At 40.3% G+C, this 58,290-nt stretch overlaps 1 protein-coding gene and 1 long non-coding RNA gene across 2 annotated transcripts; one reads left to right on the top strand and one right to left on the bottom strand.

Annotated features, from left to right (window-relative positions):
* Positions 1-2,637: 2,637 nt before the first annotated feature.
* On the bottom strand, positions 2,638-48,814 carry FBLN5 (fibulin 5). Its single transcript, XM_040068830.2, has 11 exons — positions 48,344-48,814; positions 46,178-46,232; positions 43,713-43,764; positions 42,300-42,542; positions 16,224-16,346; positions 12,952-13,068; positions 11,897-12,016; positions 9,062-9,184; positions 8,395-8,521; positions 5,282-5,477; positions 2,638-3,494 (listed from the first exon to the last, which is right to left on the bottom strand). The coding sequence occupies exons 1-11, from the start codon at positions 48,433-48,435 to the stop codon at positions 3,333-3,335; spliced, it is 1,410 nt and encodes a 469-aa protein (XP_039924764.1). The 5' UTR covers positions 48,436-48,814; the 3' UTR covers positions 2,638-3,332.
* On the top strand, positions 15,107-16,579 carry LOC120754811 (uncharacterized). The gene is made up of 3 exons (XR_005701575.2): positions 15,107-15,422; positions 15,574-15,629; positions 15,706-16,579. It is a non-coding gene; the product is annotated as an uncharacterized LOC120754811 (long non-coding RNA).
* Positions 48,815-58,290: the final 9,476 nt, after the last annotated feature.

Raw genomic sequence — 58,290 nt, 5'->3', positions numbered from 1 at the left:
GGAACAGCTCTGCCAGCCTGAGCAAGCAGAGCCAGAGAGAAGCCACACACACCCAGACCAGGGTCTGTGCCCTCCGCTGGTGCTCGTCAGAGTACTGGCCATTAACCATATGGCAAAACTCTTCATGTTGGAAAATTGTTGGCAGTGGGTTAGAATAAAGAATCATTTTCTGAGCAGACATGGAATTCTGTCTGCTTTTGAGGAGTTCTGGCCTCGAATAAGGACATGAATATATGCAGCAGTTGCATGTTTACATTTTTAACTTTCATGCTGTAAAAACCTGACATGCATAGTCTTCTTTTTTGATTTGGTGAGAATTGCTGTAATAATTGAGTCTGCAATGGTCTATTGAAAACAGACCCCTCTAGGAAGTAGAGAGTTTAGATGTTATAAACTGCTAGTAATTTATTATTTTGAGATTGGCATATATTTTGGCAAAGTTTAAGTTGGCTGGAGTGATAGTGAGTGATGAAAGGTGTTATGGCGGTTGAGAAGTGGCTGAATTCCTTTGTTTCCAGACTTTTCACTTTTTTTTAAGGCGCAGAATGTTTATATAGAAAGTGTAATATTATTTTATGAGTATTTGCTGGACTCTGCTAAAACCAAGCACTCAAGCTTTACTCTTTTAACAAAGTGTTTTGTTATGGAATTCCTCTGGGTTTTGATGTTTCTAAATTAGGGTTAAATCAGGTTGGTATGTGGGGGCCATGGGAGAACTGACCAGAAGTGACAAACTGTCTGATGTCTAAGGGTGAGCTTCCACTCCAGGAGGTGATGTGGTGGCAGAAGAGAGGACTCCTCAACTGGGCATGAAGAAGCCTTAACACAGGGGCACAAAATGGGGGGAAGAGGGGATTTTAAGCACTGGGAAAGCTGTCAGCATTTTAAGAGTTGGACACCTTCAGTGCAAGACCCTGCCTGCCCCTCGGCTGCTCTCTGGTCCACCAGAGCCTGCATGTTTCCCATGTTTTATCTCCATCATCTGAAACAGGGGCACTTTTAGTCCCAGGGTTATAAATTATCATTCTTCCTTCCTGATCATCTCTATTCTTCCCTCCAAGACTGTGGTGCTTGATGAGCCATGATACACTCAGGAAACAAATTCTTGTTTCTGATATTTCTCTGCCCATTTCCTCTGCATTTATCTCCTCCAAGTCAGCTGCTCATAAAACTCATTGGCTCTCTGCCTTCAGCTTGGCTCACTAAACCCTGGAGTCAGTCTCCAACCTTTTTGTTTTTACAATAAAAGACGGAGTTCTGAGCCACAGCATCTTCGGATGTTGTAGCAGCAGACAGAAACCTTTAAACCATTACGAAACGGAAGCTGCTAAACTCAGTGTTTCATTGCTGAGAGCATCAAGGCTTCCTTCAAGCTGAATACAAGGAAAAAGCAAAGTGTCTACTAATTTACAAAGCTTACTAGGAACAAGAGTCAGTTTTCTGATTGTGTCATGCAGTCTGTGTTGTAATAACTTTCAAGTCTATATTCTCCATTTAATACTCCACTTTAATGAAGACCTACATTGCCACTCTGCTCCTAGTTGCTCACATTATAATCTTTGTAAACTCCTTCTCCCAAGTAGCACTGGGCACTTCCAGTTCTCAAAAGACAAAGCAAAGGTTATCCCTCCTGTCCTAGCAATGCTAGAGCCAGTAAGGAAAAAACAAAGTAAAAGAGCTTGTTTCATTCAGACAAATTTAAGAACAAGTCATATAAAGCCTCATCCCTTTTAAAATAAATGACCAAAGTGCCAGTGGCTTCTACACGCATTACACCTTCCAACTATACAATTTTTAATTTTTTAAAAACTATTAAACATATATATAGATTTAGCTTAGCATTGAGAGGCCTCATCTGGAATACTTTTCACAGTTTTGGGCACTGTGCTTCAAAAAAGATGTGAACCAACTGGAGAGAATCCAGATGAGAGCAACAAGAATGATCAAAGGTTCAGAAAATGTGATGTATGAGGAAAGACCAAAAGAATTGGGTTTGTTTAGACTAGAGAAGAACAGTCTGAGGGGAGACATGACAACAGTCTTCAGACACGTTACACTGCTGCAAAGGGGAAGATAAACTGTTCTCAATTTCTACTGGAAGTAGGCTAAAAAGCAACAGATTACAATGGAGATTCAGATTAGACTTCAGAAAAAACTTTCTATTGGTTACAGCAGTTATACCTGAGAAGACAAGGCCCATGGAAACTGTGGGATCCCATTATTTGAGATTGGGGTACTGGTGTAGTCCAGTCTGCCTTGCAGTGGAAGCACGGGTAAGACTGGTCCTAGTCCTTTTCAGCTATTTCCTCCCATGTTAGAAGTGTAGGAGAGAGACTGCAAGTGAAAAAAACAATTCATATTTTCTGAAGGAATTTGGACAGGTCTGACCTGAGTGGTCTTTGAACAGGAGATTAATTGCAGCCATAACTACAGAGTTAGCATTACTACCTTGTGGTCATTACAAATCGTTTGCAACTATCACACTGGGAAAACAGGGAAAAATAAGATTTTGATTTTTATCTGCTCTAAAGTCCCTACTTATGCTGGACACTATTCTGGCAGTGGAGTTCTGTATCAAAGATGTTGAGTGTAAATGAGCATAAAATTCTAAATGTTGTAAAACACACCATCCAGTGATAGATTTCTATGAACTCTGTTATATAGAAAGATTTAATACAGAAAGGAACCCAAACATGTGACGCTTTGTCAGAAAGCAAAAGATTACATAGTACAACATGTTTTTTGGAATGAATTTACAATGAATTTTAACTATAAAATAGAATGAAAAAAGAACCAGGTGAAACTAAGACAAATGCAGGGTGAATTGAAACAAAGTGCCTGACTGATAATTCCAGAGATAATTTGGAGTGAAAATTGGGACTTCTGAGGTCCCTTGTTTCAATAGGTGGGGGTTTTTGCTTCTGCTTGTTTGTCTGCTTTTCATTTATAGTGAAAAAAAAAATTAAAGAAGGCAAGATTGCAAAAGCCAGCTTTTTCCTCAGTTTTTTTGGTGCTTTGTGCTAAGCAGCCTTGGAGCTACAAGGGTTCACAGTCTTTCACATAGATTCATGCCCTAGAAGTGTTTACAGTGAGAAGAAGAGTCCTTAAAATACATGACCACATAAAGAATCATACGGGATCTTCAGCTGTTTGCATCCTGGTTGGGACCGTGCATGGAGAGGTCTCCCAGCTCAGACAGGCATAGGTCACGGGGTCTCTGGAAACAGTGATTTGGTCTGGAGCTGCTATAGGTACTGGCTTTTGAGGAGAGAGTTCTGCAGAGGAGGAACTGTCTCTTTTGGCTTAATGTTTCCAGGGCACAAACTCGAGGTTTAGAAGGAGTATTGTGATACGAATATCCTCAGCCGGATGACAGAGCTTCCTCTGAAGTTGATGACGGTGTTGACAGTGATCATTTCCAAGTCCAACTCAATAGTACGGGGCCCCTTCACGGGGCGGGTCATCACCAGAGTGGCACTGATTGGTCCTGTTTGCTGTGCATAAAACAAGAGAAAGCAAGTGAGATTGCTAGAACTAGTTCTTCAAAACTACTGTCTCACTACATTCTTCAAGCAGCCAAAACAGGTCTGTTTTTCTGTTTCATTGTTTGAAACCACTGCGACTGATGGGACAGAGTTTCATTTCAGCATTTGGCTTCTTTTCAGTGTGGACTATCACCTTCTACAGTTTGTAAAGCTTTTGGGAGCCCTGCACATTAAAGTAGCTATTGAACATAGACATGCTATTGCCTAAAAAAGAAAAAAAGATGAAAACATGGAGTTAAGGCATAGGATACCTTTTTGTTTGTTTGTTTGGTTTGTTGGTTGAGGTACTCTTTAGTTTGATGTGAAGGACAGTGTTACTGTGAAGCAGGGGACACCCAGAAGAGGTTTTGTTAACAGAACCTGGAGAACAGGTATTCCCATGTGAATGGGGTCTGGGTTTGAGGTACATTGTCTATGTTAATGGCACAAACCTTACCCTCCAAAGAGAATTTTGAATATGAAATGGCGCTTCAGAAAACCAGTCCTTTATTAAATGTAAGCAGACCTTTGCAATACCTAACCAGAACAGTGGATTATGTGCATTTAAAATCAGAGCTGCTGATGTTAAAACCAACTGCAGTTTGTTTTCACCAGGAACTTACATAGATGTAGTGGGTCCTGTTTTACCTTTCCCGTTTTACCTCAAAAGTGGGTGCTTGTTACCTTTGATCAGAGAAGGCTGACATAGCCTTGAAGAAGTGCTGAGCATGCCTGGACTGTGCCAGGCTGGGTCCTGGTGCCTCAGCACCTGCTAGATCGGACCACATGAGGGGAAATGGTCAGTGGGATCAGTAATGACTGCAACAGGAAAGTTCTTGTGAGATGTAAATGGTTGTAACAGGACCGCTTGTAAATTCAGGATTTTGAAACATTTTCCTTTCCTTACAGTGGGAATCAGAGGTTCTTGTGAGAAATGTGTCCTGGAACCTATCCTACTACCCATGTCTCTGAGGGATGGGAATCTTCAGCAGCCACAGAACAGGACTTGATGTGAATGTCAGAGCCAGGTTTTGTCTGGGGCTGAAAATCAACCTCCTGAATGTCACTGTCCCTCGTGGACGTGCCCCATTCTCTGCAGACACTCCTGTAATCTCTTCATGTCAGTACTGTGGCAAAGATGACTGGGGAATAAAGAGATCTTCTGAGGAAAACAAGTTAAAAAACCCAGCGTCTACATAAAATGTGTGTTCTCAGTGAAAAAATTTCATAACAAATGAAAACAAAAAACCCAGAAAGTCAATTGTTGGCATAAAGGGGTGGGGTTTTTCTTTCTTTTTTGTTGTTGTTGTTGGTGGTGGTGTGGGTTTGTTTGGTTTTTTTTTGTTTGTTTGTTTTGTTTTCATGTTTTTCAATTTCCAATTAAGAGTTTAATAAAATAGACAAGAAACTTTGAATCTTTTGGTGACAATTGTTGATTGTCCATCAAATAAGAAACAGTTTGGCACAATAGTTTCTCTTGAGCTTGGGAGACCTGAGCTATTATTAGACATGGGTACAGCCCTGGGCTTTCCTAAACCTACTGCCTCATAGGAGAAGCATGTTTGCTTTGGGTAGATTACTCCCCTGAGAGATCCAGCAGTTCCTGCAGATCAGCACACTGCTCTGCATGTCTGTATGTAACAAATGCCTCCAACTGAAGGTTTAAGTGATAGTCATGAAAAGCTCAGTTGTGCCATCAGGACATTCCGCTAACAACAAGATACTCCATGTTTTCTCCCAGTGAGCACTGGACTTACCCTCATGTAGAATTCCCTGCCCTCGTTCCCTGATTTGATTTGGAAGATGTAATAGGCTCCAGGGTAGCGAGTTGTTGCTTGCATCTGAAAAATGTCCGAAGGCACAGACCTCCCAGACACCATATCCATCACTCTGTACAGGATGGTGAAGGGCTGATCTCTGCACCCAGGGTTTTCAGCTGGACACATGCAGCGGCTGATTGTCAGAGATAGAATTGTCATCAGGGGTTACAAATTGTTGTAATATTGGATTCTTTATATGCTAATATAGATGCATAAAGAAATAAACAAATAATGTAGTTGATCAGCTAAAAGAATCAATGAAACTTGTAATGAATTTTCTCACTTTTAACATTCTCTGTGTTGCTATTGGCCAAAATACCTTGGCATTCTCCTTAGATCGCTCAAAAATGTGAACTTTCTTTGAAGCAACCCTGCAGGTGTAGAATACTCAGTACATGTTTGTTCTGATAGTAATTTGAACTGTCCCCAAAATATTAGTAGATCATTTCACCGATAGTACTACATAAATGGTAGTGATTTTTGTTTCACCATATTTTGTATACTACATAGGAACATACAGTAGACATTCTGGATCAAACCAAAGCTCTTTTTTCTCTTTTTTCCACCCCTCTGAATCTATTGTATACAATTTCCATGGTTTTTAGAAACATTTTAACCCTATGCTATCAACATCAAATGCAGAGCCTTAAGGAAGAAGAGGATAGCAAGCCAAGCATACGACACTTCCACCAACAGTCTCCAATAGTTTATGACACAGGGAATCCTTGAAACAAGAATTTCTTCTTCGCATTTATCAGCTATTAATGCATTTCTTATCCATCAGCTTTTCCAGCTTCCCACATGAATGTTTGGCATCCACAGGCCCCTGTGGCCAGGAGCTCCACAGCCCCCTTCATCTATCTTTGCCTGACCTCTTTCTAACATTATCTGATGCTCCCAGGTGCTCTACTGAAAGCAGAGCAGCCATTCGAGCCCTGCTCATCCTCCTCACCCATCTCGGGGCTTCATATTTGACCCTGTTCATGGCTGAAGTGCTCTAACTTGGCTGTTCTTCACAAGAAAGCTATTCCATACTTTTGATCATCCTTATTGTTTTTATGAATTTTATGAATTATGAATTGTTTTTATGAACTTTATCCAGTTATACTTCTTTTGACAGGAGGGGAAGGAACTGTACAGTCTTAAAGATGTGGTAAACAATAGCATGTGCTCCAAGAATATTCTCTACCTATTAACACTTGAAATTCAGATTGCTTTTTTGACCTTTAGTGAGTACTGCAGATCATGGAACTAGAACTCTCAAATCTCAGTTTGCATGGATTATGATCAAATCAGTGGTCCTTACTTAATCTGTGAATTTGTGATTTTCTTTTTACTTTAAATTCATCTACACTGAATTTTATCTGCCATTTTTATTGCACACTCATTGAGGCTTATTCTGCAATATTTTTCTACCCACTCTTTTACCTACTGTCTTCAGACACTGTTGCAGACTTTGCCCATGTTGTGGTTTATTCTTTTTCCTGGATTGCTTATGATGGACCAAGTAGGTCTAGTTCAGACCTCTGCAGGACTTCAATGGGAAAGTTGATAATTTAATACTATGCTCTGTTTAATTTTTATCTTTCTGCCACTTATTCTTCTGTTCCAGGGACTTTTCTCTGTTACTTACGACTGCTTAATTTCCATAATAACTATGTGAGGGTCTTTTCAGAAGCCTTTGGAAATGCAAACTGACTGCATCAGTCCATGTGCCCTAGCCACATGCTGCTGATTTCTTCAGAGAACTCTAAGAAAGTTGTATGGGAGGATATCCCTTTAGAAAAGCCATATTGGGGGAAATGACTGTGCAAGGGTCTTTTTGACTATTTTTTCAATAACCTCCGCTACTGACATCAATTTCAGACAGTGCACCTGTCATGTCCCCCATCAAGAGGCTCCTGGCAGTACGAACACCCAATTCCTTCCACAGAAAACACAGATGCAAGGAATTCACTTAGCTTTTATACTGACCACTTCTAGACATATGTCACAAATTAAGTGCAGTCCCATCTACACATGAGTCAAAGCCACCAAACACAAAGCTCAGAGATCAAGAGTTCTGGTGCAAGCTGCTCTGCAAGGACTCTGTAGTTGGGTTCTGGGGAATTTAGATGCAGAGGATTCAGTTATTTCAAATTCCAGTTTAAGACTCTATCACCAAGGTAGGAAAACACAGAACTAGACAAACACTATGCCCTAGTAAAGAAAGCAATGTGAATACTTTAATAAATTCTCAAGGAAATAAGCTAATTATTAATCTCTTGCCTTTCTATAAAATATATTAGTCTACCAAGCAATTCCAGGTTATTTGGTTTAGTGCAAACACTGTGGATGAAATACTGTGGACTGCAGTATATCGAGATCTGTCTGGAAATGGAACATTTTGAGGCCCAGCAAATACATACAAAAAATGTAAAAGAAACAGGCTATTTCTAGAAAAGTAGGGTTTATTGTTAACTTGCTCAAATGATTCCCAGTTGAGACAGTAACAGTGCTATCAGCCCCATCCAGACATACCCAATTTCTGGGCAAGGTGGATCAGTCTGTGAACTATTCAGAACTTCTAACCTTTAAGCACTAAGAAACTACTTGTATCCTGCTCTAACTATCATCTAATATTTTAAAGTAATTCCCAGGCATAAACTAGTTACCATTTGCAGAAAATATTCATACTAATAAAAAGGTTGCATTTGAGCATGTATGAAGTCAGTTAGTAATGTAAGTAAATGTCTCTTATTACATCAAAGCCTTGCTGTTTTTTCAGCTGCTATCTGTTTTTCCAGTCTAACTTCACATACATCTGAGTATGATACCATATCATATATCAGATCAGATCATATATCACACCTGGTGATCTGGTAAGGAAGTGCAATTTATTTTTTTTATAAAGCTTACCAGTGGTAAATGTAGCAATAGCATGTTTGTATAGCTTTAGATGGACTTCGTGGCTGTGTTGTAAAATTGTAGCTTATTTGGTTTACTTTAGACACAACTCTCACAGACAGGATTTGCTTTTGTGGCGGTGGGTATGTGGGTACGTTACTCACTTCTCATTAATCTGGAGATAAGGCTCCTCACATCGTACTGGGTCTAAACATTTATATTCTCCTGGGATATTGAAGCATGTTTGCTGTGAAGTGCAGGTGAAGTTTCTTATTTCACATTCATTGATATCTAAAACACAAGGAAGGAGAGAATGGCTAAAGCAGGGAAATATGTACAAGATACCATGCCTACAAACTGGTTTCCATTTTAAAGAATTACCCCAAAATTCATAAAACTCTTGCCCTGTGACAAGTGGCCTTTTTTATAGCTGTACCCTGTTTTAAGATCAGTTTTTACTCCATTGATTTCTGCTTATCAGAGTGCTCCCACATGATAAATGCTGCAAAAAAAAAAAAAAAGGAATTGGCTGCTCAAATTCTCTGACCTTAGAGAATGGGAAAAGTAGACATGTATAGCAGAGGGGAGAGCATTTGAGGTCTCTCCTGTGTAGCTGTTTCCTAGCCAATAAAGTCTTAAAACAACACACCAATTCACCTCAGCAGGAATATTCATGTGATGACATTCTTACCAGAATTGCATAATTGGGCCCCTAAGAGTATTTCACTGTGCAATGCCAAGACCGAGCATCTCAATTCTTGAAAACCTCTTTCTAGACACAGGATCTATTTTCTGGCCCCCGGGGGTTTTTAATCAGTGCAGGAATGTTACCTTGGCAACTTCTACTGTCGTCAAGCAAGTTATAGCCCGAAGGACAGGTACAGTAGTAAGAACCAGGCCCGTTCACACACTCGTGCTGGCAGAGGAACTCTGAGAAGCTGCATTCATCCATGTCTGCAGTGGTGAAACAAAGTTTAGTGTCTGTGCCTTTACTGTCAAAAGAGCAGTCCTGCAGGCAGGTGGCCATCCAGACTACCTGCCCATTACCTCAGCTGGAGGCTGGCACTCTCCAGCTTCCCAGAACTCTGCAGCAACCTGACAAAATGTTATACAACAAGTTCTTGGTTAAACACATTTTTTCCTAAGGAAACCAGAGCTGCTGCTGAACACAATGTATGGCTTCTATTTATTTATTTTTCTTTTCTAATACCTGTCACCAGTTGGCCTTGTTTTCATTTCTGTTTTACGTCAGAGAAGGAGATACTCTGACAACAAAGCTTCAACTGTAATTTAAAAGGAAAGACTTGGCAGTAGCTTTCTTCCCCCCACACCTTTTTTTTTTTTTCCTTTTTTCCTTTTTATTTGGAGTGCAAGCTTCACTTTCCCAGAGCCACATGTGTACCAGCAGAACTCCTGCATCCAGCCTTGTCTGTTTTATGTTTCTTAGCCTCTAGTCAGTTACTTCCAAGTCATTCCAACAAGACTACAAGAGCACATCCCAGCCTGGGTCAGACATACTGGAAGGCCCAGCTCTCTCCCAGGAAGCTAGGCAATCTGTCAAATATCCGATTGAACGCAGAAACTGTGCTCTTTCCCCCTGCACTCATGAACTGACCAGTCATTGTGTCAGTCTGCAGGACTGTGCTCAAGTGAGAGAGACGAACTTCAGAGCTGCACATGGAGGCATGGCTGACCGAGGAGGAAAACACATGCAAAGGCACTAGGCTGAGGGAGGCTGCCACTAATCATTTCCTTATTTCCCCGTTCAGGGGAAGAGAGAAACAAAGGCCAGAGCCCCAGCCAGGAACTCCCAAGTTCTTACTCCCAGCTCTGGCATGTTGACTCTCCCAGGCAAATCACTTTTACTCTTCAGACTGAATTTCCCTTTCTTCTAAATTGGGCTCAGTCCATTTATCCACTTCTGGTGTTTTGTGCAGATGGATTGGAAAGTATTTGAAGACCAAATATATCCAAGTGGCTTTAGGGCTGAAATCAGATTATCCAAACTGAGATGAAAGGAACTCTGCACCTACATAGTCCTGGTTTTGTGTGAGTTTCCCGAGTGAGTTCAGTGAAATAAACATCTTCCTGAAAATACATGGACCCAGGGCTGACTCCATAAAGTGACCGAAACATCAGCCACCCTCTGGCATCCTAGCCCAGACCTCCAGCATACTGGGTTCATATAACTGGTGCTTGGCTGCTGTCAGGTGCTGAGGGACGTAGAGCCCCTAGGGTCCTACATGTTTGCTGTTGAGCCCACAGTGTTCCTAAACACTCCAGGCATTCCGCTGAATATGTGCAGACAACAGGATGGTTGTCATTTCAGAGCACATGTAATGCAGAAGACTTCTGTGATTAGAAAATGATGATGTTGGGAAAACCAGGTTGAAATCTCTGCCTCTCTCCTTGAATCAGGGCAAGAATGCCTCCCATGTGAATGCTGGATGTCTCATAAGAGTGTCCTCCTGACCAAGCATTCCCTTTGCAAGCCTCAGATGTTCAGTGGTTGCTGTGAAGTGGAAGAAGCTCGTACAGAGAAACTTGACTTGCTTTGTCAAATATTTTCTCGCACAAGATTGTCAGGAAGAAGATTTCCTGCTCAGTATCTGGATGGTGGAAAGACCTTTTTGCTAGCTTAGCTCTCAGATATGGATGAAGCTCAAGCACCACCTTATTGGTCATTGCAATGAACTTATCTGGTTCAGATCCCCAGGTAGCTCAGGAGGTGAACACAAAATAAAAACATTCAGGAGTCTAACTTAGAATAAGAAAATTCATCAGAAAGTAGAACACTAAGTTAGGTGTTGCAGCCTAAGTGTTTAATTCTTAAGACCCTTTAGATATTTAATATTTGCTCTTTCCCTTATAACAAGGAGATTTGCAGGAAAAATATCTTGGGAAACACTAATCATGTACACTGCATCTCACATGTCTTCTCTCTCAGAAACAGCATGTTACATCTGTTTACTGTAAATTAAAAATCAAGGATTTTCCAGTGCATTTTTCCTTCCAAGAAATATTGGCTGAATTCTCTAATTTTATCAGGCTGATGGAACAATAAGCAAAGAAATAAGTTTTGCCTTCAATCAAAATAAAATACAAACAAAAAACAGAGAGGAAAAATTACAGTGACATAAGCACAATTTATTCTGCTGTGAGCTGAACAGGTCAGCAATAACTCTACTAAGAAATCATATATTGTTTCTGAAGTGAAGCCAGGGCCATACAGGGGAAACTGGGGAAAGTTTCAGGCAGAAGTGAGCAGTCATTAAGAGCAATGCATGCACTCAAGAGACAAATGGAAAAGTGCTTTACATAAAGTATTTCTTTAATCATGGAAGAATGTTCTAGGACTATCTCTACTTGCTCTAATAAAGCTTCCTGTTCAGCATTACAAAGTGCTTTCTTATGTTTTGCTGTTACCTTGGAGCTTTTGAATATTTAGTCTATTTCTTTAAAACAATTTGTGGCCGTCCTCCACTGAGCTTTTCTGGGTATTTGCTGAGTCCTTTAGCTGGAAAGAACATCATATGAGTTGCACCTATCCTGATGCTACCGTGGACCAAGGAAAAAAACTTTTTAAAAGGTATGTACAAAACAACACCTTTGAAAAAGTAAACATAAAAGAATTAAAGAAACCAAACCAGTGAATAAGATAGTTACCACTGCAGTTAACTCCATCAGCTTCCAGTTCATAGCCAGGCTCACAGCGGCAGAGGAAAGAGCCGTAGGTGTTGACGCAGGTCTGAGTGCAAGGGTTTTCACTTGTACATTCATTCACATCTATGGGAAACCAATGCCAAATTCATCAGTGACTTCTCCCCAAACTCCATTTTCATTTGTTTTATTGCAGAGCATTTCAAAGAGATTAGCTGCACAGTGAGAACACTCTGTTCTGAAAAAATATAACCAAGTCAGTGTTGTTTATTTGGATTCAGGTTGATGCCTGGGGATAGCATGTGGGAAACACAACGTGTGCAAGTGAACCATTTTGGGAAAGTCTTCAATAAAAAAATAACATGGAAGGTGGGGATGAATTTTTTATTACAAATGTTTCTGTCCTTATCCTGCAATTTGAAAACCATTGAATCAATATTGTCATAATAGACCTGAGAAAAAATGCAGCAGAATTTTCCTGAGAAAGATAATGCAATGATGAGGGGTCCTTATAGAAACCTCAGGCTAAGGCAAAAGCAGTATTTTTTGCCTTGTAGGACATTAACAACTTCTGGACATCGTTAGCACAGACCTTCTCCTGCAGCATATGGGAATATGCTCACTGCTTTCCTAGGGAGACTGTGAAGAGGTCGTGTTGACTTTGAGGTAGCACATCATAGCAAATGGTGGTCTAATGCTTAGTACTCCAGTCTGGATCTTGGGAGACTCTGATTTACTGATCTGACAAAGGTTTCCTGTCTTACCTAGGTCACATAACCTCAGATTTTAATAATAAACTCAGTGCCTGAACACGTGGTAATTCCACTCCAGTGAGCAAATTGAGGTTTGGGCCTCTGTGCATATTTTCCCGGTACACCTGTCATTTTACACCTGAACCCCTTTGAGTTACTGTGAAACTACAGAAATATCTGTCTGACAAACCTGTGAACATTTTCAAAAGCAATGCTGGGAAGGTTACCTTTGTTCTAAGAACGAAGCAGGCTATAAGGGTGTGGCTGAGGGGGGATCAAGGATTTCAGCCATGTGTACCATACACGTACCTTGGCACGATCTGCCGTCGTCATTGAGGGTAAAGCCTGGGTTGCACGTACAGGAGTAGGAACCGGGCACGTTGGCACACAGCTGCTGGCAGTAGCCGTAGCGACATTCATCTATGTCTGTGGGTGGCAAGGATGGAAAGCAGAGTGATCTGCATTTTCCCATGAGATAAAAAGCGGCAAACACACTGAGCCGACAGTACCGATAACACAGAAGGAACCCAGCACACTGCTCATGGAAGTAACAGCCAAACTTCCAGGCATTCAGACGTGGAGTTAAAGTTGAAATATACCTCTCTCCAGTAGAATGTGGTAATGTGGTTTTATCCACATCTGACACCCACCAGTGTGTCTGATGAATTGACTGTCCTTGCTGTAATCTTCAGTTTAAATCAGGCAGCCCAGTTTGCTCCTTTAAGCAGCTCCCTCAAAGGATACCTGACAGCTGGCACAGGCTGCCAGCACAACCACAGCCAACATTGCAGCAAAATTTTGGCAGAATCAAAACAGAAAACTTCTTTGCCTACACATATACCAAAGCTGCTCACTGGAACAGCAGTGATTGTTATTACAGACTTCTTTTCTTGGTGAGGATATTTTTGAAAGATTTTCTTTCCAAAGAGTCACATATCCTTTTTGTATGAATTTTTAACTGACAAATTACAGACTGTAGAAACAGTTAATTTAATGCCAAAATAACAGTTTGGGCTGAATTGCAGCATTAGCAATGCATGTAACTGAGTGCTATGAGCAAGAAAATGCTCTAAAATATGTAAGATGGTAAGTGCTGGAAGATTTTTGCTTCAGAACTAAAAACTAAAATGAAACACCTGGAACAGTTGTCCTTTCAAAGCCGTAACCTTTCCTTTGGTATCAACTGGCTTTTTATTTATGGAGATTTTTTTTTTTAAAGGGCTGCTTTAAAGCTAAATTAATGCAATAGAAATTATTATATGCAGTCAGCAAGATAATCTAGAGGCCAGGTCAGTGGTGGTGAGTACACCAGCAGCAGGCTTCACCAAATCCTGCAAAAATAACACAGGTTTTAAGTAAATTAATACCTCATTGCACTGACAAATGCTTTGTCTTTTGCAGAACTGTTATCTCAAGAGTGCTACATTTTGATGATTAGGACTTCTACAGGGCTGCTTCTTGTGGATAGGTCATGTGGGTACTGCTGCACTGGCTCCTCAGTGTAAACTTTACAGGATAATTGCAACAGATAGAAGTGTAGGTTTTGTAATTGTGATTTACTATTGGTAATTGCTAATTGGTAATTCCACTGAATTCCACTGCACTACTAACAGTGCACCAAAAAAATCTGACTCTAAACCCTAACTTGGCCCTCTGGTTACAGTAAATATTCCTTTACTGCTTTATGGCAACAAAAATCATTTCTCCAAAGCCAGTGTAAAGTATGGGAAACTGAGATTTCTTTGAAATTTAGGGAAAAATATAACAACTCTAAACACAATTTACTTTTCCCTTTTTGCATTCCTTGCAATAATCCACGCCATGAATACTTAAATAGGGCAATACTGGGACATTATTCCCTATTTTAAATAGCATAAGCAGGTACTCAAATCTTCAATGCAGCCATTTCAGTTCTCTGCTATAACCATCAAGCAGAAGAGTATTTTAGATCTATGTCCAAATCCTGAATGCTGCACACAACCCTTTCATTTGACCTGCAGCGGGGAGAAGTACATGGGTAACAGACAGGTGATGCAGAGCAGACTCCGCCTTCCTTCCCTCCCTCATCCCTACCCTATCACATATGCCTATATATTCCCCAGCAAAAGCTTTTTTTTTTTTTTTTCCCCATGAGAAGTTGATTTATCATAGATTAAGGAGCAGAGGCCTTGGAGACTTCTTATCTGAGGGGAACTACAAGACAGTGACTCCCTGAAGTGGCTATGGCTGCACAGACCCCAGCTCGGACAGGGCTCAGCCTGGTGCATGCCAGGAGAACTACACAGCAGCTGTTTGCAGTAGTTAGGAAAGCAGCCATGAATTGTGGGAGAACAGACAGTGATAGTGCTGAAGGCACTCTTGCTCCTAATGTGTTGCAGCTGTGTTAATTACCAAAGAGTGGGAACAGCTATGGGTGATAAAAGAGTGAGTGAGGTGGTGGAGTGGTCAGTTAGTTGGAGTCTGCGGCCGTGCTGTGACGAGGAAGGGACAAGAAACAGTGAGTTGGAAATGTAAAAAGAAGGTGAGACAGAGTCAGAGATATGTGGGATTGTTCACAGGACTGCAACTTAGCAAAGGTATGGAAGACTTTTTAAATAACATGGGACTGCAATGTAGAGAAGTATTTTAGGTAATGAGGTGCTGATGCTTGAAGCCCCCTGAATTTTTTAAAGAAGCACTCTTGAATGCTGTGGCCATCTCAACGACGACAAAGAATGAGTCCTTCACAGAATTCCTACTTGGGAGGAGAAAGCTGGAAAATAACTAGAGATGCTCCAGGGGTGAGTGGGCATGGAAAACCCATTCTCCTTCTCGTGGAGTGAGATGGGATGGTCCAGCTCTGCAAAGCTGGCACCAAACAGCCTGCACTGCAGGGAAAAAACTAGTAATGGGCAAATTATCTTTAAAAAAAATCTGTATGCTGATTTCTAGGTCCTACCTGTGTACCTAAAATTAATGTCTACATCATCATCCCACGAGCACATCAAGTAAGGGGAAAGGGCTGGAGGGGAGGTGGAAGTTTTGTTTTCCTGTGCTGTTTGTTGAGCAATGTTTTTTCAACAGGACTAAGCTAAAAGGATGAACAGGACATTGCTTCAAGGAAAATAATAAAGTTGAAATAAAACTGCATGGAAGATTGTGAAATGGCACCAGTTCAGAGATAATTTTTTTCTCACCCCCAAACAAAAGAATTGGTTGACTAAGGATTTACTGTCAGTCTCATTTCTTGGTATCAAATACGGATCCCTTCAGGTTCACACTGTCACAGTAAGGAAAGCACAGGTCTGTTTGGGCAAAAGTCTTTATGCACACATGTTTGCAATTGATCTTACGTGAAAGGGAATCCTTCAGTCTGGGAATATGAAAAGCCCATTTATTATGCTGTTATGATGCTAATCATAAGGCATTTACATCTACAGCTTTGTTCCATGAGGGACTCTCTGCCAAACATCACATTGGCACTTACAGAGACAAAAGACAATTTCCACATAGCTGGAGGTTTAACTGTGCACGTGACGAAAGTGCTTAGTGACATAATTTCAGGGAGTAACTGGTACACGTGTATCACATGAGGATTTTACCTAAACACTGGCCTTCTAACAGCCAGTAGCCTTCAGTGCAGGAGCAGGTATAGCCCCCCTCAGTATTTATGCAGATCTGAGTGGGGTTACACTGGTGAGAATCTGAAGCGCATTCATCCACATCTGCAACAAAGAAATACAGAAGGAAAATGTTAAAAATAGCAACAACAAAAGATCTTACATATTGTACAGTGTGTACACTGCCTCTGTGCAAGGAATCAGAATTCGGATGAGTAGAGACAATGGCCGTAACCTGAAGGAAAATTCACAAAAATAAATGTCTGAGGGCAGTGAGAACTGAGGATGCACATCAAATCTCTCATTTTTGCAGGTGACCCAGTGTTCCAGTTTTTCTTCTCAAGAAAAGTCTTTAATTATCTCAAACTTTTTTGTTTTGTCCATGTTTGCTATGTCACTGAGCTGGGATTTCCATGCTACGGCGCAGTGTTCAGTCTTAGGGAGAGGCTACTGAAAGGGTTATGCAACCCCACTGAAAAATGGGGGATTTTGAGATATGTACAAACAACTCAAGAGACAAAAAAAAAAAAGAGAAAAATTACTTCCTACCCCCACCAATGCAAACCATCTCAATGTAATTTTTCAGACAGAAAGTTCAACCAAAAATCAACCTGTACCTGACCAAAAAATGTATACTTCCCTGGAATCAATTTCCTGACAATAATACTATTTTCTTTTAATTTTCCCCCCCAATCTTTATTTAGTTTAATGTATTTGGGTTTTTATTACAACCCCTTAGGGTGTTTTTGTTTTTGGTTATTCCCCACCCCCCCCACCCCCCCCCCCCCCCCTTTTTTTTTTTTTTTTCCCCCCAAAGGAGGTAAATAGCATTCCTACATTTATATAAGCCAGGACCCTGGAACACAACTGATTAAAAATGCCTTTCAGAGTCAGAAGTTCATTTTGAATCACTTGCTCAATATCTACCCTGATGTTTCAGGCATCAGGTTTACCTCTAGATGTCAGAAATGGAAATGCCAAAAGATAAATTGTGTCACTTTCCCAGCCAACCTAAATTTCTATGTTTTATTTATTGATACCTAAACTATTTTTTATTCCAGCATACTGTGTGCTGGCCTTTGCTGAAGCACTATGTCATCCTAGCAATCCTACTCCCTTGATCCTCCCCCGGTTCTTATTAACCCAGACTTTGTTAGGTCATGACTGAAAGTACCTCACCAATGCCCTGGGTTGGAGCAGGCAGCAGAATTTCATCTCTGTATCTGCCCCCGAAGCAGCAAGCACAGCCAGTCAGCTGTACAATCCTAGCAGGCATGAAACAACTGATTCAGTCTACCACAGCAGCATATCTAACATGTCCAGATATATAAAAAAATACATACATATTATACTTATGGAGAGAGTCTAGAGTTCTTATCTTGCCAACATCTGTAGTGGAGCAATTTATGGTGAGTCAAAGCTGGTAAGATAACAAGAGGGGCACAATTAGAGGTAATTAACTCTGTCAGAAATCGGTTCCCATGTATTTATTGGCCAGATGAAGGCTGGCAAAATGGTGGGGGAAATGGGCAAAGGGTAAGATAACAAGTCTAGACTATATAGGTCCATAAATATGTTGTTCAGTTCAGCAATTGCTTCTGCGATTGGGCTGAAAAATCTGGATCCTCCCTCCATAGCATATCACACATAATTGTTGCATCTGAACAGAGATTTTATCTAACCATAAATTTAATAACAATGACACTAATGTTTTCTAAATGAAAAAGCTTTCTATTTGTCATGCTTGCTTATTGTTTTAGGAGTGGTACCTTGGGATCTGGCCAATTCTGCTTTTTCTAGTCTGCACTAAGCTTAAAAAGATTTTAATTTTCCATGTTCCCTGCTTCCAGTAATATTAATAGGTGAAGCAAAGTGAAAACAAAATGAGGGTCATGGTCTCGTCAAATATGGTTGCAAGACTGTTTGAAGACAACAGATCCTCTGCTCTTCTGTGGTGCATTTTTCTTGCAGGGGTACAATGTCTTTCACTTAAAGCAACAGGTGGCTACAGGATTGGTTTTGTTCCCAAGTCATCCTTGTAGCAGTTGCTTGAGCTCCACTCCAGAGAAGTAAGACATTGATCCTCTTCCATTTGCTTTATAACAAGCAGATTTATTTGCTTACTCCCAATCTTCATCTTTTGTGGTGGTATTGGAAGCATATTTCCATTGGAATGCAACACTTTTTACAATGGAGGCCTCCTGTGGACTTTCTGCCAGAAAACCTGATGATCCTGAAGTTGTCTATGCAGAACACCTTGACCTCTCACACTTTGCACTGAATAGTACCTTGGTGACTTCACGAAAGAAGTTTTATGCAACCAACAGGTATAAACATCTTTACTGGTAGCAGCAAATATTTTTGGTTGGGTCTGAGTGCACACACCCAGTTCTGTATTTCATGTCTGGCATTTTCTAAGACTGCCCCTTACTATGAGGTGCCATTAAACTCTGATTGACCCAGCCAATACAATTAAATAAAGTATTTTTGGCAAGCAGCCTTCACAGTTGAAACAGGTAGTATAATCCCAGGCTGTCTGCCCCAGATTATCCATATTATATAGGCTCACTACGTGAGAGCAGATATTTGCACACTGAAAAAAATATTGGTGCTACAACTGGCCAGACATTAGGTATCTTTTTGAAGCATATCAGGAGCATATGGGAGACACAGAGTGTCCTGCCCAGCCTATTTACACAGTGCAGCATACCGTAAGAGCAGATGTGGTTGGTAAAGTCAAAACTAGACATTTTGGCAGGGAATTGAAAAAAAAAACAACCCCAAACATTCCCAGATTATTTCTACTGGGGATACAACTAGCCATAGAACTTCAAGAGATTGCCTGTAGTGAATAGACATAGAAGTTATATCAAAACACTTCCAGGGCATTATTGTTTGAATGGAAAATTGCAAGAGGTTGCAAGTGGAACATGACAATCCATCAATAAAGCATGAATAATTTCTTTGTCTGGTTGCACAGCTTATTTCTGTCCTATTCAAGCATAAATCTTAGATGTCTTCATGCTCTGGGACTTCAAAGCCCATTTGTGCTACCTCTGCCTCTGTGATGGGTCATACACAATACTCGAGCAAAACTGTGATGGTAATTGTATATGATAATAGATTTTCAATAGTTTTGTAGGTTCAAAGCAGATAAGAGAAATTCAGAGATTAAAAAACTGTAAGGCCTACTCAATGCAAGGATAGCACATGTGGCTGAGAAATCCTTGAGGTGCATTTTTCTGAAGTTTGGAAGAGTGTGTCTGATGCAGCACAACTTGTGTCACAGCATTCACCATGGACAGAAATACTGCAATGAATTGTCATCTGAGCCCCAAAGTAAAGCCTAATTAGCTGCAGAGCAGAAGACTTATTAAAGAGGAGCATACTAGCAAGAAACCCTAGAAACTCCACTGCCCTCATTCAAGATGTCAAAAAATTGTGATATTTTATGATCTCAGCATCAGTGTCATGCAAACATCAGATGCTGTCACCCATCACTGATAATCCAAGGATGGTTTTCATTATACCAAACCTGCTTTTAGTATCTTTCATCACCAAGATCCTTAGAAAATCTTATCTGCATCTAAACAAAAAGTCTTTAATAACAGCTACTGTTAAGGAACACCTTGTGTGATTTTGGCTAGATGACTCAGTACATGGCAAAAAAGAATTGCCATGAGGGGGACTGGGAAGGAAATACAAATTAGATCTGTCCCCAGTGAAGACAGACTAAAGTATCTGGTGGTTAGTGTGCGGGACAAGAAGCCAGCACAGGTACACTGACCACACTGTAGCTCATGGGCTGAGAATTTTATCTTTTGGGAACTCTTCCTTGTTTTTCATCTTCCATCATCCTGCTTCCTATTTGAAAACATGGATTACAAAATCCATAAAAATCCATTATCTCTGCCACAATCCAGTCTCCCTCACTGTTTAGCACCTAAAACTCTTTAGGACAGGGCTTGCCCTCTTACAGACAAAACCTGTTCACAGTAAGTGTATTTTTATTTGATGCCTTCCAGTCCTAATACAAGTCAAACTGGATGACAAAACCCTGCAATATCCCACTTGGTGATAAATACCAGTGCACCTGGATTTTAATGAGGAAACTCAAGACTGAGGAACTAAAGGACAAGCATTGGACCATTTAACAAAACAGAAACAGGAGCATGTCTTGTAGCCTCTCATGTACAACTTGCTCCTATTAATATTTCAAGATACAACATTTTCAGAAATTTTATGCATATTCATTGGCTAGCGAGATCTAAAATAAAATATTAACCGTCATTCTGAAAGCATTATGTTCTACTAGAGGACCTCAGAAGCATCAAAGTTTCTTTCAGCTAAATTCTGTGGTACTCAGAATGTTGCTGTTCTACTCTTATCTTGCATGGAACCTCAAAGATTCCAGTAGTTACTGAAGCATGAAGAGATTTTTTGATGTAGTCCATGGCAAATTAAAAGAGTTATTTGGCTTTCATACCTCTTCTTACCCTTACAGACAGGACTGTCAGTATTGCTGTGAAATTGCATATGGAAAAAGTGAGGATGTTAAATGTCATACCTAATAATTTTGAACAAATTCAGATTTTCCCAAATGACTCGTGACTCTGGGTGACTCCTTAGAGAGAACAGTTGTTCAGCACTTTCTAAGCACACTATAGAACCAAGGCAGGATATATGGATCACTGTTCAAAACTTCTCTCGCCAAGGAATGCTTGGCCAAAGCCGTCTCTAGTTGTTTCAGCTCTTGATTATCCTGCGGTGTGCTATTAAATTAGTGGTCATCTATATCCTCTCCCCCATCCTTTCAGTTGTTGCATTCACTTCTCTTATCCATTTTTCCAGTTGCTGTATTCACATTATTGCTCCCACAGCTAATTCTAAAGGCAGAAGTTTGGGCAGGACTCCAGACAAATTAAAATCTGACTTGAAGTGGGAATGATTCACTTTGTTACTTCGGAGATGACTACTGAGAGCAACCACATGGCCCATCTAGACCACTGCTCTCTGCCTCCTAAGAAATATCACCTACAATGAGCAGAGCCTCATGGCTCCAAGCAATGAGTTTTAAAAATCTCTGGGTTACTTACAGAATGAGAGAATAGGTAGATGCCATCTCCATATCGATTTGTAAGGAAATGTGCTGCAGGAGCCACAGCCTGAACACTCCAAAATTAACCACATCCCTCTCTCTTAGATCAGTGTGTTTGCCTTAAAAAATTATGGCTGTGGTGGTTTGGTTTAGCAGTTCTGGGGTGTGATGTTGTCTTTACTTGACATTTTGACAAGAGGTGAGGTGGCTGGGGCAATGGGATTTCATTTGGAGATTGCAAGGGTGGAGAAAGTTTTTTTTTGCATTTCTGGCTGCCTGCCTGCCTTTTGTAGGATGTGATGTGCTGATGCTTTGTTTTTATTGGTACAGATTGTATTTTTAATGGATGGCAGGATGCCTGATAGATATCATTTACAATGACAAAATAAATACATGAACTAATTGTATTTAGCATGCAAATTACTGGCTTTGTGTTTTATTATCTGTAAAAGCTAATATTAATGGATATTAGTGGATTCTTCAGAATTTAGCCACATCACAGAACAATGAATGAAAATTTTAATTCATGGCTCACAAATTAAAGAAAAAATAAATTATTTAAAAGCCATGCATGCACAAAAATTGGGGCAACATATTATTATAGAAAGGAAACCTAGATATGAAGTTGCAGCACAACACTACATCTCACCAGTGAGGCTAATTCTTATCAGGAGGTCTTTTTTTGGTACTGACTCATGTCTACCAAGAATGCAGGACTGAGACTACTCTTATTTGTATCAATAATATTGCAAGAAATCACAGCATAAAAAGAGAACCAAAACTCTAATCCATTGCATTAAGACCAGACATATCTTATACTTCTCAAACCAAAGAGACTAAGACTAGGAGTTCAATAATCTCAAGAGAGAATTATAAATGTGGAATTCTGAGGATCTGGTTTTGGCCACGTTTTCCACATTTGTGATAAAATGCAGAGGATCACAAGCTGGTGGAGTTAAGAACTAAAATGTCAAATGAACTCTTCTATGAAAGTATTTTGCTAAGTATGGTGGGCAGGTTTGAAAGTGCTTTTCAAGATAGACAAATGCAAGGTCATATATCAAGAGTAAAAGTGTAGGTCAAAAAAATAACTCTGGGGTTGTTATAGATAATCACTTGAACATGAACTTACCCTGACATCATGTTGCTGAAAAGACAAGTATAACCATGAGAACACTGAGTAAACACAGACATTTGTTCTTTCCACTGTACATTGCACTAGTGCAATAATTACTGAAATGCATTTCTGGTCTCAACACTTCAAAAACTGATATAGCAAAGAGATACCCAAGACATTCCAAAGAGTTATTCCAAGCCACAAAAATTTATCTTAGAGCAAGATAATGCTCTATTTAGTAATCTAGTATTTAAGAAAAGATTATTTGCCCATAATCTGTAAGCATCTTCATGGAAACTATGTTCTTATCTGGAGATGGTCACTAAAGATAAAGCAAAAGACAATGAGATACAATTCAGTGTTTAGAAGACAAATTCAAAATAAAAATTAAATACATGCTTTAGTGCTTCTGATTAAACATCTGAAAAACATAATAAAGCACATGGTAGATGGTGCATGAAATCTCAAAGTTTCCAGTAGTTACTAAAGCAGAATTACTGACATAGTCAGTGACAAATTAAAAGAATTATCTCACTTTCAAACCTCTTCTTACACTTACAGATAGGACTGTGAGTTTTTCTGTGAAATTACATATGAAAAAAATCAGGATGTTAAAGATTGTTCCTGTATTTTAGGGCCTTATATCTCAACAGTATTTATTCTTTCAAACAAGCAGTAGCAAAAAAATGTGTCTTCAAAACACCATTTGGTGGGTAAGGTTCTGTGTCCTGGGTTACAAAAAATACAAATTACGTGGTCAAAGTGGTGTCTTAAAATATTCACTGAATAATTTAACACCTTTCAATGTTTAGTTATTTTTATCTATATCCATACCCATCAACCTGAGATTTTCTGTTTGTCTTACCTCATTTCCCATTTCCTAGGCCATTAGGAAATCTAACTGAGTCAGTAAAAGTACTGAAAATGGGGATAGGAATTTGCAAAGTTCTTCCAAATGTTTTTTTCCATTGCAAATATTTAAATGTGAGCACATGCATTTTTAAATTTTTTTTATTTGTTCCTTAATCAATAAAACTGATTTTTAGTGAAAGAAAATGTACCTCTAATGCTTTTAGTAACTTCAGAAATATGTGGTAAACATAGAAAATATTACTAACATTTTTGTGCTACATGTTAAGTCACCAGCCTAAATATGTTGGGCATGCCAACAACCTTCCTTTCAGTACATACAGAGTGATTACTTCTTTATGAAGGATGAACCAAATAAAAGAGGAAGAATCCAAGCTATTACCACAGACAATTTGTTGAATCAAAGAGCTTCAAGAGGCTTAAACTGCAGGTTAGAGGATGTGGTCATGCAGGAAGTAGTAAATTTTTCAGCAATCTAAGTAACTTTACGAGGTGGATAGCCATGGGAAGAAGCCAGCAGACAACAGGAAAAGGAGCAGAGGTTTTTAGGAATTGGAAGCACCTGTCCTCTGGAAGGTATGGCTCAAAAATTGTAAGCAAAGACATTGCCTTTCTTCTTCTCAGAAAAAAAAAAGATTGTGCATAAACAGGATTTTATGCATTAAAGAACACATTAAAGAAGGAAACAAAGTCCTTAAGATCAACTCATCAGGTCAGAGAGTTTTCAGAGCCCTTCAGGTAGGAAAATATTTTCTTGACAAAGAGCTACTTTTAAGGAGAAAAAAATTAATCTTATTACTTAAGAGCATGCGGTTAAATACCACATGACAGAGTAAATGCACAGAGTGGAATGTTTACCAAGGAGTCCTAAGGAGATGATTTGCACCTGCCCCAAGAGGAACAAAGGAGACTATTGTCCTTCAGTCCATCCACTGGTGTTGAAAGTGGTGGGATCTGTGACTGTGCTTGTCCCTCCACAGGCGTGGTCTGTGCTTGGGGCACTGCGACTGTTCCACTCCCTCCATGGCAGCTCCTTTCCCAGCTGGCTGACAATGGAATAACAGCACTAGCAGAGAGCTGTCATGGAAGGATGTGGGCTTATCATCTCTGAGCTAGAACCATGCTCTTGGAGACTAGGACAATTAGAAGTGAAACTTTGCTTGGACTCTGTGATGAAGGGAGAAGCCAATGTGGACAGCAGATTTCCAAGACGCTATGCTTTTGGCAATGTGTGCCGTTTCACAGATGGACTGTTACATTTTGTTCTCTTTGGAACGTATTTAGCATGCATTACTTCCTTTCTTAAGTAATGAATTCTGATAATCATGCTACAAATTTTTCTTGGTCACTGTGGTAGCTATGGCTGTGTTTCCTTCTTTTGGTGAGCCATTGACAAAAGTGGGTATGTTTTTGCCATGATTATTTGAGAGCCACTAGCACCATGGGGTTCAACACAGTAATACTGAAGATTAATTTGACAGTTGTGAGAGCACAGGTCTTGCAGACTTGAAAACGTTTGCCATGGAATATATTCTTCCCCTTTTTACAAGGAGGTGTGGGTGATTTTGGGGCCCTATGTCTTTATTTTATTCTGTCTGTGTTTTAGTCCCACTGTTTTACTGTCACAACCCCAGGAGCTAACCCGGCTCTTAAGATTCAGCGTTCTGGAAGAGAGGCTTGAAGCTGACAGCTCGTTCCAGAATCTCTGTCTGCTCAAACACTAAAGCTCATTCAGTCATTTATAACCCTCAGGGCTCCATTTTAAAATAATACAAAGATTGGATGTCTGTTTTTTATAGGCATAATTGCAGGCCAGGACTAAACATCCGAGCTCAGTAACATGTGTATCAGTTCCAAGATTACTTGGAACTGAGCACTTTCCCCAATCTTCTCCCCCACTCCTTATTTGGACACTGAAAAATAATTTCCTCAGTAGTAGATTTTTACTCAGTGAAATCACATGTTTTCTCAAAACTTTTTTTTTCTCAAGATAATTACATTTGATAAGAAAAAGGAAGAAATAACAATGCCACATTCCTAAAGTGCAGACTGAAGCCAAATTCAAACTGCTGCTGTGTGGGGTCAGTGTTTTTTCCAAGGACAACTGACCCCGCTGAGCTTGGACACAATCCAAGATCAACTCCCTAAACACCTGTTTAATTGCATATTTCACTGTCTGAGGACTGGCCATTGATCGCTGAATTGATTTTCTATATGCATCCCATATGCGTTAGGTTATTGGCTGATGGCTAAACAAGGATTAAAGTGGGTTTTTTCACACAGAGGGTCAGTCTGGAAATGGATACTAAGTAAGTGTGAGGCATGAATCTGTAATTCTGCTCCCTCTGACTGGTATGAAAATTGCTCAACATGTGTCACAGGTTCTAGGTCTCCTGCCAGCTATCTGAGCCTTTCCTTAGTGAGAGCACTTTTCACATTACTCAAAGATGATAAACAACAACTAAACTGTGAAGGACTTTGCTCTTTGAACACGGTCCTAGTCCTGCTTTTGTGGCTGAGATTTACAGGACAGACATACAAATAACTGCACAGCAATGGGACTAAAGGGCCAGCAGCCTCTCCCCTTTGTGCTCAGAACAGACCTGTGTGTAGTTCATACACTCGGCATCACCTGCATGAGCACAGATCTTCACTCTTACCAATTCCCAGCCCTCCCTGTTGGTACAAGATCACAGCCACTTGTGTGGACTACTCCTGGTCCCATGAGAGCTTTTACACAAATGCACAATCATTATGCTGACTCTGGGATAAAAAATAAGACAAGCTACTAATTTCAACCAAGAGCTTTGCTTAAAGATGGAAACTCCATGGACTGCAGCATAAATGTATTCTCTTGATTCATGATTTCCTGTTGCAAGATTCTGCACATCTTATGAAATGCATGATCAGTGCATGTGATTTGGGAATCTCAGCTATTTCCCTACTGCACTTATTCTATGCCAAATAGCTGCAGTATAGCAGAACAAGAATGACCCAAGTACCCTGCTGAAGTGGACACATTACCTTTCCACTGATGACACTGAACCTGTTGAATTAGGAGGTACAAAGAAGATTTTGCTCAAGATGGTTTTATCTTCATAATCAAGAAATATATTTTTTCAGCTGAATAAATGAAGTGTTATTGTGGTTTCTTAAAATTACCTATTTTGTAAGACCACATGCTACTCTGTGATCTGCTGGTAGGGTGGTAATAGAAGCCAGTGAGCTTTTACTGAGAATTCTCCCAGCTGCTTGGAGGTTACCTAAGTAGCACTTTCTATTGCAATGGAAACAAAAAATATGCAGTCAGAGCCAGGAAATGCACACTCAGAAATAAGAAAAAAGATCCTTACAGTCACCAGTTTGTTGCATGATATGATATAGTCTCATGCAAGAATCCCTAGAGAAGGCTTATAAAATTTTACAGAAGAGGAGTAGAACCATTAATAGTGAAGAAGTGAATTTTCTATGGCTGAATTGTATATTTTCTCTGCAATACTATAGGTTCATTTAAAAAGACCCTGAAAGAAAGAATATATCAAAAATATAGGCATTTAAAGCATTATTTATAAAGCTTTTAAACATATCGGTTAAATGCTATTGGCTTCTCCTCCAACAAATTTTTTCAAAGACTTTTCTGTTAGAGTACAGAACATGAGAGAACTAAAAGCAGAGAACTGCTATTCCCACTTTTGTTCCCTGGGGAGCTTTGAGAAATCTCAAGCACAAATAGTCCAGCCAGCTGGTTTAGCCAATTGGTGGTCAGTTTACATTTCCTCTAATAAGTGAACTTCTTGACCGTACATTTTAACTGAGTCATTAAGAGCTCCTTTTCCAAGTGTTTTGGCAGGCTAGAGAGGTCTGGGACTGTGAATAAACCACAATAACTAGTAAAGAAGAGAACAGTCCGACTTTTAATACGGCAGAAGAAATTGATCCAAATGGATCCAGAAATTAAAGCCACAGTGAAAACAAAGGAATACAAATATCCACCTGCAGGTTATAACAGAAACTTTTATTGGAAGAGCTGCTTCTTCCATTAAAATGCAGCCACTTTGGATGTGCAGCATCAAGCATATTGTGCAAACAACTGAAAATACAAGTCAGACTCTAGGTGAGCAATACGTACATACTCATAGAGATAATTCACTATGAATGCTGTAATCGCTCTCACAGGATAACTTGAAGTCTTCAATATATATGAAAAAAAGACAACAAGGGATCTCTACAATGGGATATCATGATAGAGGTCCCTTGTATGGGATTTGTCACTTGCTGATTTCTCATAAAAGCTTCAGCAATAATCACTTGCATCTCATTCAGTAAAGGGCTGGATGCAAAACCGCTTGGCTTGAGCATGCAAGGAGGCACCAGCTGGCGGTAGATTGCCTCAAGTCACTAGAAACTGTGTCACAAACACACATATAATGGTCACTTTGACTTTCTCCAAGAGGCTAACACCTTACTCCCTCAACCTAGCCATTAAAACCAGAGAAAATAGCCTGACATGCAGAATGTGTTCATATAGTGAAGCAGAAACAATTACTAGAAATGTAGGATTTTTTTCCTCCGTTTTTAAGTGAAATGAATCTTCAGTTTCATGGAGAGAAAATTCAGTCAAAACAATCCAGATCAAGACTTCTGTTTTATGCCATGATCAATACAGAGGAAGAAGATCTGCCCTTATCTCAATTGATTTACTGATTGACAGGTGGGGGACTCTTGCAAATGTTAGGTAACTTTTATTAGGAATTTTCTTTGATGAAGTTTCTAAGCCTCACATCTTGTTCTGTGTGGGAGTTTTGCAGCCATCTAGAACCTGTCATGGTCCTGCTGAAAACTGGCAGTTCTTGGGGCTAAACAAAACTTAACTTTCTGCCTCTAAAGGGTCAGCACATCTCCTTTAAGATCTTGCTATATCAGAATATCACAAATCTAGAAAATTGCTGTCTTAATTTAGGCCCTACAGGTAACTGAAAGGGGTGAGAGAGAGAGAGAGAGAGGGGGGGGGGGAGAGAGAGAGGGAGTGAAAAAGCCCTCGGAGATGAAACACCTCTTTTTCCAGGGAGCCATGAACTGAGAGTAAGGAGAGCAGGAAAACTGCCAGTAGACATCCACATCACACACTAATTGGAACAAAGTAAACCTCCCATATCCACACAGTTTTCATTTATCCAGGACAGTTTGCAACTCAGTTGGCTGGCGGCAATTTTTGGAACATTGCAAGAAAATGTGGTTCAAGCATTATAAAGCAGTGAATGCCAAATCTGAGTTAAAGCCAGTTATTTGAGCAGGGCTTATAGGCATTTTCCAATGATCACCACCACTGAAATAAATAAATAGATGGCTTGCTATGTATACACTCAGAGGGGAATGTTGCCCAACATTCATAGCTCTTTGCTATTAAGAGTAATGAGGACACAGCTGTCTGAGTCTGGAAGCCAGTATTTGCAGAGATTTTTCTTCTCCACTGGCTTTCTTCCACCACCCATTCTTTGCTTATAAAAGAGCCCAAAAGGTCCTAACATTTATACAAGAATTACCTTGGCTTTGTTGCGCTTTTGAGATTGTTATAAAGCATGCTGACACATGGATGGATTTGAAACTCAGATGAAATATGAAAAACAAATTTCTCCCCTGATAAGGTCCCCGATGCCCTTAGTTCCAAGCATAACACTCTCTTTTGTCAATCATGACTGGAGCTCCTGGAGCAGCTGGCAGGAGTTGCTGCCATGAACAGAGATCTGAAGGTCTCCCTTCTTAAAAAGGACTTCAAATTCTCACTGCAGACCCTGGGGTTGTAATGTGAGTTTTGAATTACACTTCACTGGTCAGCACTACAGAGCCTCCAAAGCAAATGCAAAAGCACCCCACTCCATTCAAAGATCTTACAGCACTTTAAAATCAGTGCTAAACCCCATAACCTATGTGACAAAGAGAATATCACTTTAATTTTATGGGAGCTTTCAATATATTAAAGGCTGGTGTCAGACACAGGCTACTGCACTTCAGGCACTGCAGTTTCAGAGCCACGGCACAAGTATGTTGAAGTTGTAAGTTGTCTGGTCTGTAAGTCGTCTGGCTGTAAGTCATCTGGTCTCAGCCTCCACTCAAAGCAGGGACAATTCAGTCAGGCTGCTCAGGGTCTTTTTCAGTTGAGGTTTGAATTTCTCCAAGGCTACAACCTTTAGCTAAAAAGTTTTTGAACCTCTGTTCCAGTGTTTGACCACATTCACTGTGATAACATTTCTCCTGATGGCTAATAAGAATTTCTCCTGATGGCTAATAAGAATTTCCCCTGCTGCAACATTTGCCCATTCCTGTCCACATGCACTAATGGGATGGATCTGGCTTCATCTTCTCTACACACTCACATTAGAGGGTGGAAAGCAGCAAGCAATGCAGTTCCCTCATAAGCTTCATGTTCTTAAGGCAGGTAAAATCCATTTCTCTCAACCTCTCCTTGTATGATGTGCTGCCATGCTCTAACCACCACAGCAGTCCTTTGCTGCACGTCCCAGGTCTTTTTTATACCAGGAAATCAGAATGATTGGGAGAACTGGGTGCCTGTGAAGGCAACAGAAATTGACTGCACTTTGAATTCTCCCCTGGAGGTAGTTCAGAGAAAATACTTAAAATGTGAATCTCTGCTTAATTGAGTAGCAACTGTTGAGGTCAGTGAATTATTTCATTGGATGCTGAACAAACGCAGAACCAGACTGCGCCACTCACACATACAGACCTGCACACATTTCTCCCCAGATCTTCAAGGTAAGCCTACCTTCCTTATACCAGAACTCAGAAATTACTGACTTAGTGCTACAAGCTGACCAGACTGGCCACATGACCCGTGTCACAGGCGGTCCCACCAGCTCTCACATTATCCATGAAAGCTAAGAAAGACACATGTTCACACTGAGCATTCTCAAGCCAAATGGTTTATTTCCAAGTGGCCTGGCCTGAAAAAAAAAAACAACCCCAAAACAAACAACAAACCCATGTTCTCTTTAGGTAATTAAAAAAAAGAAAAGAAAATAAATAAACAGAAGAGACAATGTTCCCAACCAGCAGGAACATTTAATCTCTGTGATTATTCCTGGAGCAAACTGCTTTTACTCTCTAGAAGGCCTAGAAGGCACATCCCAGTGAATTTTCCATCATGTGAGCCTGCTGTAGTGGAAAGTTAATTTACATTTTTTCTATATCATAGTACTTTCTTTTATTAGCCCCTCAATGCCACAAGGTCTCAGGACATACTGAGTCACGCAAGGGAGCAGTTCCATTTTAGAAGGCACAGTCTCCAGGACAGAAGCTGGCCTAGCAAATTCTTAGCATGATTAGCATTCTACAAGTCATAGTCTTTCTAATCATCTCCAATCAGATACTGCAGGCAGTGCTTAGTTTAGCATTTCATGTCCCTCCCCAGGTCAAAGGGAATGAACCATGGATGGGTCACGTATTTCTGAAATAGTTTAATGTCCCAAGCTTCTAGATGTCAGACTACAGTTTTTGTGGAGCAGAATATGATAGTATTTTGTATCTTTAGATGATGTACATCACTTACCAGTTACAGAATGCGTGTGACCTGCTGGGCCATTAATGGCTATACTGCAAACTGTCAGCTGCTCATTACCTTTAGAGGTATTCGCTAGTCTGTGTAGGACACATCTATGACATAATTCTCTGGACTCAAATCTGTATTTGGGCTTATTGCCTGAAGAACATGGAGATAAATCTTTTACATCTTTCAATTAGAACCATGGGCAGTGCTTAAAGTCTTATGTGCCACCCTGTAAAGTTCCCTTATACCACTTTTCATCTATGACTAGTTAAACCTCTTGAAAATGTTAATGAGAACAAATTTTGTTCCAAAATGCAATGTACCACCTGAAAAATGTAATACAAGTTTTACAGAACTGTATCTTCAAACAGCACTGATTTAATGGGGAAGAGCACATCCTTTCCAAAGTTGGCATGCTACAGTATTTTGGGATGAGTGCATGAAATCAACTGATAGCTGTCAATGCACAATTCTAGGCTATTCCATCACAAAGTCAGCCCTGCTTTTAATTAAAATAATTTCAATCCACTTCTGAAATAAAGCTCCAGATGCAGTGCTTAGTGATTTGCTGGCAATGAGTGCTGTATATATATTACTGCAATCTACCTCTGAAGAACAGGAGCATGATCCAAGGCTGCTCCAGCCTATGCTGGGTTTGGGATTCCCCACAGGGTTTGCAATAGCAGGAAATTAGCAGCATGCTATGGCTTTCGGATCACATCTCCTCTCCCTGGCCTGGTTCCTGCTCCAGGATTAAGGAGTGGCAGTCTGGCAAACAGACTCTGCACTGCTCCAAGATTCCTCCTTCTGAAAGGGGATGTCAGGCTACCCGTTTAAGCTATTGCAGCTTTGCGTTGCTCAGCCACAGTGACAATAAATGTTATTTAATGGGTGGAGGCTCTTACCCATGCTATAAGATTTTCTCTGCAGAGTTAGATAAAGCATACTGTTTTCTTTTGTGCCTCTGTGCACATTGGAAGCTGGAAATATATCAAAGGACTCAAAAGTATAGCAACCTATACCTGACAATATATATCGCACCCCCAACTTGTGTAGACTCTTTCTTGCTAAAATTGTTCCAGGCAGCTTTAAAATGATTCCACTGTTACATTTTGTACTATTCCTCCACTACAACATACCTAGTGTGTTCTTGTATAACCTGATACACTGCAGTGCCATAAAGGGCTTTACCTAGTTCAGTCTAAAAGTAATTTTCCTCCCTTTCAGCAAATTATACCCTATTCAGCAATAATCATTCTTTTAAACCACCCACCATACAAACTTCTGCTTCTCTGTCATTTACAGTTCCAATTACTATCATCTTACCCTAAGTTTTACAATACACTTTACTCTTTGAATCAAAGTCAGCCTCAATAGTGTCTCCAAACTTGCTGCTGCTCTATACTGAGATTTCCATTAACTTACATTTCTGTGGTAGTAAAGTACTTACACCTAATGTCAGTATGCTGGAGCCATTCTCAACAGAACATACCAAAGTACTATTTGCTCTCTATTCTGGAATGAGAAGTCTTAGCAACACTGCCAGAAACTGCCTAATGCTACACTGCTCTTGATACCACTGCCTTCTGTTGATCATCTTCCACCAGATGACCATGTGTCAGGTTATCTTTTCACCTACTTCTGGGTTCCAGTCCCTTAATTTCCTGATCACAACTGTAGCTTTCCTAGACTTCTGTGTATTACTGTCTATACAATCTTCCCATTCAGTGTTACCTACAGATATGTTGGTTGTACCACAAAACCAGTTAATGCCTTTGATCCAACCAGCAATCCACTGGCTCACGAGTTAAAGCTTCATTTACTTAGGGGGCTGAATGGAAAGCAATAATTTTGTTTTACAACAAAAAAAGAGGGAAAAATTTGAAAAGCCAAAAATATTATATAAAAAACAGGCATTAAAAATATTTTGTGGAAAAAAACCCAAAAGGAAACCCCTAACCCCTGTCTCTGACCAAGCAGTAGACTGTGGATTCTTTCAGACCCTGCAAGTTTACGGTGCATTCCTCTCCCTCTCCTCCTAGACTCTCCCTGTTTAGTGGAATCACTTCTTTTATTTTCAGTATCTGAATGTTCCGTGAATACAAACAGATTTATTCTCACTGTAGTGACATGTTACTGATGTAAAGCTAATACATAGAAAAAACCAAGAAAATTTTCCAGATGGACTTATGAGTTTGTATGTTCAAACTTGCAGATGCCCAAGAGAAGACACCATTCACACCCCAACTTTCAACAAATGCTAAAGATCTCTGCCTGAAAACCTATACCCCTCAAGAGTTTCCAGATGATTGCTTGGATATTGTGATTCCTCAGAGAAGTCATCAGTTTTGAAAGCAATATTGAGCAAAGAGGTCTGAGGCTGTACTGTCAGCCCATGACAAAGGTTGCAGACCAGATCAATGGGGATTTATACGCTAAACTCCCACAGGTGATGTAGGTCAGTGAGAGCAGAGGACTTAAGCTTCAGAGACCTGGACCTGCATTTCAGCTGTCCTGACACCAATACCACTGCCTATCCTCTGGACCATTCTCTTCATACTGCAGTGTGGTCTTATACCAGAGGGCACCTGCAACCATGAGTTACAGGTGAAAGAAGAGAAGGTTTTGCTGGTGTTAAAACTGAAGATGGATTTCAGGACATCTTGTCATCCCCAGTGGGAAAAACGTTCCAGCTAAGAGGCAGAATGCTGAAACAACTGCTCTGAACTGGGCAGGTTGTAACTCACATTTACCTTCTAGCAGCTTTACTTTCTTTGAAAAATTCTCTCATGTCATTGAGGTAGTAAAATGGAAAGGCAGAGTACTGGCAGATTAAGGGGTCAGAGCATGTTAAACTCCACACAACATCAGGCAGCTCTTCTATTTCTGTGTGGCAGCTCTGTCGTGGGTCTGGTGTTTTAGGGATAAGACAAAGGTACAGTGCCAGCACATTATCACTTCCTATAGAGTCTGGCAAAATATATGGTCCAACCACATATGGTTGATTTATACTGGCAAAGAAGAGAATTTGTATTTTCTATATATTTTGGCTTAATATCTATACTGTGACATATAACCCTGGCCAATTTCAGGCTGGAACCAAATGAAAAGAAACAAAACTGCCCCAAAAAATATAAGGGAGAGACCAAGAAAAACAGTGACTTTTAAGTCATTGAGAGCACTGCCATCTCAAGGCATTGTGGGTGATGCAAATATATGCAAAAATTAACATAGGTCTGAGTAGAGTACTGGTGCTCTGACAGGCACTGAAATAAATCAGCCTTCCAGGTGAGGAGAGACTATCACATACGGAACTCTACACATTATGCCACAGGAAGGTAGAGAAAGTGTCACTCATAGGAAAATGAGAGAAAAACAAGCCAAAGAGCTGACAGACTGGGGAAGGGTACTCATGACACCTGTCAGTTTTCCAGCACTGTTAAGTGACTTGATTGTCTTTTAAGGCCTGGAATTGTCTGCTTGGTGAGACTGTCTTGCATGACAGTTATTCCATAAAGGAAAGCTCATGAAATCTACTCCAGAGCAGACAGAGCAAATCGGTACACAGTGGTTTTAACTGATTTGGCACTGCTGAAATCCCTGGAAGTAAGACATAATGAAGGCAAGGCGGCAACAGAGCCCCATGTATCAAACCACTGTTAGCAGTGGGTCTAAGGAATCACTCAGATTAATGGCAGGGGTGCGAGCCCTGCCCTGGCCAGCACATGCCAGAGGATATGGCAGGCTGGGCACGATTACTGCTCCTCTGAATTGAGTCAGATATAACCTCCTGCCAACTAACTCTGGGTGACAACTGAAGTCTGTGTATTGTTTGGCTCAGAGCCCAGTGACCAATAACCCCCAATTCAGAGACCAAGCATAACTGAGGCCATTAAACCAGAGTATCAGTTCAACTTCTTTTCCTTGCATACCCTTTCCCTCTATAGTCTACAAATCTCAGGGGAGATGAGATTCCTGGGTTCTTGCCACTTTGTATACCAAAGTATCATACAGTTCCAAGAAAGGGGGAAAATTGTAACACATCATGTAATAGAGTGGTCACAAGCTAGAAAGATTTTAACTTTCCTGTGTCTGGACTGTAGCTTGCACATCTAGCAAGACATGGACACTGTCCCTTCTGTGCTTATGCCCCTTCTCCGCACACAAACCCATTACATCTCGTAACATGACTCATTCTCATTCCGCTGTCCCCCTCAGTATGCCACTGTCCTTCCCTCCTGGCTCACAGCTCAGTAAAAAAGAAACTAGAAAACTTTCAATCACTTCCAAACAGCAGATGTACAGTTCCACAGACAGAATCTGTTTAGCTCAAGGTAAAGTTGAAACCAAATTCAAACACTACTGGTGGTCACAATTTTTAAGCATAAGATGACCACCTGTCTATTCTGACATCGAAATGTCAAGGAATGTCACAAAATCTAGGAAATCCTTATTGTGGTATCAGTATTTTTTAGCAGGAGAAAAATATGGTACCTGACTCCCTGACCATAAGATACTTATGGTTAACACAGCTTAACTTAAGCCTAATAAATTCACTACAAGAACTTCTGCTTTAAGATCATCACCAAAGTCAATAGGGACTATAATCATGGGTCTAAGTGTTTTTGTCTCCAACTATTGTCCAGCTACCTACCCAGTATGACTGTAGTTCATTCAAGTTCAGTTGTGGTCATACTGTAGTTGTATTTATTCTGTTTTCACTTTTCACATCGTCACACATAAATACAGTCAGTGAGTGGTGCTTGAAAGGCACTGATATGCAGAATGACGGGCTTGCTCCTACTGTTACACTTTGGATACTCAGGAGCCTGCTATTTTTCATTCCAGTGCACAGAGTGCCCATTTGCTTAGTAACATGCCAGCATTATTGGCTTGCATGTTATATTTCTTGGTTCAATTCTACTCATTTCTTTCTTAGTAGTAGAAGTTTCACTAATAAATGAAGCACTTGCCTGTGCTTTAACCACCAGACTGTACTCCTCCCACACTGCACTTAGGGAGGAATGAAAGCAGGAACAAGCCAAGCCACAGAAGGCTCAGTTTACCTTGCTACAGATTGATAAGTACAGCAGCTTTTTCTATCAAGCTGACCTCTCTACCACAAATGGATTAATTTAAGTGAAAAACAGCATTTCAAACCCCATTCCTCATGGTAAGTGGGACAGGATACCTTTACTGATGGCCAAATTTCTCTGCTGAAGGACCCTACTGTAGTGGCTGGATGAGTCTTGCCTTTCCTTAGCCCCAGCCCATCCTCTGTGCTGGTGCAATGATTTCTTGGGGGAGGAAGGAGCTCTGAGTGTTTTCATCTGGTGTAAAAGATGTACCTTTTAACCCATGATTATTTTATAGCCAACTCATGATTATTTTATGAAGATTGATGGGACTGTGAATAGATCATACCGTCAGATCAGAAGCTCAGAAGCTGGATCTAAAGTTTTTATAGTTATGTTTGCCTGGAGCCATACAATGTGAGTTTATCCAATGTGGTAGGATTATGTTAAGCATGTCTGTACTCCAGGATGTTAATGATCTTTCTTTCATTACTCTCTTTAATGTATATAGTTTGTATTTTCCATATGTTTATTTTACCTGGCTTGTCTAGTCCCATTACATTAGATGATCAAGGGGAAACCATCTTGAGTTGTGCTAAAACATGAAACAAATACAGCATAAGTGGAAGATGATTGAAAAACTCCAGGATCAAATAGCTGCTGAAAGCTTTTGTAGCACAGATATTCCTGAAGAAAATTGGAGATATGGGTAAAGGGCTTGGACTTCCTCTATTCCCTGATCTATGCAGAAACATAGACAAAAGTGGCCACTGAATTCCAGCCAGGTTAATGCACTGGTGTGGCTTAGGAATGGTACTTTCCAGTTTAGTACTCCCACTAAAAAGCCCACGAAGCTGCTCTCCCTCCCCCACTCTGTCTGGAGTCACAAAAGGCATCACAGGTTGAGATAAGAACAATTTACTGGAAACAGCAATGAGGTAAGAAAATTAACAATAACAGCAACAGTAATAATGATGAAAGTGTACAGAAGAGAATGATTCACATGCAAAAATGGTCACTGCAGTCTTTGACAATAAACAACCCTGGAAGAATTTTCTCAGCTGGAAGGAACCCCTTCTTCCTGGAAGACCCAGTCCCTTTGCCCACCCTGAGCAATGACATGAGGGGATTATAGAATAACCTCCAGGTTCTGGCCATGCCTCCTCATGGCTACTGCAAAAAATAAATTCTGTCCTGGCTGCAACCAGGGCAACTAGGGAAGTAACTGAGTTCCACATGTCTCAACTTGAGCTCCACTGCTGTAGGATTATTAAACTGGACCTTTTTCTCCTGTCTGTGTATTTTTACATGATATTTGCCTGGAAGTCACGTCCACACCTATCATCCCCTTGTGAAATTATCCTTGGTATAATCCTGAAAATGAATATGATTTCATTTTAGCCCCAAAATACCCAGCACAGAATCACAGGATCACAGAATCACAGAATCACAGGATCATTTGGGCTGGAAAAGATCTCTGAGACCATAAAGTCCAACCTTTGACTATGCTGTCCCCTAGACCTACTCATGGTACTGAGTGCTATGCCCAGGTGTTTCTTGAACACTTCCAGGGATGGTGACTCCAGGAATGGCACAACTTATGGCAAAGCCGGGAACTGAACACAAAGTCCTTCAACCCAAGCCTTAGTCACCAACTATAAACTCTTGAGATGCTTAAAAGGAAACTTTTCTATTGCTATGGAAGCATGAGGTCTCAATTCACATTTCCTCATACAAAGCCCACCAGGAAAACCATACAACAAGTAAAAGCTACATATCATGGCCCTTAATTTAATCATGTGCTGTCAACAATTACCTATACTTTCAGAAGTCTGAGCTCAGCCTCTTGCAGAATCTGTTCTCATGTAATCTTTCCTCCTTTTTCTGGTTAATTTGGACATAATGGCAGTCACTCCCTAACAAGGATCATGCGTAGTCTTCAGGAACTTGCCCTCTGGAGCAGCAAAAGATATTGTCTCACAGACCAAGAAGAAAAGGGAAAGACACAAAGCTGAACCAAATAGGGTTAAAAAAGGCAATGGCAGAGCGGACTCCATTTGTCTTTTCTTTATACAAATCCTTCTAAGGCATAATCTCCTTGCTGCATTTTCCTACTTTTCTTCCTCCTGTTTCTATATGCCCAGAGAGGTCACTAGGTAAGATTTAGGAGGAGGCAGCCTGGCTTGGTGCCTAAGCTATTGGATAAGGAACTCTGGGCTCTATCCCAGCACAGGCATGAGCCTGATGCAAGACCTGGGTACCTCCTTTCAGTTCTCTGTCTCTTAATTTCCCTCCTCTTTCCCCACACAGGCACATCTGGTTCCTTCGTTTTGCTTGAAAACTCATCTAGACATAGGCTGCTCTTAATGAGGCTGGGCACAAGGCAGGGCAGTACAACTGCAGGCTAGGATGTGGGGTTTAGGTATGCCTGTAATATAAATGATGGTGATCTAAAACCTGTCTGTGCAAAGGTAATCTTTTGAAGGAAGGAATTTCACTCCACAAATGTAGGACTGGGGATCCATAGGTGGGGAATGTAGGAGGTCCTGCCAATCTCTGAGAAATGAGGAAAGCTGAAGCCAAGACTACTGCACAAATGAGACATGAAAAACAATCCTCTCTTACACTTGGAGAGAGCATCCTTCCACTTCCTTCTTCCTTTTACCTTTTGCTTTAAAAAGAACAATTATGCTTTTGTATGATTGTTTGTTTGTTTTTAATTTCCTCTTCTGCTCTACTCTCTTCTCTCTATCTCTAGGTCATTGTCACCTTGCCTTATTCTTGTACTATTCCTAACATCTACGTCTCTGTCTTAGAGGTCTGCTTTCTCTGATCTCTCTATTCAACCCCCTCCAACCTCATCATCTCCTCAAACATTGTGAGTTTTTATTAATTGGAGAGAAAGCAATAATAAGAGCCCACCCAGTACAGTTCTTTCCACAATGCCCAGAAGGATCTGTGTTTGAGGCATGTTTTGAAGATCATTGTAAATCAGGAAACAGCAAGGTGGAGTGAAAGGAAACTGGAAAGAGCTCTCAGCTTTGAATGTATAATGCAAGAACACAGGCCTCCACTCCAGTAAACTGGAGCCAACAGTTACTACACCAAGTTCCTTGAGCAAAAAGTCATTATTATGACTAAATCATTCTGTATTTATAGAGAAGTAATGTTAGAAGACAAACAGTTCAAACAGTGCTCTTGCACTAGATGTTCTTGGGATTTTTTTTTTCTGTATGTGGTCTTTTATTCCAACATTAATTGTGGTTATAAATCATTCCCAACCTGCTTTGGAATGATTTACAAAAACTCTGTGCTGTTGAAAACATAGACCACTTACACATACAAAATATAAAGCACTCAGCAACTCCAGGGGTAAAAAAATACCATGTATTAGCAATCAAACCCACAGAAGACTTGATACTGTTAAAACATTTCTCTGTCTGCTACCACAAATAGCTACAGGTACTTCTGAAGCACACAGAGGATGTTGGAATGGGCAAAGGCATCACTGACAGGTGTCTTTGAGAGGCACCTGAGCCAGGAAAAGTTTTGTATTCACAAAGGACAAGATCTGGAGATGAAAGAATCTTGGCAAGACTGAGTGGTGACCAGAACAGGGAAGAATTGTGGATGCTTAACCACTGCCTATGACCATCCAGGCCAGAAAGGATTAAACCAAAAAGCTTGAAAGGGAGAAGAATGGATTATATTATATTATATTATATTATATTATATTATATTATATTATATTATACATATTATATTATATTATACATATTCTATTTCCTCTTTTTTTTGCTGCATTGGAACATATCAGCCCCACAAGGGGGAATGTTATGTGAACAACCAGGGGTGCATATTCCCTTGAGAGCCAAGGAATGTGGGGCCTTGGCACCTCTGGCCGGGTGCCAGACTGGAAGAGAGGAACCTTCTTGCAGCCTCCCTACATTTTGTGGAGAGGTAGAAAAACAAAGAAAGAGCTTGTTAAACTCACACAACTCTCAGATTAAATTTTTGTCCTGTTTCACTTTGGAGGTCTCTTGAACAACCTCAGTGCTTCAGAGCTGAGGCTGCAAATGTCCTCATCTCCCAGAAAATGCTCCTGTATTTAATAAGTTGTTTTGACTGAAATTCAAAGTGAAAGTAAAGATTTCTGTTGTCCCAGCAGTAGAAAATCTGAAAACCATATCTGACCAGACAAAAATGTGTATTCTATTAAAATCCGCAGATTGCTCAGACACATTGGCACGAGAATAACTCTGTTTTCCCAGCAGTCAATAGCAGAAAATCTCATTATCTCTAATGGAAATACCTGTGACTAATTTTATTTGGAAAGGTGCTAGAGGTTGGTGTCTGAATACCACCACAACAAACCTATAAGTTACATAGTGGCTCAGCTACTGGGCAAAATTACTTCTAGTTCACTCTTTTCAACCATTCCACCACAAAATTAATTCTTGAAGTGCTCTGTATCCTAAGAACATGCTGAATATGGACAAAGAGGTAAGCACAGAGCAACTGAAATACCATTAGCATGAGTGATTCTTGCAATTTGCTTTTGGATGCCATGATTCCTGTGGTTCAGATTTTTTTGAATGACCTGGGTAAAATTTTGGTTGCTCCTGAGGACCCTGTGAAGGTTCCCTGGTCTCTTGCCTCCAAGGACTTCAAGCATGGCACTGCACATAACCCTGTTAACTGCTCCAGGAATCCTGGAAATGGGATCGGGCCACTCTACCATCAGCACAGTGAGACATGGACCGAATTACTCCCTTTGGTGACTACACTTTCCATCCTAGGGCACACAGATACAAAAGGAACACAGATACAACAATAAATACTGCATCAAGACGGTGAATGTCTCCAGAGAATTTCACTAAATAAAAAATGAAATCTAACCCAGCAGAGACCCCTGACAGATCTTGTTTTCTTTTAGTTTTGTTTTTCTTACTTTAGCACATCATCTACCCAAATTCAAATCTGATGTAGACTTATAAAAACTGCTCCCAGCTTGCTGAGGTACTCAAATGGCAGCCTGTCCTTTCCCATGCATTCTCATTAATGTCCCTCATCACCAAACCTTCTTTACAATTAAATCCCAAATATTTGAAAGTTAAAATGACAGAAGTAAACAGCCCTGACTGAAAAAGTATTAGTCCTCCCATTTCTGCCAGCATAGATAGGAGCATATGTGCCCTTTGGAGGCTGGAAAGTAAAAGTTTTACAGTTTCACTGTAAAAGTTTCCTAAATCTACCTGTTTTGATTATTCTGGTTTGCATGGAGCAGACCAGACAGCAGAATCCAGAGGTTTCATTTCCACTTTCATTTCATCACTTCTTTTCTACTAACTACCCCATTTCCTGAATCGCCTACAGCAAAGGGAGCAAAAGACTCCTGGAAGTCTACAAATCAGTAGACAAAATTACAGGTTGACCAATTTTCTAAGATGAAAAGGACTAGAGACAGTTTTCAAAGGAACAGATAGTAAGAATGCTTATTTTTACTGCAAACTCTCCAGTTATCCCAGAATTTAAAAACTCCTTAAAAAACCCAGGTTTTATGATTTTTATTTCCTTTTATTTTTAATTTTCCAGTCAGTATTACTGTGAGTGCTGGTTAGGAAATATGTTTTTCTCACCTTGGAAAGGGCAATGATTCAAATACAGAAAATGTGTCCCAAGGCAGATGGATTTAACTCCAGAATTTCAAAGCTCCTGTGAAGCTCTTGTGGTTTCCTCAGTAGGGAGAAAAGAAAGTGCATCAACTGCAACCAAGTCCCACCAGAAATTTCAGACAATAGGGCAAAATAAGCCCAAAAGAGAAGTCAGTTTTAACTCTTGTGGTTTTTTGAGCATTTTAGAAATAAATGCTGTTCCTTAGTCTAAAGAGAGGCAAAACTCTGTTGAAAGCTCATGGTTTCTCTGGTTTCTTGTCAAAGACCAGCTCACATACAGGCAAGAGATGAAGTTTCCCCAGGCCCCACCTAATACTTCAAATGAAGGGCCACCTTGTCTCTCATGTACAGAATCATAAGCATAAAAAGCATACTTTTGATGCACTGACAACCTGCCATCAGATGGTTATCTCATTGAAACATTACTTCTTTCATGAAAGTGGCTTTTCTGCTTAAATAATAAGAATGAATCATATCTTGGTTTGCATTGAATAATGATGATATGAAACATACAACCCATATCCTTAAAAAAAATTTGACTTCAAAATACCGGGCCTGCCTGCTGCAGTAACTGAAGGACAACCACAGGATGATTGTTTCTGCAATGTCAGACAAGCTTTAAAATAAATGAAAATACAGAAAAAAAGACTTCTGCAACTTACCAGCACACTGATTGTTTTCATCCAACTGGAAACCAAAGCGGCACATCAGAGGTCTTGTAACAGTAGGGTAGTTGGGAACAGGGCCTGGTGCTGGGGGCGGTGGATAAACATTGGAATAAGGACTCAGATACGGTGATCGATACACTGGGTTTGTTCGGGGGACACATAAATAGCCACCGTTCTGGTTGACACACACCATGTCTCCTCTGCAGGCTTCAGGAATAGTCCGACATTCATCAATATCTGGAATGAAATTGCAAAAGTTTAAAGAATGATTGCTCCTTAATGGGACCTATCAAAAAATAGTTAAAACGTTTTTTGCAAAACATTGCAGAATAAATTTTATTCTCTATTAAAAAGGCTAATCCTTCCTTGTGGAGGCTCACTTCGAACTTAGATTGTACTAAAACAGGAAATATCCCTTATATTCAACATATTCTGTGATCTACTCATTTTACTTCACTATTAGAGGACAGAGGGAGAGGACAATGCCTGCTTTGCTATTCCATAGAAGTTTGGTTTAAACACTGATTCACACATGGCTGCAGCATGCTACTGCCTGTTCCTGCTAGAGGGTCTGTCCAAACCCCAATATGCAGATCAGGATTTCAGAAACTAATGGTTTGGTCTGCCCAGCTGTGAAATTTGGATCCTGCTTTGGAAGTCTCGAGTTCCCTCACATGGAAAAAGTTAGGGATGCTCAGATCTGGGGACACAGTTCAGGCCTCTTTCTTGTTTTGACTGAGATTGTTGCTGAATTAAATTTGGAAAGATACAACTGGTTTAGCCAAACTGAGCATTCCCTGGTTCTTGGGCCACAGAAGCAGTAGGCTATGGCAGGGCAAAGAATCTGCTGCAGGTTTTTCCCTTTCTGTTTAGTGATTTTATTGCATGTTGAAGATGCTGCCCTGGAGACTGAATGCCATTGACAAAAAGATGCTACTGGGCAGATTTCCTTACACTACCTCAACTCAGTTTACTTGGAGTTTCAGTGCTGAGAATGGAAGACTTTTATCTAAGCCTGTAGGTGGAGTCAGGCAACAAAGACAATAAATCCTGAGTTTGAAGGAGAAAGTGAAGGAGTGCGAAGAGCCCTTGTCCTTTGGCAGCTAGACTGAGCTCCTATCAAAATGCATCATTGTTGTTTGAGTAGCCCTGACAATCTGTTAGTATCTCAACAACATCAAAGATCAGTGCTATGTAAAGACACACACACACACACACACACACACACACACACGTACGTGTATTTATATATACACATATTTTTTGTATATACATGTATACAAACACATATTTGTCACACTGTAAGAACTATTCAACTAAAACATAGTAAGAGCAGCATAATGTTGACTCAATAAATTCAGGATTTCTGAACCCAAATTTAAATGTAATGATTTAATAAAGTCTTACCTAAGCACTGCCCAGAGGCACGGTCCAGGTCAAACCCATTAGTGCATTGCTGCTAAAATGAGAGAAAAAAGACACTCAGTGACTGTGAAATGAGAGGTTTGCAGAGTCAAATGCTCATCTGGATTATTATGTTTAGTACAATAGTCCAGCACGATACAGTACATCAAATTAAAGTCCCTTCCCCAGAAGACAGTCAGCAAGGCATGAACCTGAGGCCTCAGGACAGTTCCAGCCCCTTAGCTCAGGAGGGGCACCCTCAGGTGGTGGCAGTGTCAGCCTGTTCCTCTGCCCAGGGCTCACCAGTGTGCAAAGTGTTATGACTTGGTAGCACAGAATTACACTCTTCTAGTTTGGGCTCTTGTTTTTGCCAGAACGGGGAGTTCATCTTGGAGGTACTTGCTGCATCTCTCACAGGCTCTAAAGCTCCCCAGACAGCCCATTCAGCACACAACACCCTAGACATTGACTGATCCAGAGCCGCAGCTGAAACACAGCAAGCTTAATAAAAATAAGGCACTTCCTTTCCACCAAACCTTGTAATTTTTAGAGGATAAATCTTTAGACAACACATTTTAGGCATTTCAAGGTTACTGGAAACCTTGTCCCTTCCTATTCTGTGGTGCTGGTCATTATCAGGGCTGCAGCCTTGAGTCTCCGGTACCTCCTCAGTGACCTCAGTGTTTCTAAATAGGTCAAAGTCCTGGTGATGAGATGGTTTTGAAGCCTGTTAAAAACATTCCCTGTTCTTCCTAGTTTTTGACTGGGCCTCCAGCTATTTAGCAAGGGGCCAAGCAATTGAAACCAGCACAGGATCTTCCAGTAAATAGGTTGTACTAAGGAATGTAAGCAAGAGATATCGAGGAAACAGGAACCACTGAAGCAACCAGAGGGCAGAGGGATGGACTTTGTTCAAGATTCTTCCTTTTTTTGCTGATTCTCAGTGATGAAGACACTTATTTTTGGAATTTATGGAAGAAATGAATGGAAGAGTAAAGTACTTAATTGATGTTTGGAAAAGTACTAAGTTGTAGATGGGAGACAAAGGGTTAGAGGGGTGATTCAGGGAAGTGGGTCATTGCAGGAACTAGGGACAGGACATGAAGTGAAACATGGCACTGTTTGGACTGCACCTGCCACTTCCACATATAGAATACACAAAAACACTGCTAGAAGTGTCAGACAAGTATGGAGGAATTCTGCTTTCATTTATTTTGGCATTCCAAGATGTTTTGGTATCATGTTGTGGAAAGCCAAGATATTCTAATGGGAGATTGTTTAATCACCCTCATGCTTTAAAGCATGTATCTACTCTACCTTTCATTCTCCTTTTTGTGTACATACACTACACCTAGGTTAGCTGGAAAAGCTGAAATAGTTTTTAACAAAATTATTTTGTTCTGGTCAATAAATGATTATTCAGAAACAATGAAACTACTGTAGAATGGTTTCAACAACTTTTTAGAACTTTATTCTAGAAAAAGATTCCAATATTGTCAAAATTACCAGTATCAGTATCTTCAGAAAGAACTCATTGCTGTCATTTCAGCTTCAAGCTGCTTTTTCAAAGCAACTTCAAAAATCAAAATATGTTACAAGATGTTTTTATAAAAATTATAAGGTAAACAATATTTTTTAAATTGCAAAAACAAACCCTTAAAGACATCTCAAAAATTCTCCAGGGGCATGAAAAGCATTTCCCATACAGATCCAATATTCACAAAAATATCAATAAGCATGCCCTGTGCAGGAAATTTTCAATGTAATAGAAGAAAAACAACTACATTTCAGAGACTTTTGGCAAAGGTATTTAGAAACAGCTCTGGACACCAAATATATCTGGACTATCAACTACAAATCCAAACAGCATGCTTTTAGGAACAGGTTTTCCTGATTTAAAGTTACTTGGAGCTCAAGCACACAAAGAACTAATGATTCTGCTATTTCAAGACCTGGACTGCTTTACTTCCATCCACCCTCTTGAAAAGAAATGGGTTTGGGCAAAAGTGAAAATGAAAACTGGGATACAGTCATTCAGGATCACAGTTCAAAATTAAGCAATCTTAAGTCATGATCCTGCTATACACAGAAAATATGTATATATATGAATGAATTTTCCAAATATGGATGTTTCTCACAATAGAACTGAATGGTCCCTGGTCTCATGCAATAGTTTCTCTTATTTTCTGTTCCAGAAGTGTTCAGTTTAGAGGCAGAATCGGATTTTCAGTGAGTTCCAGGTTTCTACAGTGAAATTGTGCTGAGCTGGCAAGGGTGATCAATCCATGTTCAACTCCAGAATCCTGCTGGCTCCAAGTTCTCCCCTCTAAACCCTTAGACCACACAACTTCCTTTTCATGTAAACCCCAGACCACAGAGCTTCCTATCCACCTGCTAGCCAGTTAAGTTTCATGCCATATAGCACTTCAGTACAAACTAGTACACACACCTCTGCATGCACCTCTCACCTGTGCTTTTCCAGGGCTTGAAAGGCAGACAGCCAGTGTGAAAGCAGTCAGTATCCTGAAATGTGCATAGAAAATAGGCTGAAAACCTTCTAATATCCAGGCTTATAACACAGAATTAAATACACATGGACAAATTCATTTCTAGTGATACTTCAGTGTATTCCACAGTTTTGCTAACATGAATTTGGCCTCTGGAGAAGAAGTAATATAAATGTGGGCCAGACTCAGGACTCAGGGCCACTGACTCTGATAGTACTATGGCTTTATGCAACTCGGATTGAAACCAAACTGTACACGTCTATGGATTCATCTAATTTTTATGACACCCCATGCAGCAGCTGTTAAACGAACAAATGTGCAATATTCAATAAAGCAGTTTTGCCCCCTCTGACACCTTTCTTTTGCAAAAATGAAAGCCTCTCTTGCACACTGTGCACGTTTTACAGATGGGTAAACCAGAGCAAGGCCCTGCCTAAGCTCACAGTGTGAAGCGTTGGCAGGGCTGCAGACGTGTCACGCAGGAGGTCCTGAATCCAAGCCAGTTGCTCCAACCGCTAAACCGCATTTCATCCCCGGGAGGCTCTATCTTGAGATGAATCCATTTTCTTGGGGCCAGATTCTGTCCCTTTACTCAGTCTTGAAGAAGACACACTGTGCCAGGTCACCAGCTACTAGAAGCTATCATCTTCAATGGAGCCTTCCCCAGGTATATCATCTTCACGTCTAGTGGTCCCTACTGGATCTCTCTCCACTGCAATTGAAAGAAGAGGATCCCTTGCTAAAAGAGCCCTACACCTATTTTTGGCGCTCCTTACCCAGAGCATAAAAATTGTGGTCAAGTAACCTCCCACTTCCAAATATTTACTAACAGATAGAAAACCATGAAAGCACACTCAGAAATTACTTCTTTTTCTAGGTCCTGTGGAATTCAGTGTTTTGCTGCTGATTTATATAAAACTTCCCAGTACCATTAGACCCACAACTTGCTTATCTTGGATTGTAATTCTAAATGGCAATTGGATACAATACATTCCCACAAAACCAGTACAGGAAGCAGGGGATATTTTAGGTAGCCTTAGTTCTGCTACCCATGTGAGCTGCCAACTTTCTCTCTTAGAGTTGTCCCTGATTTGCAGAATGCAAACTGAGCTGCCGAGCAAGACCTACAAATGCATGAGACAAAACCACACACAATGACCAACACATTACAACAAATTTGTTTTAAATGAGGAGATGGGGACAAGCTCTAAAAAGTAAACATAAACCCTAAAATGATTGTTCATAGTGCTGTGGAGACAGATTGTACTTGTTGGCAACTTCTGAGTGACACTGAAAGGCAAATTCTGCACAGAGTGTTCCTTAGAGCCCAATGTAAAGCATTCAAATTTTATTCATTTAGGCTTGCACTTAATTTACTGATTCCTCAAATCTTTTTGAAGAGATTTTAAAGTGTGCACTTCTATAAAGACTGCGTCCTCCCTTTGCATATAGCAAAAACAGCACCGGGAGAGAATACAACAGGTTATAGCAGAAGACTGACATACGCAGCAACTGGGTTATGCTGCACATTGCTGCAGGACAGTGCACGACAACAAAATCCCCAACAAAACAGTCAGACAAAACATTTTTAGAGTCTTTAGTTTCCTTTGCTACAAGATGATATTTGCTTTCCTCTTGGTGGGGGGTGTGTGTGTGACCTTACTGCCTCATACGTGTTCTGTCTGCACCCACGATCTCAATTCGCTCGTTACTTTAGATCTAAAATCCCCTCAAGAATTATTAACAGTCATGCAGCACAACCTATCAACACTATATGCAGCTGGTCACAGTAGCTTGCCCAGCAGGCAAAATATTTTAAACTAGTAATTAACTTCTGCAATAGTAACTAATTACTTCAATCAATCACTGTAGCCAGTGGGATCGTTGCTGCTGCAGTTCAGCACTCCCACAGATGCGCAGAGTATAAGCACAGATCAAGAAGGAACTCGTCAGAGACAGCACAGCTTTATTAACAGGCAGATCATCTTTCCCCACCTCTGACCATTGAGATCCCGTCTCTTTGCAAATGGCTTTTGCAAGTGGATTGGCATAACATGTCCCTGCCACAGCTATTTTCCAAGTAGATTTCCCGTCAGTAAGTAAAGAAGTTTCATGCATACCACTTACCTTCTTAATCCTTGCATGTCCAAAACCGTTGGGGAAAGGTGGAAAAAACCCAGAGTCTGTGCTGATGAATAACTGGAAAGTTTTCCAAACATTACCCTCTGCTAGCACTTCAGTTCCTCTGTCATTTATAGTCCAAAGAATGAAATGGCAAGTAATGGAGAAGATCGGGAGCCGTCTGTACCTCCTCAGACACTGGAGAGAATACAGAGAAAGCACCTGGTTTTGCTTAGTTCTCTTCTGTAATTCAGCATTAAACCAATTGGAGGAGGAATGTTAAAAATGAACACTTCATTTTCTAAGTATGTTAAACAATGCAAATGGGGGCCTCAGCCTGGGACAGCTGGTTTAGATTACAAAGCTCACCAACTGGCTAGACTCCTCACAACAACCTCGAGGAGCCTGCCAGGATGAAACACTAACAGCTTGAAGGAAAGCCTCTCCCGCTGCAAACTTCACAGTTAAATGTGCCTCAGAGCAGAGAGCACCGTTATTGGACAGAAACGCTTATCAAGGGACTGGAGAAGGGAAGGGATTGTTTTCCTTGCTCTGAGAACAAAAAAACAGGCTTTTTTGGAGGCCCTCTAGCTGGTGTCCTGGACAATGAATATGCAACACTCGCTGCTCTGTGCCAATGGCATACTGATGAAAGGTCTGACCCTCTGGGAGGTGAATAACTCGAATTCACGATGATCACAGCTACAGGAACTATATTGCTTGGGGATTATTTGAAAACAGGAATAAACAAATTAAACATTCAAAGGAAAACAAATGGCTTGTCTGCAAACACTGGCCCTTTTTAAACTGACCCCATGCTTAAGGGAGCAGTTTATGATATGAAATATTTCTTCAGGAAAAGCATAACTTGCAGATCTCCAGTTATGACTGAAGAGGAAGGAAATAAAATTCTTTTTCAGGTGTTTTGCAACTTTGCCATGGGCAGAGCTTTAGCAGGTCAAGCAGAACATTTATGGGATGTGAAAGATAAGCAATCAATCAGATACAGAATAGATTATAGGGGATCCAAAGATGAACACTGAAATTAAACACAAACATGGACATTAAACAACTACTTTGAATTTCTGTTGAGTGTCCCATTTGAGAAAACCCTTTATTTCTAAGGAATTTGATATTATTTTCATACATCTCTGTATGTAATAGATTGAGAAAAAGTACAGTTGATAAACATATAATAATAAAATTAATCTCTAAGCATCGACATCCAGCTTGAGATACAAAGACTGAGCTGCTTTAGGGGTGCTGAGCCCCCACAAGTTTTATTGGAGGCAATGGGAAACTCAAGGGCTTTGTACCTCATTAACTGGCTGTAATTGTCCAAATTACCTTTCAAAAATGACAGCACCAGAGGCTCTGGGCCATTTCTGACAGTTTGTCTTTTAGTGACTTGCTTGCATCACTTGCACAGCATGGAAAATTAAACACTCACCTGGAATCATTCAAATAGTGTCTATACATTTGCAGATAAACAAGAACCAATTTACTTTCTTTAAATAAAATTCCCAAAAGCCTAACAAAAACTCGCACAAGGGACCTCTGAAGAAGCTGCTGGGCATGTTGTGAAGTTTTGTCATGGGTCAGAAATCAAGGATAGAAAGCAAAGATCAGGAAAATTTTCATTGTGGTAAATGTTTAACAGCGAGTATTCTCACTGCTCCATAGCACCGTATTTTCTCAATACACTCAATAACCTGGAGAGCTAACAGATCTAAGAGCAGCAGTGCTTACTGTATGCTAGAAGTGGGAAAATCTACCAAAACAATGAGAAACAGCTTAACAGGAAAGCAAATGCTCTGTGCATCCAGCTGTGTGGATGAAGAACTTGCTCCATCTGATACTTCACTTGCTAATCCACTGAATTTTTCTAAAATCACATGGTAGAATCATTGCACGCATGCCAGAATCACTGTGTGAGTGCAGCATCAGTCTGCTCCCAAATAATTGCCTCAGAGTTCTGACCCATCAGCCAACTGGCAGAGGTGCTCCAGCCCTGGAGACAGGAGGTGAATCCAGATCTCACCACCTAAGGGGCTCCCTTAAGAAGAAATACTGTACAAATGTTTTGATTTTTTCCTGTCTCCATCTGACAGCTGGAGTGGATAAAAACCAGAGTATAAGAAGTGTACCAAACCACAACCTGGGCTGGTTTACAGCCTGGTGACTGTTTTTTTTTTCCAAAATAAAAGGATTTGATGTTGTGGCTAAGTGGAATTTCTGCAGTACCCTTCCGTAACTACCATCAGACACAAAACAACAGGGTGCAACCTTTTCACAACTTTGTTTGGTATGAAGGGTAGCATAAAGGAAGGATTTTGCGGTCCATAAACCCCCTTTTGTTCACTCTATAAAAATGGACAATTCAATGCATCTCTCAACACCCTGTGCTGATACCTTCAGCATTTATGTTTAAGATGGTGACTAAACTTAATGTGTAGTGGTGCTCTCACTTCAGTGGTCTCAAATATCCTTCCTTGTTACAAAATCGATTACTTCATTTAGATTAGCTTGACACTGCCTTTGTCTTCATGAGGAGGTGCAGAACTGTCCCCAGTATAAAATGGGGCTCTGTTAAATAATTATAGTTTCAAAGTTTGCTTTGTGCATAGCTAGGGTTAAAACTATATCTCCAACTAAGATGTGGATTTTGAAAATTGTTTCATATATAATAAGGGGGATATAAACTCTGCTGTATAACTTTACTCTCTTTGGATAAGACAGCTGCACATAAGAATTAAGCCATGCTCCTGCAGATAAAGCACAGCATTGGATGAACAGGAGCTCTCAGCACTGGAGAACATAATCTGACAGAATCTAAATGCTAAAACACAAGTTGTAAATAGGTCAGGGAACTTAATAAGAGTTAATTACACTCAACACCCCTGAACAGAAAATCTTCCTTGCAGAAATAAGTCCTCACCCTCTAAGTTTCATAACATTTTATTTCCTTTTTAAACTCTGATTTTGTTCTTACATTTCTCCAGAACCCCATCTGTCAAACACCCTTCTTGGATCTTCTTGTAATTTTTTAAAATTATCCCATTCTGAACATTTTCAAGAAAAATTTCAAACTGTGAGAATGAGTCAAACCATACAAGTCTGTATGGTGGTAGGTCTGTGAGCCCAAAGTTATTCTACATGCCAAGTCACAGACATCTTTTACCCAGCCATACAGACCTAAATTCATTAAAGGAATTTTCCAATAACTGACACTTTAGGCCCTACACGTCCAAGCTTTAGGTGCTAAAAACATTCATTTTGCTCCTACCAAATCTTATGAAACCAAATGTTTTTACCAGCAAAAATGACCACTCTGAGCAAAACTACTGGGCACTTGCAGAAACAACTGTGTTTTGATAGCATCTCCATGAGACTGACAAGTTGAGCTTTTGCCTGACTGTGGAGATTGATCCAAGTTTCTTAGAGACTGCCAAGTAAGCAAGCTTCTGATATTGTCACATGTTGATGTTACATGACAGGCAGTGATTTGACATACACACGTCACCCTACTGCCACATGAACAGCACTGAGCACAAGGGAAACATGCTCTCAAACCATAAGTCTGCCTGAGAAAGAGTAGGGCTCATTTCTTCCACCTCCCAGGAAAGAATCTCAGTTGCAAACTCCTGGTGTTTAGGGAGGGTTCCCTATAATTTTTTTAGGACTACCTTAGATTATCAGATGAGGTCTGCTTCGTTCACTGTCTGAATTATAATTGCCATCTCATAACATGAATGACGCAATAACCTGTTCCAGATGGCTCAGGCCAGAAGCTCAAAAGCACAGCTCTACATATATTTTCCTTTCCTAGCCAAACATAACACAAGCTAGAATTAACAGTGAAAATTAACACAGTATGTAATTGTAAAGACATCAGTAGTGCTAATCAAAATGTTCTGGGGATGTAGGGTCCCTGAGATGTTGTGGTGTGTTGATCTGCAGCTCACAGTACAATTTTTAGGAATGAGAAAATGTATCAATTCCTGTTGTGCTGCCATCTCTTGGGGCTCAGCTGCCTCAGTGTGGTACAGTTCCTGCCTGCATGAGATATCCAGGCAAAGGAGAGCCAACAGAGCACCCCTTCCTTTCTCCGGTACAGGGATGTCACCTGTCTGAGGCACGTGTTCCTTTGGGCAGAGCACACTGCTAATATCATTGCTTCCAAAGAGCAGCTTGCTGAGCCCCACTGCACTGTTGTACCAGGTGGTCTCACAGTGCCCAAGCACATGGTCCTTGGTTTACTCTAACTCTACACCTTTGTCCTGGTTTCACCTGGGGTTGAACCACACCACCCCACAGCTGTAGTCTCTTTACACGTCTGTGGTCACTCTGATTCCAGCTTCTAACAGCCAGCTTCTTTTAGGATAGAAATTACCAGTGGAAAGTCCAGGCGTCACTGGATCCATTCTGAAATACAACAGCTCTAAACATGGACTAGTATCTGACTCCGCTTTATTGCCTTGAAAACATGTTACTTGTCCCTTTAGATAAGGAGTAGTAGGATGTAGCAGGAACATATCAAACCCCAAACAGTTTAAAACAGCCCAGTGAACTGCATTTACTGTAAGACAGAACAATTTCAGGAATATTCCCTTTAGTGAGATCAGGTCTGATGTTCATGATCAACTTTCTAGTAGTACTTTCTAGGACAGCCAAAGAAGATTCTTGCCTGAGGCAAAAAAGGAGTAATATTCTTGGAAAAATTCTTCAGTTTTGTTCAGGGTTTTTTTGACTCAATAAAAGTAAGGTAAACAAGAAAAGTAAATGATTACTGTAACTTTCTAAGGAGAAAAACAGAGCTTTCACAGCATTTTTGGTGTGACAACTTTCAGCAGAGAGTAATAATTAGTAGTAGTTTGCAATAGCCTGCAACATTCTTCTTGAGTTTTCAATCCTTAGATGACTGACATTTGTAGTTTTAAAATATTTTCCTGGAAAAAGTGTATGGAACATCATCCTGTACCTAAAGACAAAAGACGTACTTGAGAACTCCCATCTCCCCCTTGGTTGCTCTGAGCATCTAAGAACAAGGTGCCCCAGCCTACTGTTCATATTTTACTTTTTCTGTTGAATCTCAGCAAAGCTCTGGTAACTGCAGTTCACATTTTGCCTGAAACTAGACAGATATTTTAGTTTGTTTTTGTTTATTTTATAAGATTGACATGTACATAAACTGGGCTGTAGCCTTCTCTGCATTTTTGTCAAATGGTCTAGACAATATGGTTGAAAACAATGCTCTTTAATCTTGTGACAATATGTTTACCAGCCCCTTTTAAAAGCAAGCATAAATTCTTTATGGCCTGTTTCAGCTAATAATGACCTTCCATAAATAAAGACCTAAAACTCTTAGTACTTCTGGACCAAGACTAAAGTCTGTTTCACTGTTGGAGCAAGCCAACATTCAATCTTCACAAGTGCCTGGGATACATAAACCACTGGGCTCTAACTACGAACAGACAGTTGAAAGTATGTACTAAAACCTTCCTCAGAAATATTCAGGACTGATTTATTTTATGCTAAAATGCCTCAAGACTGCTGTGTCTTTCGCAGTTTCCCAAGCCCTTTACCAACACAAGCACCGCACTGACATCTGGCACAGCAGGATCGGGTGGCACCTTAGAGCAGCTGACTGGAGACAGCAGTTCACCTTCACTGGTTAACCTGGCAGTTTTCCCTGGCTGCTGGGCATCAGTGCCAGAAAACATCAGCTTCACCTCTGCTTCCCTGGCTCCCAAGTACTTTAATTTCACCACATGGACGTTTTAGGTGGTTTTTTTGTTGTTGTTGTTTTGTTGTTTTTGGTTTTTTTTTTTTTTTTTTTTTTCCCTTTTTTCCCCCCAGATGTAGGTAGGCATCCTTTCTCCTTTTTATTCTGCTTTGGCAATTCATGTTGTTTTTATGCAGAGCAAAAGATCAGCCACTGTAGCCATTGAGCATATTCTGTGTTTTCCATTAAAGCACTTCAGGTTCTGAGTAAACCCAAACAAGCCTGTGGAAATGCCATCTCTCAACAGGGGTGTTTGAATGTTCACAAGTATGTGCACTATTTTTGTAAGGGCATCTGCCAGAACCCTGGTGATGAATCCAGAGTAGAAAATGTTGGACATCAACCCTCTCTTCCAGAGCTTCTCTTCTTCCAAGTGGTAGAAAACATTCCCTTTTTAAACATGCTTCACTCTCACAGGTGAATGAATAGAATATAAGCAAAGACTTCTGGCTTTTTTTTCCAGTAAGAGGCTGCGCACGTGCTCTTTTCCTAATCTTAAGATTCTTGGGGTTATATGTTAGTCAAATATAGGAGCGGCAGAAAGTTTCCATATAAGAAGAATAATAATTTGACTGTTTTGTACTTTCTCAACTGCTTTCCTAACCCCAGAAGACATTTGTAAACTTGTCTTCGATTTAAGAACTACTACACTTAATTTACTTATTCCCACAGCAGGGATTACAACATTTCAACAAAATACCTTTTTGAAAGGTCAAATTACCTTTGCTGTGTCACAGAAGTAAATAATAATTTACTTTTGTTCTGTACATGCTGTTCATAAGACTTGACTATGAAACTGGGTGGTAAACATGATGTGCGTTGTCTATTTGTTTTCAGACTCATTATCCCCTGCTCTGCAGCAACAAGTGCTGCTGTAAGGCAGCAATTTAGCATGCTGAATGTAGAAATTCAGGGATATATTCCCATTTCCTAGTTGTGCTGTAAGTGCTGCAGAGCTTACACAGTCTTGCACCAAGGATGCAGTTTCTAAAACAGAGTGGGGTTTTTTTTGGGTTTTTTTTTTTAATCTGCTGGCCTTTGCCTTGAGTTGAGCTGGTTGCCACAGCAGAAGGAGCTCAGCAGTACCACAAGTTCCCTGTTCAGAAACAGCCTGGCCATGCCCAGGTCTCGCATCCATTCAGGAATTGTGGGGTACCAGAACCTCAACCAGCCACATGAAAAGTCAGTGGAACTGGACCCATCTTCCTACTTCCAACAAGTGCCCAGAGGCACTTGTACGGTCAAGAGAATCCACAGCCAGAGCCTGATAAATCAATCAGTCCCCGTTTTGTCCACAGTTCCATAACAAAATTCAAGTTGAAGTTGTGCCAGATAAAGAAAATAGAAAAGAACCAAAACTCTGACAGGTTAAATGCGAAAAACAGAAAGTCAGGCCAAGAAGGTTTGAGAAACAAATCATAATAAGCATAAAAGCTAATAATAAATTCTTTTTCAGACACACCAAGAGCAGGAAAACTGCCAAACAGTCTGCAAACCAACAGATGAACAAGGTATAAAAATAGTGCTTAGGAAAGATAAAATCACTCTAGAAGGTGAAGTGTTTCTTCTTCATCTCCATTTGCTAGAGAAACTTCAAGAGATTACCATAGTGGGATAAAAAACAAAAAAAAGAGAAAAAAAATAAAAAAAAGAAAAAGAAGTAAAAACAAACAAACAAATCCAGCTTGGGAGGATATGTCTAACTTGAAATGCCAGCAGGAGAGGTTGTAGAACAAATCAAGAAAATAAAGAAAAAGCATTCATCAGAAGTCAACATTTAGAAATTGTTGTTAACTGAATTAAATATGACCATTTGCAACAGCTGAATTGTTTATCTGAAGTGCAATCTCTCACAAAATTGCCTTGGTGCTAGAAGAGAAAGCACCAAATACAATCCTGTATTTCATAGTTTTATATAGAACAGTTAATGAAATACAGAACAGTAAACCCAAAATATCTGGAAATCAGTAGCACAGCACAGGAGACAGTGAAATTCTGTAAGAATTTCATCATGGAAAGAGTTGTTAAGCATTGGAATAGACTGCCCAGGGAGATGATGGAGTCACCATCCCTGGAGGTGTTCAAGAAATGACTGATGTGTCAGTGTGATGGTCTAGTTGATGTGGTGATGATCCATCAAAGGTTGGACTCAATGGTCTTAAGGGTCTTTTCCAACCTTAATGATTCTGTGATCTTTTAGGCATAGATTTTCTTGGAGACTATCCTTAAGAACTACATATCTCAGAAAAATAGCTCTGCGCCGTGGTATAGAGGTTTATTTTTGTATTTACTCTAGCTCTGTGCAATTGAAACCGGCTCTATCCAACTCCATTTAAGTTTCTAGTGAAAATATTTCCTTTCATGAACTAGATTGCCTAGTCCCATCCAGCAGGGCAGTGAAGGCTTCAGGCTGCCAGCAAAGCATCAGGCTATTTAAGTACCTGTACAAGGGAGTTGGAACCACTGATTCAGTTCAGGAGAACATCAGAGACAGAGTGCAGCAGGCTCTCTGAATCTCCATCCCTGTGTACTTGGCAGGTTCAGGGAAGTTGCTGTTCTGTTCAGAGTCCAGTACGGACACAAGTACCACCTGTAACCCTGCTGCCTGCAGTGGCACTCTGCAGGTCCTTCATCCAGAGCATGCTGCAGACAATGTGCTGTTCAGTCTGCACTTGGGGCCAGACAGATCTGGCAATCCTAGTTATGACTCATTCATTTTCTTTAGAATCCTCTACTCCTCAAATTTTTGTAGTTTCATAATAAGCCTTCTCTAAGTTAGCTGAAAACTGTTACTTCTGTTACTGTTCCTATTGTCAAAACTAAGGCAGTGTTCTGTTTGCCTTCATTATTACTGGCACCCACCACTTAAGTGTGGAGCTAAGTGCAGACTAAATATTTTCCAAATCTATTTCCAGAAAAAGTTTCAGTTTTAGTTAACATTTTTCAATGCTTCAGTTTACCATTCAAACCACTTTCCATACTAGTTTTACTCATGCTACAATTTAGTGTTGTATCCATGGTATGGCACGTAAACCAAAACACATAGATGAACCAGCATCAACTGGTAATTTGCTTGTAGTTCTGAAAGTACCATTTTATTACAAACAAAAGCATCGCTCAAATACTTTAATACCTTATAACAATAAGAAAAGTACTGCAGGAGATAAGGAAACAGTTTTACATTAAGGTTAATTTTACAATCTGTGGTTAGCTTTCTCCATGAGTAAACCTGAACCCCTTATTGCCCTTTCTCTATGCAGCTTCTTGGACACATGCACCCAGGGTCTGGAATCACTCTCATTATCTCTATTCTCCCAAGAAAGTAACCTTATTACTCTCTAGAACTACCTGAAAGGAGGCTGTAGCCAGGTGGGAGTCAGTCTCTTCTTCTAGGCAACCAGATGAGAGGACAGCAGCCTCAAGCTGCCCCAGAGAAGGTTCAAGTTGGACATCAGGGGGAATTTCTTCACAGAAAGGGTTGTCAAGCAATGACACTGTGTCATGGTCTAGTTGACAAGGTATATTTGCTTGGACTCAATGATCTCAGAAGTCTTCTCCAACCTAATGGATTCTGTGAAATAATGTTTGCAGCTTAGATCTCTTACACGTGCTCCCATTTAGGAACTTTATTCTTATCCAGCTTCTTATCCCTGATTTACTCAAAACTGCTACCACTTCTTACTGTTGCTCTATTTACATCCAGTTGCCACTTTGTTGCTTAGGCTAAATATATTTTTGTTGGTAATACTACACTAACTGTTCAGGAAAGTCATGGATTCAGGCTACCTAAGCTGTACAAATGAGGGGAGCTTTATTTAGTTCTAAAAATCCAGCTGCCTCTGCCAAACTTAATGTGGGCTCCAGCAGCCTTGAAAAGGTTTCAAAATCACTTTTAAAACCTTAGAATAGCCTTAGCTCCCTACTCCCTAATTTACAAAAAGTTAGATTTGAAGTATTATAACTCTTGAGCTTTCTGTTCTCAGGGGGTTATGTTTAACAGTGCTTCTCATTCTAGGGAGTCAGGAGATGCCACTGCTTGGTTTTTACTAAATCAAAATCAATCATCTGACTTGGCTCTCATAGAGAGCCTTGGCAGAAAGCTGCCAAGTGACAAAATACGCACCACTTGGAGTGGTGCACTAGATACAAAGTGCTGTACTACAGTGTA

Source organism: Hirundo rustica, chromosome 6, assembly GCF_015227805.2.
Source record: "Hirundo rustica isolate bHirRus1 chromosome 6, bHirRus1.pri.v3, whole genome shotgun sequence".
Lineage (NCBI taxonomy): Eukaryota > Metazoa > Chordata > Aves > Passeriformes > Hirundinidae > Hirundo > Hirundo rustica.
The sequence above is the reverse complement of the archived record's forward strand: the minus strand, read 5'-3'. Positions and strand labels throughout refer to the sequence as shown.

What these genes read in the sequence shown, in the direction of transcription:
- FBLN5 (XM_040068830.2), bottom strand. Translation starts at nt 48,435, where the DNA reads ATGTTTGGAAAACTTTCCAGTTATTCATCAGCACAGACTCTGGGTTTT. An exon ending in GACATGCAAGGATTAAGAAG is followed by an intron (nt 46,233 to 48,343) that starts GTAAGTGGTATG and finishes TGCACATTTCAG; the next exon opens with GATACTGACTGCTTTCACAC. An exon ending in CGACAGTAGAAGTTGCCAAG is followed by an intron (nt 8,522 to 9,061) that starts GTAACATTCCTG and finishes CTTGTGTTTTAG; the next exon opens with ATATCAATGAATGTGAAATA.